The sequence below is a fragment of the Rhinopithecus bieti genome, unplaced genomic scaffold, assembly GCF_001698545.2.
Source record: "Rhinopithecus bieti isolate Rb0 unplaced genomic scaffold, ASM169854v2 scaffold_83527, whole genome shotgun sequence".
Lineage (NCBI taxonomy): Eukaryota > Metazoa > Chordata > Mammalia > Primates > Cercopithecidae > Rhinopithecus > Rhinopithecus bieti.
The window spans coordinates 701,097-773,185 of NW_016837625.1; positions in this window are offsets into that span (position 1 = coordinate 701,097).

Consider the following 72,089-nt stretch of genomic DNA (forward strand, 5'->3'; position numbering starts at 1 on the left):
AATAAACCATGACATTGGGAGAAGTGTAGTTTTTCAGTCTGCCAGTGTGTCGGTGATTTCCGTTTAGTAATAGTTTCTCCTGCCCATATGGTTTGACTACAGCATTTATATAGATTAGTAACTGTCTACTAGGCTCAGATAGAAACTGCCGTCATCAAAAGTTCTCATCTGGAGCCTTTGTTTAGGTTGCGCCTTTCAACCACAGCCATCTCTGCTCTACATTTATCAGAGTGATGGAAGAGGAATGGGCTCTCTCCGTTGGCCGAAAGGTCAGGGTACTACAGAGGGAGACAGGTGGAGGAGAGATTGAGAAAATATTTTAGGGCAATGGAGTGATTTGTTGGTTGGCCACTACCCAAGAGTCTGTGTGACCTTCTCCAGCCATGTATTGAGGGCTATAGTCTTTTAAGTAAATAGTACCAGTTCACATTTACTTGGCACAAAATTTGCAGTTGTGGATCTTTTCAAGGGTAAGGAGAAAAAAAAAATGCTTTGGGAGGACATAACTATACCTACCACCCAAACAGACTTTGTGCTACCTGGAGTTCCAGTGTAAGAGGGATCAGGAAGGATGAGTGTCACTGAGGACAAATCTAGGAGCAGTGGGTTGGCAGGGATTCCTTGCAACATTAATTTGAAAAGTGCGTAATTCAAATAAAACTGATGTCTGAATTAAAAGGGATGCTTTTGCATGTGCGTGAGTAAATGTTATGAGTTATAGAAGACTAAAGAGACATGACAACTAAAGGCAATACTTAATTCTAGGCTGGATCCTGTTGTGTGGGAGAAAAAAGACATTATTAGGTCAAGCAACCGATTGGAATGTGGACAATAGATTAGATTAAATTATTGCATCAATGTTAAAATTGCTGAAGCTTACAACTGCAGCGTGGTTATGCAGAAGAACACCCTAATTTTAGAAAATACACATGATGTACACCACTTACTCTTAAGTGATTCAAAAATTATGTAAGTGATATTTATCTTTATCAGAGAGAGAGAAAGACAACAAATGATAGCAAAAAGTGAACTGTTAATAATAGGTGAATGTGGGTAAAGGGCATATGGGTGCTCTTTTTTCTATTCTTGCAATTTTCAGTATGTTTAAAGTTATTTCAAAATAAAAGCTAAAAGAGAGGGTGAATGCCTTTCACAGTCTGACCCAAAGCTTGTCTGACTCAAAACTCTTTTGCCCTGGGGTAAGTAAAATTCTGACTTTGCTTTTCGATGTCAGCGAACAAGTATTCTTGTGCTGCTTCCTTCCTGTTTTCCTCTGTCTGCAGAGAGTTTACTGGGAGAAGATATCAAATATCAGTTGTTGATGAAACAGATGTTGAATTACTTTGGATGCACTGCAAGAGCAGAAGTATTTTGCTAAAATCAAGATTCTGATTGGGTGAAATGGAATATTGTAGAAGCCCTCTTGGCTATTGTCTCTTTCTTTCTTTTCTCCCCTAGACTCCTTTCTAGCAGTTAGAATTGTCTTCATCCAACACTGGTTTTCTTGTTCAGTCACTTAGAATTCCTCCTTTTTATGCTTTGTCCAGCCTTATCCCCAAATTCCTGTTGTTTCTTTTGCTTTATCCTCATATAGAACTTGCCTTCATTTCTGCTAATCAGTCCAACTCAAACTTTATACACTTTAACCAACCAAAGCTCTCTGATTACTTTTATTTTCTCCTTTTATAGGATGTGGCTATTTCCTGATAGCATATGAAAATAATACATGTTTATCATGCATGGCTCACTGCAGCCTCAACCTCCCAGGCTCAAGTGATCCTCCCACCTCAGCCTCCCAAGTAGCTGGAATTACAGTCATGTGCCACTGTGCCTGGCTAATTTTTTTGATTTTTTTTGTAGAGACAGGGTCTCACTTTGTTGCTCAAGCTGGTCTTGAACTCCTGGACTCAAGCAATCCTCCAATCTCAGCCTCCCAAAGTGTTGGGATTACAGACTTAAGCCACCGCCCCCAGCCTAAAAAATGATTTTTAACAGTTACCTGATTTTCAGTTACTTGGAGGGATTCTTGGCTGATATCCAGCTACATGGTGGCTATCTGTAGGGTTGTTTACACCTTCAGGCTAATTGATTGGTACATCTGTTATGATTCGTTGGTCTATCCGTTTTGATTGGTTGGTATATCCATTCTGACCGATTGGTGTGTTGGTTATAATTATAAATTGGTTGGTGTTTATGTCATATCAGTTGTTAAATACTTTGAATATTACCTGTAATTATACCATCACAGAGTTAACCTTCAATCTACTACAATTCTAAACAAAACAAAAAAAGAAAAAAACAAAACCAACATTAAAAACAAAGAAGCTGATAGTTCCTCTGGTTGAATTTCTGAAGCTCCAATAGCGAGTTAAAGATACCATAATTTTAAAGGCTTTGATGCATATTGCCCTGCAGAAAGATTGGACTCATTTATAGTACACTCCTGCCAGAAGGGTACATGGGTTACACTAAAACCTACAAGCCTGAGTATTATCATTTTAAAAAGATCTTTGCCACTCTGATAGTTGAAAAATGGTTTCTTGCTTTAAGTTGTACTTATACAAATAAAATGCTTATATTTTAATGTGAGCATTTGAATATTTTTTAGAATGTATTTTGCCATTTTTCTCTGCTCACTTTTCTGCTCTACATTTTATCAATGTTTCCAGACTCTGTCTTGACTCTTTTTGTACATGTGACAGCTGTTCCATCACCGATTGCCAGGATTTGTTTGGCTACTTTCCTTGGCAAGGCTGGTGCCACTTTCTTCCTTTACAAACTCAGTTGCGAGCCTCCTAAAGCAGTTCCTTAGTTGAAAAATATTGTTTTTGTATTTGTGGAGTTATGATGTAGAGTATTTGTGTTTTCTGTGGGTATGTTGCTGACTTGGCTATAATCTAAGTTTTCCAAGGGCAAGGCCTTCGCCTTTCAATTAAAACAAAACAATTGTTTGGAGTTGACTTGATTATCTATTAATAATAAGCTGTTGCTGTAAATCTCTAAGTACCATCCCCAAACTTAGAGATTTACAACAACTTATTCTTATCTCTCATGTTTTTTTTCTGTGTCAGCTGGGCTGTTCTTGAGGTTTCTCATGAAGTTGTAGTCACATGGTGGGAGAGACTAGAGTCATCTGAAGGCTTGACTGTGCTGGATATCCAAGATGATTTCCGGTCTCATATGTCTGAGTCCTCATGTAAGATAGCTGGCACAGCTCAAGCCTGTCTGGATCTCTCTTTCTCTCTCACATGTTCTCTTTGTATGGCTACCTGGGGCTTCCTCACAGCATACAGTCTCAGGATATTTGAACTTACTTGGTAGCTGGCTTTTCTCAGAGCAAGGACTCCAAAGAAAGCATGGTGGAAGCTGTATTCTTCTTATGATCTAGTCTTAGAAATCATGCAGCATCATGTCAGCCACATTCTATTAGTTAAAAGGAAGTCTCAGGGTCTCAAAAGTGAGAGCCCAGATTAAAGAGAGAGGATCCCAGATTTACATAGAGGTGTAAGTGCCAGGAGCATGATTGGAGGGATATCTTTGGAGACAAACTACCACAGGTACCTGACATTGGTTATGTTAGGTCCATATGTAACATTCAATAAATTCTTATTTAATGAACAGCCCAGAAACAGAAGATAAATTGTTTTCTAAAAAAGCCATTTGACCTTTAATTTCCTTTGCTGGTGGCAGGGGATGGGAGTGCGCCATGAAAATGAGACTTTGGCATAGCTGCAGTCTAATCTTGGAAGAGCAAGCAACCTTGAAGAAATTCACTTATGGGTGTAAATATATCCTACTGACAACTGGATATTTTATTCCAAGATTCTATTATTTTTAGTTATCTAACCAATATTTTTCTGTTTATGTTCATTCTCTGCCTCTGAATAGGGAGAGAGCTGCACTGATGCCAAATCTCCAATCACACATGCTATTGTTAAATGTTAGAAAGTAATTTCAATGCCATTGCATACCCTGGTCTAGCTCACAACATTTCGAAGTTTGGTGTTGGTTACCATGACAGCCCATCTTCTCAGGAGAGACCTAGATCTCAGAGTTTCTTTCTGAATATGAGTTGGGGGCAGGGGCCACCATTGTGTCTCTGGCTGACTCAGTCAGGGATGTTTTTGTCAAGTCTTCTTTGGGCTAATGTGTAAAATTGATCCATTCATTTCCCACACAATAACAACTTCTGATAGCATCCAAATAGAAAACACATGTTGCTGTAAGAGTCCATTAATTCAGCTAAAAATTATTGCTCATTTCTTGTATTTAAAATTATACCACATGCTTTCCAGAAGTTTCTATGAGAGAGGAGAGATAAGACGTGCATAGATACCAGACAGCCTATACTGCATATAAATTGTATAGATGTGAAATTCTACAGCAATTCAGAGGAGGAAGAAATTACTCAGACTAGGGTGGCATTTGTTGGCTTCTGAATAGGGTTTTGATAGATAAATTTGTCCAATTTCAGAGCTAAAAACACTCTTAACATAGAGTTCAACACAAGTGGGAAAGGAATGGGGCTTTGATTCTTTGGTAGCATTTTCTAAGCATGCTTAGGCACATGGGGAGACCAAAGAGAGTTAACCTGCTCCATGCCCTCTAAACAGAAACCAGACAACCAAGGGAGGAACCTCCCTGCAGCCTATGGAAAGCCGCCTGGAGTTGGGCCAATGTTTGAAACAGTGGTAGGTGTGGTGGTTTCTCTGCTATAGGTTTGCAGATCCCCTGATGGGTGGCAAGGCCTGGCAGAGGAGCAATCCCAGCACATTTTGGGGAACAAAGGTTCAAATATTCATTGTGGGGGGTGGTCTTGAACAGCACGTGTCAATTTCAGCTCTGGAGCCTGCAAAGGTTCTCAGCAGGGAAGTGGTTAATGTATCACAGCACACTTTTCAAGTCAGAAGAATCTCACTGCCCAGTGCCCCCATCTAGGGCTGGCTTTTAACCGGGTTTAGGGGATTTGGAAGGGATTTGAGGTAGGTGTGGTTCTGCTGTCTCAGTTTCTAGGAAATAAAACAATCCTTTTTTTGAACTTTAATGTGATTCAGATCAGCGTCTCCTTGGCAGTTTGCTGTGAGGTTATGAGTATAGCAACTCGAGACCTCAGTTTTATGCTTTTTCTCTCTTCCACCAGCCGCCTGAATTCTGAGTGGGAAGCTGGGGTATTCGGAGCTCAGCCTTTGACTCTTGTATTGCTCAGGAAGTTCAAATCCCAGCTCAAATCCTGACTCTTCAGATAATTGCTTCTCCTCCCTTATCTGTAAATGATGGAGGGGAATAGGCCTCCTTTGACACTTGGTGAATGACAAAAGTGCAGGGGCTTAAGGAAGGACTTATAACTGGTGATTGGATGGTCAGGAGCCACACTTCGGAGCTGTCACCTGATCCCAAATGGTGCACATTGTGCTCTCCGGAGGGAAGTTAAAAAGCAAGAATCCAACAAATTAGGAAACAAAGGAATGTACAATAAACTCCCTCACAAACCAGGGATTTTAGGAATCCCAGCGGAGTCTTGAATCTGGCTGTGGCAAGTTCTATTTTTCATGTACTCTGTAGTGCCTGGTGCCCCTCTGTTGAAATCCTATCATGTATTGAGTGCTCTTTTTTCCTGTGCTCTGGTGTTATAACACATTTGTGCAATTTGTAGCTAAGAAAGAACACATTTTAACACAGCATGCAAAATAAAAATCTAGACTAGGTTACCAGGTAGCTTTTCAAATCTGTAAAGACTCAATGTAAGAATGATAAAATTTTTCGCTGTTAGGGAAACAGATTTTGCTTAATCAGTGGATTTAAACAGGGTTAACCACAGCATCGACAGAATGTGAGGTGGACGATCCACCCTAAGTGATAAAGACTGTTCAAATGGAACAATTAATGTTCAGAGAAACAGTGTAAATAACATAAAGGGCTGCAGTGGTTCTCAGATTTCAATGGACATAAGAGCCTCCATGGGGACTTGCAAAAGAGGTCAACTCCCAGAGATTCTGATTCAGCAAATCCATTTTGAGAGCAAGAAATCAGAATTTTAAATAAGCACCCCAGGTAATTCTGATGCTCTGGCGTCCACACATTGATTGAAAAGAGTGGACTAGTGCAAAGTAGAGATTCAGAACACAGGCATTCAGAACCATGGTCAGATTCAATCCCTAAAATACTCCTGACTCCTCCCCGAGTTAAACAATCTATTATTTGGGGCGTGTATTTGGCTATGAATTACCGAAATTTGAAAAATAGTAGCTTAAACTCATAAGAAGCTTTATTTATTTATTTAATTTTGGAGATGGATGAATGGGGATTCTTGTACTGGGCGATCCAGGTGTCATGGGTTGAAAAGTGTCATCTTCCCCCTTGACAAAAAGATATGTCCATGCCCAAATCCCTGAACACAGTGAATGTTACTTTATTTGGAAAAGGTTCTTTGCAGATGTAACTAAGTATCTTGAGATCTTCCTGCATTACCTGGGTGGACCCTAAATTCAATGACAAGTATCCTTAGAAGAGTGAAGGAGAGGAAGAGTAGATAGAATAGGAGGCGGCAATATGACTACATGGACAGAGATTGGAGTGATTTGGCCACAAGCCCAGGGGCAGCCACCAGATGCTGAAAGAGGCGAACAACAGATTCTTTCTTAGAGCACCCAGAGGGATCTCAATCCTGCCGGATTTCAGATGTCTGGCCTCCAGGACTATGAGTGAATACATTTCTGTTGTTTCAAGCCACCAAGTTTATAATAATTTGTTGCAGCAGCCTCAGGGAACTAACACCAGAGTTGGTATAGAGACTCCACCAGGGACTGCATTTCCTTCTGTGTTTCTGCTCAGCCATCCTTAGCATGGGCTCATTGCCTTATGGTCATGAGATGGCTTTTTTAACTCTTGAATGGTATCTGCATTTCAGGCAGGAAGAAAAGGAAAGAGCAAAGGGAAAGGCATGGGCTAGTTTTTTTTTGTCTCTTTTTTTTGCTTTCCTGGAAGCCCAAATCCATAATTTTTTATTAATTATCTGGCCAGAAGTGGGTCAAACAGCTGCCCTACCTGCAAGAGAGGCTTGGCAAAGTATTTTTTAAAAAATGTTGAATAAATTGCCACATCCAACAAAATTGGAGTTTTATTAGTAAAGGGAAGAATAGATGGATGAATATCCTGTTGGCAACTAGAAAACTCTGCCAAGGCAAGTGTGCCCAATATACCCCAGAATCCTGGTACCATGACACCTCTTTGGAACCTGGACAGTGAGAGACTGAGACTGGCTGGTCAGAGCTACCTGAAAACACTAAGTGAGGAGCTGAGATTCTTTTTTGACCAATCCTTGGTGATTAATCCTTTCATATTGAAGGCAATGTGACTCATTGACTTCATTTTGTACCTAAAACAATTTTTGTTTTGACTCAAAACTGACAAGTTTCTTGCCTGTGACCCACAAGTTTTGCAAACTTGGATCCCTGTAATGATTAATAAAAACAACTCCTTTTAAGAATTCATTTTACAACACCATGATTTAAAGAATTTATTTTCTTTAAATTAGAAGATAACGGGCTGATGATGTGGTTGGAAGCAACACTGTAGTCTTTGTTCCCTAGCTGTGGGAGTTTGGAAAGGACTGAATATGGCTGAGGAACTTGTATTTTGTTTTTATTTTTTTATTTCCAACTTTTAAGTTCAGGAGTACATGGGCAGGATGTGCAGGTTTGTTAACATAAATGTGTGCCATGGTGATTTGCTGCACAGATCATCCCATTATGTTGGTATTAAGCCCAGCATCCAATAGCTATTCTTCCTGATGCTCTCATTAAGGAGCTTGTATTTTTTAAAATTAAAGTTTGACTTATCTTGACCAGCCTTTGGTTAACAAACACTCCACTTTCCAAAGGGGCCACTGCAGTGGTGGTAGGACCTCTGGCCCCATCATTGCTGGACTGTAAGCAAAAATGTCCACCCAGTGCCTATAGGCAATGGTGCTGATGGGCTTCACTGCCTCCATTTCCTATTTGCACAGCTATATTACTTTGCTGTAGAACATACTTATGTGAAACAGGACTCCTTGAGCCAAGCTCTTGCATTTAGTAGTTCTCAATGGGGAGGCATTTGGCAAAATCTGGAGACATTTTTGGTTGTCACAACTTGGGAGGCAGGTGTGAGTGGGAGGAGGTGCTACTGATGTCTAGCAGTTAGAGACCAGAAACATTCTACAATGTACAGAACAGCCCCCTACAACAAGGAATTACATCACTTTAGAGATCGATATATTTGAACTTGAGACACTTTGGCACAAATGAACAATAACATTTAAGGGTAAACTTTTAAAAAAAATCCTTCAGTTAAAAAATAAAACCTCTTTTCCTAATATCCTTCCAATTCTTCCATGAAGGCAAAAGAGGCAAGAAAGAACCAAGTTGGCTGCTTGCTATGAATGAAATTATTATTATTTTGTTTGATTCTACTTTTAGATAAGACAGTAATAGGTAAAGTTTTTCAAAAATAAATAGTTAATATTTTCACTGTGTTGTCTTGCTTGACTTTCGTACAGGTTTTAAGTGGAAAACATTTGTTATTGCCATGAATCTCTGTGTTAGACATTCTGACAGCACTTCCAGGTAGGCAGACAGCTGAGACCAGCCTGTCAGGATCTCTGACAAGTCCCACACCATCTCCTGACCATTAAGAGTAGGCGATTTGCTTCCTATGCAGTGAAAATGTTATAAAGTATTTTAAGCCAGGCATTTACTAGTGATTATAAATACATCAGAACATACTGGTCAAAGGAATAAGGCTGTGGTACAACATGGCCAGATATTTTTGAGAAAACTTGTGTAACATGAACTACTGGTGTTAGTCTATGTTGTGAAGTTATTTTCCTTTCCATTTACTGGACTGTATAGTTCATGTCCAAGTGAGGATCTGTTAAGTAGATCAACTTAAACCCAAGAGAGATAACATTACTAATTTGAAGCATTCCAAACAAGCATGGATGACTTCATCTGTTAATCTTCAGTTAATTTATTTAAAAAGTTGTTTTCCAATGAGTTGACTGTATATGAATCAAGTGCATCAAATTATGTTCCTTGAGAGGTTTTAAGTTGCTTCATCATCTTTCCACTCTAGCTTTTGTCCATAGTCCTCTGGGGTTAGCAGGCAGACTACTCATTCAGATGCTTGTTAATAGTTACACCTATTTGGATGCTCCAAGAGAAAAAGCTGGTGAAAACATCTGTGGAGAATCCAGTCCTTCACTGCCTGGAGGGATTAGCCACATGAGAAAACTCTTAGGAATCATGTTTATTTCTCTTCCAGGCACTATTTGTATCCAAGCTTTGCATGAGCCCAAATTAAATAGATAAATTTCTTTTCCTGAGTATTGTTATTTATATAACTCTCTAGACTTTGGAGTTTAAGCCCATAAAAGCCAATATGTAAATGTCTTTAAGCTTTTCAAAAATTGTAGATGATCTTTGGCTACACTAGAGCATTTGCCTTTTGAGAAGAGAAGTCTATTAAGCGTCTGCTTTTACCTGTAAAATATAACTGAGACTGGCTAGCAGCTTGATTATTAAGACCGAATTCTCTCTAGGCAGACAATCTGCTCGAGTCTCGGACCCATGGTCAAGAAATGCAAATACGTATATGTGAGCTTGTATGGAAAATCATTCCTGTGCCCATGGAGAAGTATGTGGAATTAATTTTGTTTGTTCTTGGCCTGAAAGTGGATGCATGTTTTCTATTTCTTCTCCTCCCTTTCTCCTTCCTACCTTGTTGCCCACCATTTCTGCTAATCTATTGACCTGGTGTTGAGAGCATTCCTAGCTTTGAAAAACAGACTACATTGCTGCTTCTAGTTGCAGAGGGACTGATTCAGCCACGTTTTGATACTGGTTAAAAAACAGCTATGCTTTGGAGGGCTTTGATTTGATAGGAAAGTTTTCTTAAAGTTCATAGTAGTTTGTATCTTTTGGTTGTCTCAGAAATTCTCACCTGGAAATTTTACAGCTTCAATTATTTGAAAGAAATGAGACAGTTTGTGCTGATTGAAGACACCTGTTCTCTAATTAACCAGAAAAGGCCTGCGTCTTAATCCCTAATACTTCAATCAGGAAAGATTTTCACAATTTGCACAGCTAGAGCCATGTAATTTGGGCAAATCATTTAGCATCTATGGGTCTGTTTCCTTATCTATAATATGAGGGAAATTGCACTGTGACCTCTAATGTTTCTTCAAGGTCTAAAATTATATGCTTCTATGATTTCTTATTCCATATGCAGACTGTCCTTTGTTGAAGTAAAGTTGAAGGTCTGTGGTACATACCACAAAGAAATAAAATCCAAATTACAGGTCTGGAATAATATCCCAGCTCCTCACCACTTACTTGCTATGTGAACTTGTTATATACCTCTCTGAGCTGGGTTCTTTTGTCCATAAAATGGGGATAGTATCACCTATCTCATAAGATTCTCATGAGAATTATAAGAGATAATTTTACAAGGTGCCTGTAATAGTGCCTGCACTTAGTAGATGCTCAATAAATGTTAATTTTCTTCTCTTTTGGAGCTTTATAATAAAACCCTCTTAAATGCCCTGATTTCTTCCAAGTTTGTGAATCATTCCTCATCAAATAAGCACTGGCATGGCTGCCCCTCCTTATTAAGAGGGGGCCAAGTGGGGCAAGGTGAAATCCAACCCTAGAGGTCTGCCTTTTGCTACAGACACAACTTCCTCATTTTTATTGTTAAGAGCTCTCAGCAACAGAAGCAATTGGGATTTAACAGGAAAATGATATTAGTCGGATTGACTCCTGTCCAAAGCTCTGTTTCAATAAATGTTTAGAGGCCGGGCGCGGTGGCTCAAGCCTGTAATCCCAGCACTTTGGGAGGCCGAGACGGGCGGATCACGAGGTCAGGAGATCGAGACCATCCTGGCCAACACGGTGAAACCCCGTCTCTACTAAATATACAAAAAATTAGGCCGGGCGATGTGGCGGGCGTCTGTAGTCCCAGCTACTCGGGAGGCTGAGGAAGAGAATGGCATAAACCCGGGAGGCCGGGGCTTGCGAGAGCGCGAGTATCGCCCACTTGCATTCCAGCCTGGCGACAGAGCAAGACACTCCGTCTCAAAAAAAACAAAATACAAAATAAAAAAAAAAAAAATAAACGTTTAGAAGAAAGGAAGCTTGGTAAGTGTGGCCCCAATCCAAGAAACATGTGACAATGACAGCTTTGAGTCTGGCATGGAGATCCTTCCAGGTTATTTTTCCATTCTGCATCAGTTTCCTTCCACTACAGAAGTACTTGAGATTGAATAACTATACAGTTTATAGGTAGTAACACTGTCTCGTTTGAACCAAGGAAAATAGTAACAAAGAAAGAGATGTGCTTCTAAAATAGGACAGATTTCCTTCTGTACTTAAGGCCAAAAATCCCTTGACTTCTTGCTGAAGATGGACCTGCCATTCTTCATGGGGATTAAACACAGCAGTGATTTATTTTGACCAAAGAAGACTTTATTTGTTCAGGCTTTTGTTATGCTGATGGAATCTTAGGATTCTGGAACTGAAAGAAAACATAGAAATGATTGTCTGAATCTTCCTTCCCCAACTTTCAAGTGAATGGTGTGGACACAACTGGGATGTTAGTCTAGCAGACCAAGACCCAAGCTAGAGAGTGGTTATTTGAGGGTAAGCCAATTTCATCATCCTTTTTGGAGAGTCAAGAGACAAAACAGCGAAGTCAATCACCAATGTAGGCAGCAGGGGGTCTGGAGATGGCTCTAAGAGAAAGGAATCAAGTAGGAGCTAGAAGAAATGAAGGAGAGCCCTGGACCATTGCACCCAAGAGTGGGGATGTATGTGCTTACAGTGTGGGAGGGACAGGCTGCTTGAAAATCCAAGCAGACAAGAAAGGCCAACCCCTTCATTTCTAAGAACAAACTGCTGCACAGAGCAGTTAAGGGACAATGCTGACATGGACACAGATAGTTGGTGGCAGGAAGGGCTAGCTCTGGAGTCTCCAGTGTCTTGTCTCTCTCTTCCCATAACTCAGTTTTTCTTTGGTATTGAGTTGATGGGCCCCCCTTTATAGATGTTATATTCTGTTTATCAGAGTGATTCTCTGTTTCGTTTACAATTTTTGTTTAAGGTGAGTGGAGGATGTTATTCTGTTCAGGGTGGCCTATCTCTTTTTTACAAGGCAAAGTTGTATTCAAACTATATATGTTCAGTAACCTACTTGTTCGGAAATGCATTCTTCACATAGCACTGCATTCACAAAGATGGAGTGAGAGTAAATTCAGGACTAAATTGCAGAATAAGATGATCTTTTTATCAATTTTTCACCAGCCTTTCCTATTTATTTATTTATTTATTAAGATGAAGTCTCGCTCCGTCACCCAGGCTGGAGTGCAGTGGCATGATTGTGGCTCACTGTAACCTCCACCTCCCGGATTCAACCGTTTCTCCCACCTCAGCCTCCTGAGTAGCTGGGACTATAGGCACATGCCACCATGCCTGGCTAATTTTTGTATTTTTTGGTAGAGATGGGGTTTCACCATGTTGGCCAGGCTGGTCTTGAACTCCTGATATGGTATAGATGGGGTTTCACCATGTTGGCCAGGCTGGTCTCGAACTCCTGACCTCAAGTAATCCACTTGCCTCAGCCTCCCAAAGTGGTGGGATTATAGGCACGCGCCACTGTGCCCAGCCTCCCTATGAATTTAAACGAGGATTTTATTTTTTTTTCTGTGTAATACTTTTCTGGTATCAAAATTACTTAAAATGTTTTTTGACATGGGGTCTTGCACTGTCACCCAGGTTGGAGTGCAGTGGTGCATTTATGGCTCACTGCAGCTTCGTTCGATCTCCCAGGCTCAAGGGATCTTCCCAGCTCAGCCTCCTGAGTAGCTGGGGCTACAGGCCTACACCATTATGCCTGGCTAATTTTTTGCATTTATTTATTTATTTATTTTGGAAGAGATGGGGTTTCACCATGTTGCCCAGGCTGGTCTCAAACTCCTGGGCTCAAGCAGTCTGCCCACCTCAGTCTCCCAAAGTGCTAAGATTATAGGGGTAAGCCACTGCACCCGGCCTAGAAAATTATAAAAAATTTTATTAGAATATTTTCCTTAAATCATTTGTGTTGATGTTATGTATTTTATTTATGTTGACTTAAAACTTTACATGATAATTTTACACTTATTAACACATCACTTGACAATTAGTTCAGAGAAATTGGATAAAACATGGGTGAAATGTATACATGTATTTATATTTTATTCCTTTGGAAATGTCACTAAAATGAGAGGGATATTAAGAATTAAAAAAGAGCTAAACCCAAAGAACAAAGATTATGGGTGAGGCAACTTCACAGGTGAGAGATGTCCATAACATTTGGATGACAGAAGCAGATGGATGAGTGGGAACTGATTTAACAGAGTATAAAACAAAGACTCTGATGTGGGTGGCAGGAGAAGCCACCAAGAAGCACCCCAAAGTATGCTGCAGAGTCCTAGAAAGCCCACAGAATTGGAATCGCCAGTTATCTCTGAAGGCAAAGGTAGGGGGTGGCACTGAAAACAGAAAACAGATTGGCTGGATCTCCACCAGCTCCAACCTTGCTACCTCTTTGTTAAGAAGAACTGCTACATTTCCTTTTTTTCCTTTTTAAAATGTTTACAAAGATTCATTTTACATTTTCCAATTGGACCATGTCTCCACACACAAATTGAATTATGGAAAAATTGGATTTAAAGATGCTTAGTTTGGAATTAGTTTAATTGACAGACATCTGAGTGTCTACTGTGCTGAGCTGATACAAAGATGACTAAGACAAAACCGCCTTCCCTCTGGGTCTCAGAATCTAACTGGGGAGACAGACAGCCCAGCTTACCATAAACATGACAGAATGTGCTCAAGGGCTGTGAGAGAGGCACGGACAAGGGGAGGAGCCGTGGCCAGGCCTGTGGGAGGTACAGAAGGCTTCAGAGAGAAGGTGGTGGTTAACTGGATCATGAAGTGAATTGTGACTGGGGATCAAGAGGCTTCCAGGGAACAAAGGCCCTAGGGACTCAAAGAACATTCCTGGGCATAGTGAACTGTCAGGTTGTGTCTGATGATCAATGTGTGGCCGTTGTTAGAAAAAAAAGTACACATGTGGCTTATATTATGAAATAGATATAAAAGTTTATCGCACTGGATTTGGAAACGAGAAAATGATTTGGGTTTTAGCTTCTCCCTCAGTCCGTCGCTCTAACACTGAATGGAAAGCTCAGATAAACGTAAGGAATTACATTTTTATTGCAAGTGGGTTGTTGTTGCTATCATCATTTAGTCAGAGGGTTTAAAGGGATATTCTAGGAGAAGCAGGATGATAGTCACAGCCCTGTGAGGGGCCCTTGCCTGGATATCCAGACCTTCACTGGAGGGTGACTCCACTGATGGAACCATCAGACATCACAAAAGCCTTGAGGGAGAGATCTTGGGGTGCATGGGGATAAGGGAGTTCAGTGAGTAGAGCCCACTTGGACATCAGATTGGTCATAACCTCAAAGGCTCCTTTACCTGTTGTGGTGGAGAAAAGCAATAGAAAGACAATGACTGAGGACACTCTACCTATTATGGTGGCTCCTGGAAAGTGAGGGCCATGGTGTATTCTGCTTGCCATCCCCAGAGCCCATGGTAAACTGCCACCTAGGAATGAATGGTACTGAGTCTCCCCTTCTCACTGGTAGAAGTTAGTGCTGTTCTATCAACTTAGCTACTCTATAGCAATTAAGTAATTAATTCAAATAACTACCGAATAGCTTCCATGTACAGTTGAGTTCCTTACCTCTTGCAAACCACACCTGTCTCCATGGGTTCCATGGATTTGCAGGGATGAGCTCTTTCCTAATTTATCCCACCAAAAGGGCCCTGAGTCCTGAATAACATAGACTCAGGTCACCATATTACGTTTGCCAGATTTTATGACCTAAAAACTTATTATTTGACTGTTAAGTTCTGAATTTTATTGGCTATTTATAATGATTTATGTTCTACTTATTTACCTAACCATTTGGAGTTATAAGAGTTGTTTTATAAGCATCATAACTTACTGTCCTGGATTAAATATCCATTTTTAAAAGTTCCTAGTATTTGCTGCAAATCCAAAACTTAACAAGCGCAAGGTTTATTTTGAAATCACAGCAGTGAAATTGTATGGTTTTTAATGTCCACGAGGGAACAGCTTTCCCCCCACATTCTGAACCACAATTTATTATTGTTTAAATGAATGCATGACTCTTTGCATACCAGCCTGTACTGTGGGTCATACGAACTTAACCTCAGAACAAAATCACTTTGTTCAATAAAAAACAGGGCCCCTCTAGTCCCCTGGACCCCTTTCCATGTATACCATATGAAAAAAGGTTTATTTGACTGTGTGATAACCTCAAGCATAATTCCTCATAGAAATAAACCTGACAAAAGTCTTACCCACCCTGCCACAGAGGGGAACTTAATGTCATCTTCAGCATTAACTCCTGCAAGGCAGGTAGACAGCACTTTTAAAGACCGTAGTCTGGGAGAGTAGACCCAAATGCTTAACAAAATGCAATATAGAAATTCTCATATTTGTGAAAAGTTCTTTTACATGTATTCTCTATTTCATCCTCCCAATAGTGCCTCCTCTCTTGCAACTATTACGCTACCAAAAACATTCCCTAGAATTATGGACGTGACTTCAGTTTTAATTTCCGTAAAAACAAGGTGGTTAGAAGGTGAGCAGTGTTTTTAAAGTTTCTGACATGTCTGTGGTTTAGCTCCCCTTTTAAGAAAGACATTGGTCCAATAGCCCCAGTATTTTGGTGTCCTCTTAGAGACGGAAGTGCTGCTCCGTAAGGGGTCACTGCATGAATCTGAGTCTACCGTGGTATAATATTTTTAAATCTTGCTTGGTTGAGAATACCTAAGACACTTAGGAAAAGTGATTTTACTTAAATTTTTGAACTTTGTGACTTGGCAAGTCCAGGACTCTGTATGTCTACTGTTGTCAGATCTAGTAACCTTTGGGGCCGGGAAGCCAAGGATAGGAATAGTGCTACGTAGAATTGCAATAAAGTCACAGCTTGCTCTCTCTGCGTCCTCACCTCTGACATGGGTTATCAGTCCCCCAAGACCTTCCCTGGCCTGGTCTCTGTGGTCAGTGTCTGTTCTGTTGCTGTCCCCATTATTCAAGGTCTCTGTACAGTGGGCACTCAGCATTTGGGTTGTTCAGTATAGCCTCTTGTCTGAGACTAGCACCCCAACCCACACTACCCCACTACATTTTTTGAGAGCTTCTCCTACCTTTACTCTTACAATGCGGTTCCAGTGAAAGCTGCCATGATCTTTTATGTACATGGACAGTGACCTCCATGGCCACAGCTGATTAGCCTAGAGTTGGCATTAAGTCTGGGGCAATCAGAGTCCTGCCTTGAAAATTTTGCAAACTAGAGTAAAGAAGAGAGTCAGTCCCTTTCTGGAAGTGCCAGTGGTTGTAAAGCTCAGGGGGGCTCTTGCAGTCTTCATTTCCTGCCATGGGGAGGAAACTTATCTGCAGTGGTGCTGCTATGTTGAGAGAAGCAGGAATGAGAGATGAAACCATGATGTGTGCTTCTGGTTTCAAGTGCCCTTAAGGAAAGCTGGATGCTTGCCTTTCTCTCACTTTGATCCTTCAACCCTTCCTAGGTTTCTGTGAACTAATAAATTTCTCCTTCAATTCTGCTAGTTCAAATTGCATTTCTGTCACTCGCAACCCAATGAGCTGTGTCCAACATCCTCCCACCTCTCCCTCTAGCATTTGAATAATACCTATCTTGCACCTCATCTTTTCTATGCCCCAAATATCAACTATCTAAGAACTTGACTAAATAACTAGTTACTTGTGGTTTAGAGAAAACACAGATCAGTTGCCACTGGGCTCTGGAAAAACATTCCTGGTTTGTTATTTTATTGATGATTGACCCTTAAGGTGGGGATTTTCAGGCTTGGCAGAGGGTTTCAGGCTTAGTGAGTCTGGCAACACTGGCTCATGCCTGTAAACCCAGCACTTTGGGTGACCAAAGCAGGAGGATCACTTGAAGCCAGGAGTTTGAGACCAGCCTGGGTAACATAATGAGACCCTGTTTCTACAAAAATAATAATAAGTATTATTATATGGCACATGCCTGTAGTCCTAGCCACTAGAGAGGCTGAGGCAGGAGGATCACCTGAGCCCAGGAGTTCAAGGCTGCAGTGACCTACAGTCACACCACTGCACTTCAGCCTGGGTGACAGAGAAGACTGGCGATATGTCTCAGTTGCATGGAGGCAGCTTAATGGAGCCCTGCCATGCATTAACACCTTCTGCTCTTAGAACAAGAGAGTCCTCAAAACTTTGCTGACTAAAGTGTTAAAGAAATATGAACCTGAAAGAGTGACTCTGATATTAATTGTGCTAAACTATGTAGTTTATATCAGCACAATTTTGTGACACGATATGGGTCAGACATTAAGGAATTTTATCTGATGGCTTTCTCAGTCTTGCTTTCCTAGTGGAGGGGTATTTTCTCTATCAGAATGTTGTAACCTTTTAGGCTGACATAATTTTCTGGGAGTAAAAACATTAATGCCTCAAATGAAAGTAGGTCTTAGGAGAAGAGAATAAGTAGAGATGAGGGAAAAATGTATAAACTGAAAGAGGCAAAAGAATAGAGGAGTGTGATAAAGGAAATGGAAAAATGAGGGAAGGAGTGATAAATATAATGAAGCAGGAAATGGGGTAGAAAGACCAATGAAATTAAAAAGAAATTTAAATGGGAAGCTTGAATCCTTTTCATCTGTTTTGGAAAAATGGAGAGCTTCTTATGCTTCCAGAGGAGAAAATGTCAAAAGTGAAAGCAAAGTTCTAGCGCACGATTTCCTGTCCAGCTGGAATGAGTTGTTAGGTGAGGATTAACGCCAGCAGTGTTAGCCGAGCAGCATTTCCCGCTTGCTTGCGGTCCAGGTTGGTTCCAGTTTCGCTCTGGACATGATGTTCTGAGCCAAAGTAAGTTCTGTCCAATCTGGGACTGGATCTGGTTTTACCAGGATCCTTTGGTTTGGGAAGATGCTGCCAGCAACAGTCTGGCATCCTAGGTGTCATTCCCTGGCCTCTCCTGGTGGGAATGACTTGAAGACAGGGATTCATGTAGCACCCTGGCAAACCTTCTCCTTGACTTAGAACTCTGGGAATGCATGTGCCCATGTCTCTGCAAACACAGCTCCTAATTTAGATTCTTGAATGAGTAAGCTGAGTACTATCTCCTGAAGGTGATATATCTGTCATGTAGTCTCATTTTTTCCTTTGTTTTTCTTTATTTGCCATAAAGTGTTGGTTAGCTTTTCTTGCATTTTCATTAATGCCTCTGATAACTTGTAAAACAGAAAGAATCAGCTGATTCATCTGGAAAACAGCTTCATGCTCCCTACACACTGTGGATTCAGCATAAATGCGATTTAATCCTATTACCTCCCAGACAAAGTCAGTCTTTCAGTTCTTTCTAGAAGAGAGGACAAGAACAATGTGAGTGTGTTTCAGTAGTTTCAGAATAGTTAGGAACAAGAGTGTTACAAGTCATGGAATATACAAAACATTTGCCAGCCAATATGTTTGATAGATGATAAATGTGTTTGTAAAATAAATCCACACTTGGGCAGGGACCCATTATAAACAGCTGCAAAGCTTAAAGAGGATATCCTTCAAGGATATCATCCATAAACACAACAACACATAAATAGATACCAGGGTGCTTTCTGATGGACTCTGTCATGACTAAACATTCACTTTTTAGAGGAAAAAAGGTCACCTTGAGAGTTTCATTGCTTCAAGAATGACCTTAGCTATGTTATTTATGGACTAGAATGGATGATATGGCCTTTCTTTCAATAGGCAACTTTACTGAGCTGGAAATCAAAAGGAGCAAAGACGGTGGGAAGGAATTGTTTGTTTTGTGTTATGATAGAACAGCATGCTGATCCCAACTGCAAAAACAGCTGCATCATAAATAACCCATGCAGAACAGATACAATGTGGGTGTGTGTGTGGTCAGGGGAAGAGTTTCAGTGGGGGCTGCAAAATGACTTTGTGAATGAAATGGTTAGTCACACAAGACTTATAAATACTGAAGGATAACTAAGATTGCTGGCATGTGTTTTCATTAAAATTCTGAGTTGGAAATTTAGACTCAAGACTTAATGGTGATGGAATGGCCAGTTTTTATGAATTTGGTATTTAAATAAGCCTGCATTCCATTTTATACAGTCCTCTAATTCAGAAACCTGAGCAAGAAATCTTCTCTTTCTCTTGCATCCTGCCCCTCTCCTCCAGTTCAGTCAGCCATCAGGCCCATCAGTTCTACTTCCTAGATATTTCTTAAGTTTAGCCTCACCTCTTAATCCCCATGGCCAGTTCCCATGGTTCAGGTTATGTAATACATTTTTGACTGAGATTCCACTCCATTCCCATAGCCCTTGTGTCTCCAATCCAACACATCTTCCATGCTGCTCAAGAGATCAAATGCTTGCTCACTGTATCTATCTCAGTGTTCCTCATCTCTCCATGCAGGATAAAATTCTACATCCCTGGCCGGGCGCGGTGGCTCAAGCCTGTAATCCCAGCACTTTGGGGAGCCGGAGTCACGGCGCCCCGCGTCATCACGACGGCTCAGGAGCATCTGGAGACCATGCCAGGCTACACACGGCTGCCAAACCCCGGTCTCTTTTTACTAAAAAAATACAAAAGAAGACTAGTCCGGCGGAGGTGGCGGTGCGCCCTTTAGTCCCAGCTTCCCTACTCGGCCGAGGAGGCCTGAGGCAGGAGAATGCGCGCTGAACCCGCGGGAAGGCCCGCGAGCTTGCAGTGAGCTGAGTCTGTCCCCACTGCACTCCAGTTTTCCGGCGCGACAGCAGCAAGACTTGCCGCCCTCTCCAAAAAAAAACAAAACAAAAAAAAAAAAAAAAAAAAAAAAAAAAAAAAAAAAAAATATTCTACATCCCTGTGTATAGCATATAAAGTCTAACACAATAAGCCTACTTGTATGTCCTCAATTATTGCAACTTCCCACAGGCACATCTACAGACAGGTTACTTGCATTTCCTTGAAAAAAAAAATCATGACTTTTTTTCCGTCCACTGCATTTTTGCATGGTGTTCTCTCAGCTTTGAATGGCCTGTTTACTGTCACTGCAGGCTTCTTTGGCCTGTCAAACTCCTACTCATCCTTCCCAATTTCATTCTAAAATCTCTTCTCCTCTCTGAAGCATTTCTTGATCATCCCTGCAGAGTTGGGGAAGTGTAATGAATGTTTACTAACTTTGCCATTCAGCACTTGCACAACCTTCTTGGGGACACAGTTTTACTTCAATGGTGCCCTTTTCCTATTCTCAGTCCATGTGCTTCCTGTGAGGCTGATTTCATCCCTGGGCCTGAGGGAGTGGAGCATGTAACTAGGTTAGGTTGAGCCAATCTGTGCAGTCCACTCTCTTGGCCACAGCCATTGTTCAGCCATGGACATGTGAATGACAGTGGGCCAATGAGAGCTAAAAAAAATTCAATTTTGGCATTGTTGTTTGAGGTATTGGGAAGCAGATTTTGTTGTTGTTGTTGTTGTTGGACTGAGGTTTCCGAAGATATGAGCCTGAATTTTTTAGAAATACTTTTATGAAGTCATGAATTGGAGCTTATCTAGAGGAAGAACTGCTAGAAGGAGGAGCCCGGAGACATTGTGACCGATCCAAGCTCCTTCAATAGGCAAGATCGAACATGGACTTTTCAGTTTTGTTTGTTTGTTTGTTTTTCAGATGGAGTATCACTCTGTTGCCCAGGCTGGAGTGCAGTGGCACGATCTCTGCTCACTGCAACCTCTGCCGCCCAGGTTCAAGCGATTCTCCTGCCTCAGCTTCCCGAGTAGCGGGGATTACAGGCGCCTGCCACTGTGCCTGGCTAATTTTTGTATTTTTAGTAGAGACAGGGTTTCACATCTTGACCAGGCTTATCTTGAACTCCTGACCTCGTGATCCACCTGCCTTGGCCTCCCAAAGTGCTGAGGTTACAGGTGTGAGCCACCACACTCAGCCTAGACTTTTCAGTTTTATGAGCCCATAAAATACCTTTTTTCCCCCTGGTTTGCTTATATCAGGTGGGATTGGGTTGTTTTTGTTACTTGAAACCCAAAGAATTCCGGCTTTAACCATTTTTTTCCCTCTACTCCAGAGCACCTTTTATATCCTTATATTTTGTTCTTGCCCTACTGTTGACGAGTACCTGGTGTTTGGGTAAGGTGGAGAATGTAGCGCTTTCTTGTCTAAGGGAGGCATGGACATCAACTACCAGAGTCATCCCTCAGTGCTAATGATTGAGCATATTATGTATCTGGCATGGAATTTGTATGCCTGGGGGAGAAAGAGGAAAAATGGAGAAGACAAAAGTGGAAGGAAATAGGGCAAGGAGAGAGGTGGTTTCCATACTAAATGGAGAAGGATGGAATTATCTCTGGGTCTTTACCTCTATTCAGATACAAAGAAAAGAAAGGACTGAGTTGGGAAGGGAGGGAGACTGGAGGTTCTTACTCAAACCCCTCAGTGAGGATCAGGGAAGATATTAGCTTCCTGTTTATATTTGTAAGGAATATGGAGGCAGGAGTCGGACAAACCTAGACTTGACCTGCCTTAGTCATGATTTCCATAGATATTTGTCATGGGCATAGACATTTTCAGAGCTTCCCCAAGGAGAGTCCTTGATTAGAATTTGAGAGTGAAACCAAGGCAATATAGTTTCCTAAGGTGGCAACCTGGATACTAGGGATTGATATAATAGGTCAGCTTGCAAGCAGCTCAGTGATCATGCTAAACAAAGCCCTAATGGCCCTCTTTCAAAGATGGATTTACTCCAGACACCTCTGGGAGCTCTGTTTGATAAAGTCTTCATATTTCTTGAACTAAGCTCAGGATTTTCTTATTTGGAAAATATCAGTTTGAATGTATCCTCAACAGATCTTGTGGTGGATGCTGGAATAGCACATTCAGAGGAAGTATGTTATTTCAAAATTCCCTTGGATTGAAGAAGAGGCCAAAGACTATTTGATTTCTGTGCTAAAATATCAATGAATGCTCCTTATTCTGGAAGGGAGAGGTACAATAGTCAATAATAAAGACTCCATAATAGCTAGTCAAGCACACACATATAATCTAGAAACACTTTTAATCCACTATTTCAAATGCCTAATCCCAGTGCTATATTCTATCTCCTTCCAAGTCTTCACGGTTATGGAAATTGGAAAATCCAATTTGTCTCTGACCTCTGCCCATGCCTCTGTGGTTTTAGTGTTAAATATTATACTTGGGAAACATCATGTGATCAATCTCAAGGAAAATGAAGACTTTTGGACTCTCACCCCTTTGCCTTACAGATCTTCAGCGCTCTGCTCTTCTACTTTATTCTTCCTTTTCTCTCACCCCCTTCCTGTCTAATTTTGTATCTAGCCTTAGGGGAGGGTTGTCTGTCATCCTATGTTTTGCTAGGGGTGGGAGTTGGAGTAAGGTAGGAGCTTTGGGTCCTAAATGCGGAGAAGGGATAGAAAACATTTTCTTTGAAGATAATCTTAGAGTAGAAGATTTAAGTAATTGGATTGCAAATATTGGTTTTCTGCTAGCACTCTCCATTGTTGTTATATTAAAAGAGTTTCTATCTCCTTAATTTACTTTACAGAATACCTTATCCTTGGTAGGTATCAGGCTCTAAGAACAAGTGTAGGAAAGTCATGTTGCATGAGAATAGGAGCTACACAGAGAAGAGGATGCCTGTGCCCGGACACCCAGGGCAGGCGACACTCAGATATTCTTTCAGGCTTTTACTTGGTCACATGGCAATTGCCCTGTGCCATGGCTTTTTTGATTGGAATTCCTAAACTGAGAAATCAGACACTGAGTGGATTATATATTCTTGGCTCCCACTAGGAAAAGGAGTCATGGTCTCAGCAGGGATAGCGACATCGTCTTAATTTTCTACCATCTCAAAACAGATGGAACCCTGGCTTAACTCTACTTTTGGCTCTGCTAAACAGCTAGTATATGGAAATTGAATATTTAAATACATTATATTTATCCCATTGTGTTTTAATTACCCATTTACTTGCTTATCTTTTCCCATTAGACTGTTGCTCCCCGAGTCTGCTTTTTCACCTTTATCTCCATCGCCTAGCACATAGCCTGGCACATCATTGGTGCTCATATCTGCCAAATATGAGGGTGAAATAGCCCCATGGCAGAGAAAATCCAAAATGTTTATTTGACATGTTTAGAAGGTGGGTAGGAACATTTTCTTGCTTTTGCATGTATGGGACATTTTACTGACAAACTTTGTTTTAAGGAAGCAATGATAAAAACAAATATAAAGAGGTTGAATAAGCTGAAAAATAGTCACTGTTGACAATGTTTCTCAAAATGTGACATGAAGACCACTAGCTTCCTCCTGACAGCATGCTTATGGTCCACATTGCAATTTTTTCATTCTATGTCCTCTGTCCCCCAATCTTTTACAATTTATTAAGTTTAAGTTATTCTTACTTCAAATCAAGGAAACCATGTGGGGTTTTTAGTCTCCATTTTTTAGAGGAAGAAATTGAGGCCAAAGAAATGCAGTGACTTGCCCTATCATGCCCGAGGAATCCCTGGACTCAGATGTGACTCTGTTTTTCAACCCCTGTTTTAAACATCCTGTTTGTGATTGGGCTGGGTGTCCCCTCCTGACCTGTTTTGAAGCAGATGGAAGAAAGGTCAGTAAGGATGAAGTGGAGATATATGGGTTTGTTTTCTGAAAAATAAATGTAACTCAAGGATTTTGTGTGTGTGTGTATTTTACTAACATGATCTTCAAAAATACCCACCAGGATCAATGAACATTTATATTGCAAACACAAAATGGCTCATCCTCAGAAATACCAGCAGTTCGTAAATTGTACCCAGAAAATAAAAGTATAAGATGTATATTTCTTTATAGAAACATATAGTTTGTTTCTCTTTTCATCTTTTTAGTCTCTTGTAGATGGGCTATAGAATTATCTTGCTTGGCAAATTATGGAATAATTCTTGGCAAGCTTACAAAAAGAGAAGTTAAAGTACAAAAGGATTAGTTTCTAGGCATAAGAATTTTGCTCTAAATCACAGGGTAGTTGAGCCTGATATTTTAAGAATTAGCCATGACGAAAATGTGGTGTTGTTCCATCTGCTAATTGGTTGCTAAACATGTGATAATATCTGGGGAAAGTTTTCCTTTATCTCTCCTCTCTCCCCTCCCTCCCCTTTCTCTCCTGTCTTCTCCTCTTCTCTTTTTAAAATTTATTTTCAAGAATGCTCCATATATTAAGAAAAAAACACCTATCAGGGTATTTGGTTGGAGTAACATCTTGTCCTTTTTTTTTTTTTTGAGATGGAGTCTTACTCTCTTGCCCAGGCTGGAGTGCAGTGGCACAATCTTGGCTTACTGCAACTTCTGCCTCCCAGATTCAAGCAATTCTCTTGCCCAAGCCTCCCGAGTAGCTGAGATTATAGGCATGCACCACCACGCCTGGCTAATTTTTGTATTTTTAGTAGAGACAGGGTTTCACCATGTTGACCAGGTTGGTCTCGAACTCCTGACCTTGGGTGATCCGCCTGCCTCGGCCTCCCAAAGTGCTGGGATTACAGGTGTGAACCACCATGCCTGACCAAACATCTTGTCCTTGATCCCACTTGGAGAACCCATTTGTGTGTGGCCCTGGGCAGTTAGGCTGCTTGATGCCTTTCAGGTTGCACTAAGCCACTCATGCTTTACATCCAGAGTTCCAAATTTTATTTTATTTTTTCCTTCAAACTTTTGTTTTAGGTTCAGGGGTACATGTGCAGTTTTGTTACATGGGTAAATTGCGTGTCACTAGGGTTTGGTGTACAACTTGTTTTGTCGCCCAGGTAGTAAGCATACTGCCTGATAGGTAGTTTTTTTATCCTCGTCCTCCTCCTACCCTTCACCCTCAAACAGGCCCCAATGTCTATTGTTGCCATCTTTGTGTCCATGTGTAATCAGTGTTTAGCTCCCACTTATAAGTGAGAACATGTAATATTTGGTTTTCTGTTTCTGCATTAGTTCACTTAGGATAATAGCCTTCAGCTGTATCCATGTTGTTGCAAAGGACATGATTTCATTCTTTTTTATGCCTGCATAGTAGTCCATGGTATATATGTACCACAATTTCTTTATCAAATACACCTTTGGTGGGCATCTAGGTTGATTCCATGTCTTTGCTATTGTAAATAGTGCTGTCACAAACATACATGTGCATTTGTCTTTATGAGAGAATGATTTATATTTCTTTGGGTATATATCCAGTAATGGGATTGTTGGGTCAAATGGTAGTTCTGTTTTAAGTTCGTTGAGAAATCTCCAAACTGCTTTCCACAGTGACTGAACTAATTTACATTCCCACCAGCAGTGTCTAAGTGTTCCTTTCTTCTGACTTTCAGAGTTCCATATTTTATAAATTCAGTGTCTTGGTAGGAGTGAGGGGTGTGAAGTGTGCTTTCGCTGGAGATGGGATGGCGATGAAGGAGATAACAAATATTTCACCAATAGTAATGTCAAAATGGAGGTGACATTTTAAATTTTCAATCAGCATTTTTTTAAGTTGCTTGCTTAGATTTACTTTCTTTAAGAGAACTTTTAAAATTGATGCCTAATATTTTACATATTTATGGGGCACATGTGAGTGTTTGTTACATGCATGGAATGTATAATGATTGAGCCAGGGTATTTGGGGTATCCATCAACTTGAGTATTTACCATTTTTATGTGTTGGTATTGTTTCAAGTCCTCTCTTTTAGTTTCTTTGAAATATACAAAAAGTTCTTACTAAGTATGGTTACTCATTAACCAACCTCTCTTCATTCCTCGGCTTCCACTCACCCTCTCTTTCCAGTCTCTGGTTATGTGTCATCCTATTCTCTATCTCCGTGAGATCAACTGTTTTAGTTACCACATACAAGTGAGAACATGTAATATTTGTCTTTCTGTGCCTGGCTTATTTCACTTAACATAATGGAACCTCCAGTTCCATCCATGTTGCTGTTAATAACAGTATTTCATCCTTTTTATGACCAAATAGTATTCTATTGTGTACATATATCACATTTTCTTTATCCATTGTCTGTTGATTCAACGAGCATTTAACAAAAAAGTTTTAGTAACTCAAGAAAGTAGGACCGCCGGGCGCGGTGGCTCAAGCCTGTAATCCCAGCACTTTGGGAGGCCGAGACGGGCGGATCATGAGGTCAGGAGATCGAGACCATCCTGGCTAACACGGTGAAACCCCGTCTCTACTAAAAAATACAAAAAACTAGCCAGGCGACGAGGCGGGCGCCTGTAGTCCCAGCTACTTGGGAGGCTGAGACAGGAGAATGGCGTGAACCCGGGAGGCGGAGCTTGCAGTGAGCTGAGAGCCGGCCACTGCACTCCAGCCTGGGCAGCAGAGCAAGACTCCGTCTCAAAAAAAAAAAAAAAAAAATAGGACCTAAACTCCAGGATCTCACAGTTTCATTCTTTTCTGTTGGTTTTATGTTTTCCTGGACCAGAGTTGCAATAAAATGAATATACAGTTGACCTTCCTCCATGGGTATCTGGAGGAAAACAAAGGAATCATAAAAGAGTTTTTCTATTCTTGCATGAAAAGTACTATAATACTACAAAGTGCTGCTCTATTTTATAGAGGGAACCATGAAGTAGTAGTCTTTACGATGAGGTTTCTTGGAATTTTTTTAATGCAAGAGGATCTGAGGGTGCAGATTGGATGTAAGTTATTAAACATCAAGACCATGGCAATAAAGATGCCACTGTTCTTTTGATAATGCACAGACCTTTGTACTTTTGTGTGTGGGCTTTCCTTTCAGAAGATAAATATGTTTTTAAAACTTTGACAAATGAAGGGTGTTTTGACTGTTTGTGAGTTAAGGCAAAAAAGAATGATGGCAATCAGTAATATGCCCAGTGATTGATTCCACACTCATATAGAGAATAAACCCGGCTTAAGACGTTCCTTTTAAAAAAGTTTTCCATATAATATATTCAAAGTCTTATATGTCAGTATTTTTTATTTTATTTCTAATAAATTTTCTCTTGTAAGACATTTTTCGTTAGCTGCTGTTTCTTGGATAATGTTTAAAAGGGATTTGCTACATACGTATGAGATTTAAATATTTTGAAATTTTCCCATCTTTTTTTCTTCTTGAAAGTTAAAACACCTCTGAAGATCAAAGAAATCTCTTTTTCCGATTGTCCAGGAGTAGAATTTGGGATTTTATCTCAGGAGAAGTGCACTTAGAAAATGTAAAATAAAACAACAAAAGTCCCAGCTGGAGTGAGAAAATCAATCCCTCACAGACGTTTTTGTCTGTGGCCAATTGGTGACTTTCCAACAGGGTCTGTCTTTTGAAATCTGGTTTCCTCTCTCCCAAATTAAACCCTGGTTTTATCTTAAAAAGAAAAGTCTCCACCATTCTGTCTACCATGACTCTCTATAAACTTTCCTTCATGAAGGAAAGGGAGAGCATTTTGAGAGTCTTGGCATAGTCAACATGGTGATTTCACAGTTGAGTTTACGTTCTCTGCATTCTCCCTCATAATATTTCTTTTACCTAAAACAAATTCTATATTGAAACCTCAATAGCATCAGAAATCTTTCTTAAAAACAAGAAGTCTTGGTGACTGTTGATTGTAACACAATATAACATTCATATAGTATACACAAGTGGCTTTAAAAATTTACTTTTCATTTTTTTATGATTAAAAAATTGTTTTCAGTACTTTGGGAGGCCGAGACGGGTGGATCACGAGGTCAGGAGATCGAGACCATCCTGGCTAACACAGTGAAACCCCGTCTCTACTTAAAAAATACAAAAAACTAGCTGGGCGAGGTGGCGGCGCCTGTAGTCCCAGCTACTCGGGAGGAGGCTGAGGCAGGAGAATGGCGTAAACCTGGGAGGCGGAGCTTGCAGTGAGCTGAGATCTGGCCACTGCGCTCTAGCCTGGGTGACAGAGTGAGACTCCTTCTCAAAAAAAAAAAAAAAAAATTGTTTTCAGAGACAGGGTCCCACCATGTTGCCTAGGCTGGTCTTGAACTCCTGAGCTCAAGCAATCCTTCTGGCTTAGCCTTCCAAAGTGCTGGGATTACAGGCGTGAGCCACCATGCCTGGCACAAGTGGCTTTTAAGTTTCGTAATATCAACCACACAGGTGCTCTGTTTGGTTCATCACACTTTGATCTAGTGAAATAGTTGAGGATATTCAGTTATGAGGAGAAGACAAACCAATACAGATGAAGAAAACAGTAAGCAATCTATTGGTATGCATCATGTACATTTTTGGTACCTGGCAATTAGAAGGCACTATGGCGAATAAAGTAGATGACATAGCCCCTGTGTACAGAGAACTTGGAGTCTGGAACAAGATTCAGAGGCAAATTGGTATTCCATTGTTCAGAGGCAGAGGTCTCAGCTTTAGTCACAAAAACTAACAGAAAGAAAAATGAAGGTAGAAGACATATGTAACTGTGAACAATTAGAGAGTCCTTTTTAGCATAACACTCTTTCAATTTTATTCTTCAAAAGTAATAGTCACCTCATTTTGCTTTTAAAACAATTGTGGCTTCCTTTTGGCATTGCCATGAGGTGATCCCCTTGCATTCCATATCTATCTCCCAAGGACCCAGGAGCTTAGATCATGAGTGTTTGCAAGTATCACCGTAATTATTACCTTGCTCACTGGATAGGTTTGCCTTCTGTAGGGCAGGTGAGGGATTAGTGGAGACCACTGTTATCAGAAGTGCTTAGCTTCTTAGCCAGAGGGGAAGGCTTAGAGGCCTGACTATGTGGTTTACCTATCCAGGTAGCATCAGGGGTGTGATTCTTTAGGGGTGGGGAGATTCAGCCTCTTTATCTCAGACCCAACAAGTTTGCTATCTGTGTCTTTTGGCTAAGGATTTTTCTCCTCTCAAAAATCTTTGAAAAGTCGCCAGGGTTAACCTGGCTAAGAATACCTGACTGGAGGGATAAGCGTTTGCCTCCTTCATTAGGGTACTCAGCAATGTTGTCCTATAATTCCTCTGGAAGCCTCTGGTTTCCTAGTTCGACTGCTCCAACAGAGATGCTCAGGGAGACCAGATGGCCACACAGTCATTCCTGTGAGAACAGCAGAACAAGGATAACAATGAGCAGCCCCGGAACAGCTGGAAGAGGAGAATGCCACATGTATTAAATCTCTGAGGATAGAAAAAATAGAGAGGAGGATCACATAGGAACCCCAAAGTGAAAGACATCAGGGCAGACACACTAAAATACACTAGTTCACTTAGGACAAAGCTATTTCTCACATGAATATTTCTAGGTAGGATGCTCCAGGGTGGGTAGCCCCAGATGCATACAGATTTAATGAACACTATTCATTTTTTAAACTGATGATGTCCAGTAGAAATACAATGTTTGCCTCATATGTAGGTTTTTTTTGACATGGAATCTCATTCTGTTGCCCAGGCTGGAGTGCAATGGCGCAATCTCAGCTCACTGCAACCTCTGCCTCTTGGGTTCAAGCGATTCTCCCACCTCAGCCTCTTGAGTAGCTGGGACTACAGATTTGCACCACTGTGCCCAGCTAATTTTTGTATTTTTAGTAGAGATGGGGTTTCGCCATGTTGGCTAGGCTGGTCTCAAACTCCTGACCTCAGGTGATACACTGCTTTGGCCTCTCAAAGTGCTGGGATTACAGGCGTGAACCACTGTGCTGGGCCTACGTAATTTAAAATTGTCTAGTAGCCACACTAGGAAAGTAAAAAGAAACCAGTAAAATTAATTTTAATAATAAGTCAAGAGATTCAAAATACTATCATTTCAGCATGCAATCAACTTAAAAAATTATAAATGAGGTAGTTTACATTATTTTTTCTTCTGTACTAGGTCTTCAATGCTCAATGTGAATTTTACACTTACAGCACATCTCAATTTGGTCTGGTCACATTTTAAATGCTTGACAGCCATTGGTGGCAAGTGGCTTCCATAATGCACATTGCTGCTCTGGAGAATGGCCGAGTGGGCTAACTGGTCTCTGTGTGAATAAAATCGTGTGTGTGTGTTTAACTGCACTGCTGAACAGCAATAGCAACGAAAACTACTCTATTGCCCCTGCTGAAGAAACAACCAACCAACCAAATAAAAAGCTAGTAAGGATAGCTAGCTGGATTCTCACCAAACTTGAGAATTACTGGGGCACAGAGGTGGGCCTTGGTGAGACTGGCAATTCTTCACAGAAGGTTTAGTAAGGATTTTGTGACTAAACATACTTACCAGCTGACCTCTGTGTGGTGTACTCCAAGGTAACATGAGCAATGCATTAATTTATTGCTGGTTAGAAGTTCTGGTCAGTGAGGTGGGAAAGGCCAGCTAGTGTTTTGATATGCCAACGGCCACGTAGATCACTCACACTGGGACAGACCAGTGGGAGAAGAACTAAATTCATTCTCTTTTCCAGCCTGCACTGAGATTCCACCCAGATGCCTCAGTTTGTTGACCACAGTCTGTGTGCCCCAGTGCCTTGGTGGGGAGAAGGCACATTGCTGGAATCACTTGAGGGATGGAAATGGCGAGGAGCTTTGGAATAAAGGATATTTGCAGCAGAATGAAAATGATTGTTGACTTGCTTTGCTAGTTTTTCTCAGTACTTAAATAAGAGTATGGGTGTTTTTAACTGATTTTAGAAGATTGGAGGAAGAGGAGCCTCACTAGGCATGCTGTTTACAGCATTAATTTCCTGGGTACCATTGTTCTTCCTCAGAAAACCTAGATGATACAAACAAAATGACAATTTTTTTTTCACTGTTGCTGAGAAAGAATTTGATTTGTAACAAGAAGTATACCCCACTTATAGGTGACATTTTATTTTGTTTTCCTATTATACAAGTAATTTTATAAAACTTGAAAATTTTGAAAAGTATAAGAAAAAAATACAAAATACTCCTCTCACCATTCAATGATGTACCAATATAATGGAAACTCATTATTTTCTTGAGTCTTTTTTCCTCTACAAATGTAAATATATTTAAGAGTTGAAATTATAAATATTTGTGTTCTTTTTCACTTGACATAGCATAAACATTTTACTATGGTTTATACTACATTTACAAAATATAATCTGCTATAATATACCCATTCTTTCCCTTGTTGTTGGACTTTGAAATTTTATCTATTTCCTAAGTGACATGCAGAAAAATTTTAATTTTACTTGATTAAAATCTTACATAATATCTTGGTTTAAAAAATCACTATTTGGCCAGGTGCGGTGGCTCACGTCTGTAATCCCAGCACTTTGGGAGGCCAAGGTGGGCGGATCACCTGAGGTCAGGAGTTCGAGACTAGCCTGGCCAACATAGTGAAATCCTGTCTTCACTAAAAATACAAAAATTAGCTGGGCATGGTGGCGCATGCCTGTAATCCCAACTACTCAGGAGACTGAGGCAGGAGAATCACTTGAATCTGGGAGGTGGAGGTTGCAGTGAGCCGAGATGGTGATATTGCACCCCAGACTGGGGGACAAGAATGAAATTTCATCTCAAAAAAAAAAAAAATCACTATTTGACATGTAAAATAGCTATAAGGAGGAGCTGAAATTTAACAAAAGTTATTTCATGACCCTTTGTCTTGTATTCAGAAGCTCTTCACTGAAGTAGAGTTGTATTATGTGTCTTGAATAAAGCAACACACAATTGTATGCAAATAACATTTTTTTTTCTTGTCACGGGCTGTTTGAGTTATTAGACACAACAATGGTGGACAATGGATGTCAACAGAAAAGCCCGCTCTTGCACTCCAAATCATGATACATTCTCCCTCAAATTCAGGAATAGCCATTTGGTGGCATTTATTCTTATAGTGACATTTGGTTCCTTAATGAATGAGATTTTTCCATAAACATATTTCAGTAAGAAATGTTACCTAGAATGCTGATGACACTGATGAAATTAGAAAAGACTTGTATTTATTTATTTTTAGATTTCTTTTGTGAAAAATTCAATTGATACAAAGTAAGCGGAATAGTATAATGACACTTACGTACTCTTCATCCAAATTCAACCATTATCAATATCCTGCCATTCTCACTTCATCCATACTTTTACCCACTCCCCACACCTTCTACTTGATACACCTATGTAACTCATATCCCAATCGTGATATAAAACATTTCCATCTCTCCAGAAAATTCGTTCATGTCCCTTCCCATGTAATTCTTCTGCCCACCCCCATCCCAAGAGGCAGCCACCATTCCCATATATCTTACCTGAGATTTGTCTTGCCTGTGTCTTAATGTCATGTAAATGGAGTGATATAGTATATAACATTTTGTGTCCAGCTTTTTCCACTAACATATGTCTGTGAGATTCACCTGTGTGGTTGTGTGTATTGGTAGATTGTTCATTATTATTGCCAAGTAGTAGTCTACTATAAAAATAGATCATATTATGTTTACTCACTCAACTACTAACTGGTATTTGGATTATTCCCAGTTTGGGGCCATGAGCATTCTTGTGTAAGCCTCTGTATGAAGACATGTTTTCAAATTCTCCTCCTAAATATGTAGGAGTAGAGTTTCTGGGTCAAAGGGTAGATATATTTTAAGTGTATAAGAAACTGCCAATGTTTTTTTCCACTTCTGCCAACCATACGTGAGAGTTCCAGTTGTTCTTCATCCTAGCTAACATTTGCTGTTGTCAGTCTTTTTAATTTCAGCTATTCTACGGGGTGTGTAGTAGGTATCTTGTTGTCATCTTGTTTTGCACTTCTGTGATGACTAACAATGTCAAGCATTTTTTAATGTGGTTATTGTCTACTTAACTTTTTTTGTGAGATGTCTGCTCAAGAGACACTTATTTTTCAGGATTTGCTGAAGTAACCTTATGTCTGAGGCACTGTTTCTTTGCTTATGCTGGTGCACAGGGTAAGAAGTGCATTTCTCAGTGTAGGGTGCATAGGAAAGTTCTGCAGGGTCACTGATTGACTCTGTGCTTTGTTATAGATTTCTCCTGTATTTGTGGCCCCTCTTACAACTCTCTGGTATGGTTCATTTCCTACTACTTGCTTTCTGGACTTTTCTCTTGACTGGGGTTGTGATTCCCTTTGCCTTTGCTCTGTCTGCTTAGGGCAAGTATTATTGGGAAGAAGCCATTACCAAGCTCCTTTTGCTTTGTGGTTTTAACTCATAATGTGTCAGCATCTCCAAAGCTCCACTGAGAACTTAGGATCCCTTTCTAACCCGGAGTCATGAGAACTAAAAATATCTCAAATAACTCTATTTGAAACATTGGAATTGAGTCAAGAAGTAATATATTTTGGGACTGCCAAGTGACACCAACATTATTCATAGGAACTTAAGAGCATTTGGAGAAAGACTGTGATTTATGTCTAAGTTACTGTGCTTATGTGATAAGCTAAATAAGGCTCCTCAAATTCTATGGTAAAAGACAAGAATGTTTTAAAATTTCCAATAAATTATGAACCAATAGTTTTAGAAATAAAAGCATTGCAGCAATCTTGACTTGCTAGAAAGGTTACTAGGCATACACTTTCAATTTCTCCACAGAGACAGCGAATAGTTTGTAGACTGGCACCAGCCTGTGGGTCACTCTTTGAGCAAACTTGATTCAGAGCACTGAATCTGGAGCCAGACTGCTTGTGTTTGAATCCTGGCTCCATCACTGTTGGCTGGGTGGTCCCTGTTTTTTTCTTTTTTCCTCATCATTCAACTTGAAAGCTGGGTGGTCTTAAGAGAGCTTTTTGCTTCAGTATCCTCATTTGTAAAATGGAGATAATGATGATAATAACAATGCCTGCTGTACAGAATTGTAGTGAAGATTAAATGAGTTCATATATGAAAAGTGCTTACAAGAGTGCCTGGCATATAGTAAGTGCATGCTAAGCTTAGCTGCTATTATCATTGCCATATCCTAAATCCCAGGACACTTGCAGTTATAGCTATCAAAAACCCACTTCAAGTTACTTAAACAAAAGGAATTTGTTGGGTAGTTGTAACCAGGTGCTCATATAATGCTATCTAAGTCTGAAACTCCTTTTTCTTCTATGTTGGCTCTGTTCTTACATGGGCTTTCCCCGTAGGTGTTGAGGTGGCTTGCAATGCTCCAGCTTACATCTTACCAGTTCACAACCTGGTGGAATTAGAGTCCCATCTCTTACCTTCTCAAAGTTGTGGTTGTGTGGCTTGGCTTGGTTCTTGTCATGAGCCTACCAAAACCATAACAACTAAAAATTTAGAAGAGATACTCCTCTGAAGAAAAGTGCAGTGCTGTTACCAGAATAAGAGAGAATGATTGTTTCTTTCAAATGCCTGGGGAAACAGGTTAGAATCTACTGGCTTTTTGGAATAAATAATGATTTTGATCAATGATGGAGCTCTTGGGAAAAGATATCCCAGAAGAAGAGAATACCATTTCTTTCCTGGGAGAAACTTCTGGCCTATGTGGTAGAAGGATGTGGGGGACAACCTAATGAGAATCATGATTTGGGCCTTCTAAAACGTGGTCTTCTATCAGCAGAATATGGTGCTTTGGAAACTGTCTTAGTCTGTCTTGGGTATCGCAGAATACCCAAGACTGGGTAACTTAGAAAGAACAAAAATTTATATTCTTACTATTCTGGAAGCTGGAACATCCAAGATCAAGGTGCCAGCATCTGGTGAGGGCTTTCTTGCTGTGTCCTCTGGAGAGGAGAAATGCTATATCCTTGCATAGCAGAAGGAGAAGAGAGAGAGAGAGCGAGTTCTCAGCACAGAATGTCCCAACAAATGATACGATGGAAGGAGTACCCACTCACCTTCTCATTTGATTTGAGCAAAACATCCACGCCTTTTTTTTCCTCACATTGCTGGTGTCCCATCTACGGCCACTGGACTCAGATTTTCCACATTTAATCTAGTTAAGTTTCTTACTGGTAAGAGGTTAGGCTCTTCTTTCCCTTCATCAAGCCCTTTATAACAGCATTAATCTAAACGTGTCCCATTGGGCTTCACCTCCCAACACTGTTGCCTTATAGATTAAGTTTCCAGTTTCTGACATGTGAATTTCTGAGGGACACATTCAAGCCTAACAGGTATATTTTAAAAAATGACTTAATAAAATTAGCCAACATGAGCCGGAAGAGCCTAACCTCTTACCAGTAAGAAACTTAAGTAGATTAAATGTGGAAAATCTGAGTCCAGTGGCTGTAGATGGGACACCTGCAATGTGAGGGAAAAAAAGACGTGGATGTTTTGCTCAAATCAAATGAGAAGGTGAGTGGGTGCTCCTTCCATTGCATCATTTGTTGGGACATTCTGTGCTGAGAGCTCTATAGGTTCTTTCAATGATGTGATGGAGGAAATGATCGGGGTTGTGAATGTTCTTCTCATTTATGCCCTTAATGCTTGCCAGGTTGTGAGAGGTTGGGAAGAAATTAGTTGATGTAGGATATGGAAACTTAGTTTATTTCTCTGCAGGCAGATGGCCAGGTCATGGAAACTTGTTGGAAAGATGGGACCTTTTGAGCTGCTTTCTTAGGTCAAAGGCTTTTTGAGTTTAAGGGACTCTCAGAGACCCAATTTATTGGATCCCAGAGACTCACGGGACTGTATTTCCTTACTGAGGAGTGAAGACATCTGAACACTTTCATTTTGAAACTGCAGAGAAAAAAACCCCAAGCCTAAGTGATATGGTTAAAGGAGTATAGGTATTCACATTCACACCACAGGTAACTGGATACTTCACTCATTTTTAGTGGCTGAGCTGCTCTGAGATCCCCGGAATCACAAGATTTAAAGAATTGTTTGGGTATTTAATAGAGGCAAAGCCCCTTTTGCAGACCAATTTTGCAAATTTTGAATCCTACTTTAATTTTTTGTAGTTGTCTATTGGAGCTCTATTATAACCTCAGAATTATCAAGTATCCATTTTCAAGATACCTGACTTTAAAGATGAAGTGCTTAATTGAATTCCAGTTCTGTTCACTAAGATGTAAAGGATCTTCAGAGTTTTGGAGATGAGTATGTGAATTTCAAATAATCTGGAAATGGGGCCGAACTTTAGGAAATGTTTGCATCAATCTGGCTCTGTGGTGCAAACTGGCAGTTATGAATTTGAATATTCACTGCTACAATAGCATTAGAAACATGATATTGAGCCAGGCATGGTGGCTCATGCCTGTAATCCCAGCACTTTGGTAGGCTGAGGTGGGCGGATTGTGTGAGCCCAGGAGTTTAAGACCAGCCTGGGCAACATGGTAAACCCCTATCTCTACAAAAAATATAGTCACAAAAAAATTAGCTGGGGATGGTGGCATGCACCTGTAGTCCCAGCTACTTGGGAGGCTGAGGTGGGAGGATCATCTGAGCCTGGGAGTTCGAGGCTGTGATGAGCTGTGATAGCGCCAGTGCACTCCAGCCCGGGTGAAAGAGTGAGACCCCGTCTCAAGCAAAACGAAACAAAAAACTGAAAACAAAAACAAAAACAACCCTGGTATTGAAATTGAACTAGGCCCACACTGAAAATATTCAGTGATTTTTAAGCATGATTTAAGACCCTGTGCAAATCAAAGTGTGATCCAGAGAATCAGCATCATAGGCATAATTCAGCTTGTCAGAAATGTAGAATCTCAGGCTACCCTCTCTTCCCCCAGACCTACAGATTCAGAATTTGCATTTCAACAAGAGTTCCAAGTAATTCCAGTGCACATTAAAGTTTGAGAAACATTAGTGTATGCTTTTTTTCCCTTTCACCATCAGACACCAGAGATGATGATGAAAAGTAGATTTTTCTGTCCTACCCGAGACTTTCATTCTGAGTTCTTCATAATCTCCAGGGGATTCCGCTAATGGTCTGACTTTACTATTCAAACTAGAATCTCTAGTTAGTCTCTTAAATGGGGATTCTTATTCTTTGATTAAAATCATTAATGATTAGTCCAATATCCCTGTGTGCTTTTATCTAGGTAATATTGATAGAGCTGCTTTTATCTTACCGCCAAGATTACATGGTTTCAAATAGTTAACAAGTAATATTTTACTAGTGTTAGCAACAGAAACTCACGTGACTCCCCTCTTTCCTACACACACACACACACACACACACACACACACTCATAGATTTCTGACACAATAGTCACCAACAGAAAAAATCTGGGCTGTTTTGGCCACCATGAAACTTCTTTGATCATAGCTATTTAGATACATGTATTATCTTTGCTCCTAGATTCTATGGGAGATAAACACATTTTATTAAGTTACCAATTACTATAGATAACTTGATAAACAAATTATTAAAGATCTTGTAGAGCACAAGTTCTGGAGACTCAAAGCTGGAAGGGAAGAAATTGCATCGCATAACTTTGCTGAGATTTGAGATTTGTGTAGAAAAACAGGTAACCGAGCTGGCTGCCGGGAAGGACATTTCCGACAGAGGAACCGTGAGTAGAAACTTGGAAGAGGATAAGCATGGTGCCTGTTCCTGGAATAAGAAGCACTCTAGTTTGGCATCTGCACTTATTTACTTAGTTTATATAAACTAAGTACCTGTGAGGTTTAGGGCTTAGAAAGTAAGTTAGGCTATAGTTTGGAGAGTATTAATAAGATGAGGAGAGGAGTCTGGAGTTCATTACTTGGGCAATTAGAAACTGGAAGTTTTGGGGAGCAACATGACCATATCTCTGTCTTTGAAAGATTTATCTGGCAAAAGGACTTTGAAGGGATGGGAGGTGGGAATAAATGGAGGAAGCAAGACATGGAGAGATTATAGAGGCAGTGGCAATGGACTGGAAAAGAGGGAACAGGTGGGAGGTCCACCAAGGATTTGAACCATTATGGTGGTAGTTGGAATAAAAATAAGAGGGAGAAAGTGAAAAGTGTAAGGGAGATTCAATCTATAGAACTTGATGATCTCTTGGGTCTTTAGGGCTAAGGATTTTGAGATGATACCTCTCACATTCCCATTCATCCAAATTACCTCTGGATGAATGAGAAAATAGTGATACCATTAAAGAAACTGTAAAATTTTGGCTGGGTACAGTGACTCACACCTGTAAGCTCAGCACTTTGGGAGACAGAGGTGGGAGGATCACTTGAGTCCAGGTGTTTGAGACCAGCCTGGGCAACATAGCAAAACCCTGTCTCTACTACAACTTAAAAAAATAATTAGCCAGGTGGGGTGGTGCATGCCTGTGGTCCCAGCTACTCAGGAGGTTGGGGTGGGAGGATCGCTTGAGCCTGGGAGTTCAAGGCTGCAGTGGACTATGATTGTACTACTGTACTCCAGCCTGGGTGACAGAGTGAGACTGCCTCTTATAAAAAAGAAAACATCAAATCAGGAAAAGACTTTTTTAGTTTGAGGTAATATCATTACTTAGAAAATGATGGGTGGAAATGTTTAGTTGCCAGACAAAAATGTGAGTCTGGAGCCAAGAAGTTATGTACCCAGAATACAATAACTGAAGCCACAGCAGGGGAGGAAATCATCTAAGGAGGAAGTATTAAGAAATAGAAATGGAACAATGTTGAAAGTTAGGGGCCATCTACATTTAGGGGTGAATGAAGGAGAAAGAATCTTCAGGGTAATCAGAGAGAGACCATAAAGGTGGGAAGAGAATTAGGCACTGCTATTTTCCGTCTTTTTTTTTTTTTTTTTTTTTGAGACAGAGTCTCGCTGTTTCACCCAGGCTGGAGTGAAGTGGTGCAATCTTGGCTCACTGCAACCTCTCCCACCTCGGGTTCAAGCGATTATCCTGCCTCAGGCTCCTGAGTAGCTGGGACTACAGGTGTGCGCCACCAAACCCAACTAATTTTGTATTTTTAGTAGAGACGGGGTTTCGTTATGTTGGCCAGGCTGGTCTCGAACTCCTGACCTCAGGTGGTCCACCCACCTCGACCTTTCAAAGTGCTGGGATTACAGGTGTGAGACACCGCACCCGGCCAGCACTACTATTTTCAAAAGTCAGACAGAACCTTTCCAGATGAAGCAGGTAAGCAACGGTGTTAAACAGTCCAGCAAAACTGAGAAGAATCGAGCATGAGGAAAGGTTGTCAGACAGAAAAGGCAGGTAAGTGGCTCCCAGTAACCATGAAGGGAAACAGTTTCAGGAGAGCAGTAGGAACTGATGCCAGAACACAAAGCTTCATGGAGTAAATGAGTACAGTTATGTGCCGCTTAAGGATGTTTTGGTCAATGACTACATATATGACAGCGGTCCCTTAAATTATGATGGAGCTGAAAAATTCCTATCCTCTAATAATGAAGCCAACATAATGTCACAGCACTATGCATTTCTCATGTGTATGTAGTAATGCTATGGAAACAAACCTACTAGCTGCCAGTCATGTAAAATTATAGCACATATAGTTGTGTATACTACATAATACTTGATAATGAATGACTGTGTTTCTGGCATATGTATTTACTGTAGCACACTTTTTGTCATTATTTGAGAGTGTACTCCTTCTACTTATGTGTAAAAAAGGGTTTTTGCAGGACAGCCTCAGGCAGGTTCTTTAGGTGGTATTCCAGAAGAAAGCATTGTTATCATAGGAGATGACAGCTCTGTGCATGTTATTGCCCCTGAAGACCTTCCAGTGGAACAAGATGTGGAGGTGGAAGACAGTGATATTGATGATCCTGCCCTGTGTAGGCCCAGGCTAATGTGTACGTGTTTGTCTTAATTTTAACAAAAAAGTTTAAAAGTAAAAAAAGAAAAGAAAAAAATTTAAAAATAGAAAATAGCTTATAGAATAAGGACATAAAGAAAAAAATTTGTTTGTACAGCTGTACAGTGTGTTTGTGTTTTAAGTTAAGCATTATTACAAAACAGAAAGTTAAAAAAATTAAAAAGTGTATAAAGTAAAAATGTTATAGTAAGCAAAAGTTAACTTATTATTGAAGAAGGAAAGTGTTTGTTTATAAATTGAGTGTAGCCTAAGTGTGCAATGTTTATAAAGTCTACAGTGGTGTATAGTCATGTTCTAGGCCTTCATGTTCACTCACCACTCACACACTCACTGACTCACCCAGGGCAACTTCCCCTCCTGCAGTTCCGTTCCTGGTATGTGCTCTAGACAGATGTACCATTAAAAAAATACTTTTCTATTGTATTTTAAATGTACCTTTTCTATATTTAGATACATAATTACTTACCATTGTGTTACAGTTGCCTACAGTATTCAGTACAGTAACATGCTGTACTGGTTTGTAGCCTGGGATCAATAGACTCTACCATATGGACTTGGTGTGCAGTAAGCCATACTATCTTTTTTTGTTTTGTTTTGTTTTGTTTTGTTTTTTGAGACGGAGTCTCGCTCTGTCGCCCAGGCTGGAGTGCAGTGGCCAGATCTCTGCTCACTGCAAGCTCCGCCTCCCAGGTTTACGCCATTCTCCTGCCTCAGCCTCCCGAGTTCCTGGGACTACAGGGCCCGCCACCTCGGCCATACTATCTTAAGTTTGTGTGGGTACATGCTATGATTTTTGCATAATGACAAAATCGCCTAGCAATGCATTTCTCAGAATGTATCCTCATCATTCAGCCATGCAAGACTGCACTTCAGTTGTGAAAGCTAGAAGCAAAGACTCCTCTTTCAAGAAACCAGCAGTGAAAGAAAGTAGAAAGAGCAGACGGAAGAAGGAAACTGAAGGAAAGAAGAAATAAGGACCACCAAACTGATCTAAGTTATTATTATTAATTTTTAATTGGATGACTATAGTTTATTTTAAGACTGAGACAATGGACCCAAAGGTGGGAGTAAAACTGATGTAATCATTTTTTGGGGTAATTTATGGGACATACATCCCTGGAGGCCAGGAGGAATGGGAGAGCATGTAATCAAACACAAGGCTGAGCTGCTTCTCCTTCAGAGATGGACTAGTTTCAGCAACTGCCACTCCCTTCCCTCCAGATTTCCAAGCTAGTAAAAGAGGTAAGAAGTGCATCAGATAAAAGTGATGCAGAGGGTTCCACTACATACCACAGTCCCTCTATGCCATGTTCCTGAGATTCTTTTTCTCCATTTATATCCAAAGCCATAAGTAGCATAAAAAAGTGTCTTTCTCTTCTGAGTTGCATATGCTTTAACAACAACAACAACAAAAAAAAAAAAAAAAAAAAAAAAAGGAAAAAAGAAAAGCTTCATCCAAGGTAGAAGTTCTGCTTAGACTCTAGTGGGCTTCTCCATTTCTCTCCAGTGTTTTGTCAGCTTGTATTATAATAGAAACCTGAGCTTGCAGTGGGAAGAATGGGTTGAATCTGATTTTTGCAAATTGGTAATTATCTTTGGAAAAGTTAACCAAGTTACCTGAGCCTTAGTTCTGTTCATCTGTAAAATTGAGGGTAGTAGCGACCTTGAAAGTGGTCATGAGCATTTAATGAGAAGATACACAGAGTATGTGGGACATGCACTTATGCTAGTGGGTCCTCAATAAATGCTTTTTGAGAGGAGATTCAGTAAATTTCAAGATGGCAGAGTCTATGTCTTATCCCCTGGGTCTGTATCCTGGGGTGGGGGGCTGACATCTTCCTTAATATGTCTGTCTTGAAGACTCACCCCTATTGCATTAGTCTCTTACTAGATTGCTTTCACCTAAAACAACTGTTGCCTTCTGTTTCCCTTCCCTGAATAGGTGTTATTCTCTCTCTGCTTTCATTGTTCACAGGCTACACATTCTGCAACTGTCACCAACATGCTGAGATGTCTGTGGTGAACCTGTTGACGTTTCAAGGGTACTTTAATTTTAGGAGAGAATGGTGGGAAGAAGGCAGCGCTCAGCACTGTGGGTCAACAGTCTGGTTCCAAACACAGGCCAAACCTGCAAATGTGATCCACAGATGTGCAACCGTGGCAGCTTGCAAGAAATGCAGATTCCCAGGTCCTACCCAGAACTGTTTGAATTGGAATCTGTATGCTAGCAAGATCCCTCGGTGATTTATATGCACATTAAGGTTTGAAAAGCACTGTTTTAGAGAAATAACTATTTCATAAGGTGGTTTTGAGGATTTAATGGGAATACATGTACAGAACACCTAATGCATGTAGATGTGTAATACAGTGCTTAATAAATACTCTTGGCAAATCCCAAGAGAGAAGAAAGAGCCCTCTGTCTCCGGGGCCAATGATGTATAAAGCAGATAAAGAGAAAGGACAAACAACGCAGCACTCTTTAGAGTACTAAAAAAGGAGGTGTGTGTATGTGTTTTGTTTTGTTTTGCCAGAGGAAAGGAAAATAATAAAGGCAGAGGAAGGAATGAAAAAACTGGCAAGTAAGAGCGAGAAAATATGGAATGGAAAAACTAAGTGCTTAGGAATGAAATACCTTGAGGTGGTGAAAGAATAAATAAACAAGGGGTAAAGAGCTCTTAAAATGTACAGTGCTGAAAATTTGGATGAGGGGAAAACTAGATTTCTCCAGATTGGAAGGGAGGTGTGAGTGTGTGATGTGTAAAGAGAGACAGCCAAATCCAAGTGATTTAGCATAAGGCTGGCTTAAAAAGTTTAATAGTCCTCGTGTAACATGGTAAGCTTGTATTTTGAATTTTCACTCAAGGACATCTTTGTTCAGAAGAGCATAGTGGTTTGGTTTTGTGCCTGGGTGACTGGAAGGAGTGGGAGGCAGGTGGCCAAAATGAGGACTGTAAGGTTGTATTGAGGTGTCAGTAAACAGGCAGGAGAAGTGCTGGCCCTCAACAACAGATTCTTTTTAGGGGTCCAGATGACTGGGTGAGTTTACTGTTAATCACATCCACACAAATGGGTGGGAACAAAATCACAGCCCCCATTCTACATCATGTGGATGGGATGTTTGCCAGAATGTGGGCTGTGTTAGGGACATGGTGGCTTTTTCTAGGAAGTGAGGGAAGGTCTCAACATTAGAGGAGGGTGGAAGGAGGCATTCTAGCTGCCTTCTATCCCACCTCAGCCAATGGCAATGAAGCATTTCAAAGCAGGATGAGGGAAGAGGGGGAGTCTGGCAATACAGGGATGAGAGAGAGAGAGCGCGCGCGAGAGAGAGTTCAGTAAGCTTACTTAACTTTTGTGAATCTCTACCTTTCATCTGCAAAATAGGCCCTGCCTCTCTAAGATGTCATGAGGTAAATTAGTGTCAGTTCTTAAGACAACGTTCTAAGACAAATCTTAGCCTTTGACAAAGATGGGAACTTAGAAATCTTGTAGAACCGAATCCCTTCCTTTCACAGGCAAGGAACTAAGACTAGGGAAGCCAAGAGTCTTGCAGATCTTGCTTAGGGACACAGAGTTCTTAATAACAGATCTCAAAGTGGAACCCAGGTTTCCCAATTCCCAACCTAGGGCTTAAAACATTGGCAAGCTCATTTTACCATTTTCTATGTTAAATTCAGGAGATGAAGGTACTTGCACTTTAATTTCTGCATCGTTGACTTTGTTGACCTTCACTGCTAGGACAAAGATCTATGCTTAATGATAAGTGTTTTAACAGTCGGTGATTCTGACTTTATTTTGCTGAAAGGAATAGCCTTTGCATTTTACCCAAATTTTAACTTTTGGCATGGCTCATTTTTATTACCTTTGTAATTCCAGTGAATTCAGCATGCTTCACTGTTGTGGAATTTGTTGGTGTCTTGGAAAGATCACAGATAGGCTTTGACATCACACAAACCTGACTCAAATCCTGCCTCTGCCACTTATTTGCAGTTTAACAACTCTGGACAAGTTCCTTAATTGTTCAGAGCCAGTTTTCTTTATAATAGGTTCTACCTATTATGTTATGGAGTTATATTAATTATGAAGTTGTTTGATAGTGTTAGAAATAATGTTTAAAAGTGCTTAGAATTAGAAAAGGGTCTGGAATATAATCAGAGTTCAATAGATGATAGCTATCCACATCAACAAATACTCACTGAGCACCCAACTGAACGAAGTATGATGGTTGATTGGGAAATCAGTCTCACACAAATAAAATATTTGCCATGTGTCTTCACTGATCTGCCATAGTGTCTACACTGGAGGTAGCAAAAGTAGTAATTTAATAGTGTATTATCCGATCCCATCCCCAAACTGAAGTTGAACCCCTGACTGCAGATAATTGCTGAAATACTCAAATAATATTTCCTGCAATGCCTTAGCCACCCTTCTTTCCCACATTGTTTTTTTTAAAGCCTTTGTGAGGTTTATTTAAATGTCTGAGATGAGAACAAAGCACATATTTCTGTGTTTATTCAGTACATTTCTCACATATACGGTAGGTGCTGAATTCACACAAGTGATCCTAGAATCTTTTTTGGGTTCATCAATTTGTGTAATATCAAAAGTGGCAATTCAACGGAATTTTAACCTATCAATGGACCAAACACATATATGACCCTTTCAGTCGAGTAACGAACCATTGTCTCTCAGTTCATCACTTCTCCTATATTTTGCTTTGTGATGCTGGGTATGAGGCTCTGAAATTTACATTTTTCCTTTACCAGCTAGTTCTGCATTAGACTCTATGATACAAGTAGATAAAGAGAAAGGAAGGAAGACTAGAGGAAGACTGTAAGGCATGAGGAAAAAGTAGGGGCTTGTTCCTATTGCATTTCCTATTTTTGCCAGTGTTGCCATAATAATGGTCCTTTAATCCACGCACCTACACATGGTACCAGTAGCATTTAGTTACCATTTCCAGATTTTTCCCACAATCTGAGATATTTTAGAACATATGCCAGGTACCTGTACTCAGAGGTCTGATCTAAGCCCCTCAGGGTCCCTCTTCCAAACTCCCAGGGTATCAGCATAAACTGGGCAACATTACCTTCTCAGTGGCACCTTTCCCCAGAAATATATGTACTACTACTACATAGGTTTAGTTTTATATAGCATGTACTATGGCATAGTATGTACTATGTACTATCACCCATATAAATTGTAGAATACACTAACATAAGCATTAACGTTATTCATGGTAAAATATACATATTATATATTATGCTTAATTATGTCCAATATTGTCTCTGTGAATATTCTTTACCAATAGCTGTGCTTCCATTTATATAGGACATTAAATCTTTAATTGTAAACAGTGCATTCTATTAATTAAATCCCTCCCAACATTCATATCAGCTATGCAAAAGTCTGGGTTCCAGTTCTCTAGGGGTCCTCCTCCAAATATCTAGATTCTAATAGTTCAAACTCTTCCCCTTTGTTCCTTCAGTAACTAATAGGCAATACCATTCAGGACATAGGCATGGGCAAAGACTTCATGATTAAAACGCCAAAAGTAATGGCAACAAAAGCCAAAATTGACAAATGGGATCTACTTAAAGAGCTTCTGCACAGCAAAAGAAACTACCATCAGAGTGAACAGGCAACCTACAGAATGGGAGAAAATTTTTGCAATCTATCCATCTGACAAAGGGCTAATATTCAGAATCTACAAGGAACTTAAACAAACTTACAAGAAAAAAACCATCAAAAAGTGGGAAAAGGATATGAACAGACACTTCTCTCAAAAGAAAGACATTTAGTGCAGGCCAAACAAACATGAAAAAAAGCCTCATCACCACTCGTCATATAAGAGAAATGCAAATCAAAACCACAAATGAGATACTATCTCAGGCCAGTGAGAATGGCGATCTTAAGAAAAGTCAGGGAACCAATAGATGCTGGAGAGGACGTGGAGAAATAGGAATGCTTTATCACTGTTGGTGGGGTGAAATTAGTTCAACCATGTGTTGAAAAGACAGTGTGGCAATTCCTTCAAGGATTAGAACCAGAAATACCATTTGACCCAGCAATCCTATACTGGGTATATACCCAAAGGATTATAAATCATTCTACTATAAAGACACATGACATGTAATTGTTTATTGCAGCCTATTCACAATACAAACAAAGACTTGGAACCAACCCAAATGTCCCCATCAATGATAGACTGGGATTAAGAAAAATGTGCACATATACAACTATGGAATACTATGCAGCGCCATAAAAAGGTGCGTTCACGTCCTTTGCAGGTGACATGGATGAAGTGGAAACCCATCATTCTCAACAAACTAACACAGGAACAGAAAACCAAACACTGCATGTTCTCACTCATAAGTGAGGGTTGGACAGTGAGAACACATGGACACAGGGAGGGGAACATCACATAGTGGGGCCTGTCTTGAGGTGGGGGTGGTAAGGGAGGGATAGCATTAGGAGAAATACCTAACGTAGATGATGGGTTGATGGGTGCAGCAAACCACCATGGCACATGTATACCTATGTAACAAACCTGCACGTTCTGCACATGTATCTCAGAACTTAAAGTATAATAATAATAATAATAATAATAATAATAATTCTTTAAAAAGACATTGGCAGACTAAAAAGGCACAAGAAGAACACTGGAACACCACAGGTGTGAAAGTCTGAATGTTTCTCCCCACCACTCCCCCTCCCTGCCAAAATTCATGTTGAAATCCTAACCCCTGAGGTGAGAGTATTTGGAGATGAAGACTTTGCAAGATGATTAGGTATTGAGGGCAAAGCCCTTATGAATGATGTTAGTGCCCTTATAAAAGAGACCTCAGAGAGATCCCTTGAGCCTTCTGCCATGTGAGGACACAGTGAGAAGACAGGCATCTATGCAGAAGTGGTCCGTCACCAGACACTGAATCTGCCAGTGCCTTGTCAGCCTTCATAACTGTGAGAAATAAATATCTGTTGTTTATAAGCCATCCACTCTATGCTATTTTGTTATAGTAGCCCAAATAAATCCCACATTCTTTCAGATAGTCTTGGTTGCTTCGTTGCTTGCTTGCTTGCCTTGTGGCCGGCTCTCACGCCAGCCTGGGGACTGCTCTCCCATCAGGAAGTTTTCTTTCCATGGAGGTCTTGTTTGTCCTGATGTAGGTAGGCTGGCAGTAAATTCTAGGAGATAGGGCAAATCTACAGAAGCAGCTGCTTTTACATAGAAAAAGGGCAAAGGTGGTCTGCTTGCCTGCTTTTTATTTTTTAAAGAAAGGACAATTCACTTTTACTATTTTGCACAAAGTGGATAGTTTGGGCTTCATTCACATTGTAAGGAGCTATTCATGTGGGACAACTGGGAAATGACTTTTTGCGACCACGTTAGGAAGAGACATGCTAATGTGATATTGAGCAGGGTCTGGATTTCCGTTTTGGCCTGTGGTTGGCCTCTCTGTCCAGGAAGACACACAAATGCAGCTCTAGAATACTGCTGAATAGTAGCATTAATATTCAGTGGCAAACCTTGATCTGTTGATCTTAGAATACTGGTGTGAAGAGCGATATAGAATAAATAATTAGAATGTAATCTAATATTAGCAGCTCTGACCTGGCTTCCTGTGAGCTGGGTTTAGGGATGCTTCAATTCTTAATACCATCAACAAGCAATTGAGATATACACATACATCAGAAGCCGGGTCACAGCTGGTATGCCATTGGGGTATTTTGAGGAGAGGAAATAAAGGATTTAGACAGGACAGAAATAAATAAGCCACATTTCCCCTCGTCTGTGTTGTGCCAGACTGGGAGACTGTATATTTGTGAAAGAATCCACTTCACTGTATATTTCTTAGTGTCTTAACATGCACAGAGGAAATACTGTCCATCCTTTTGACAAGTTTTATATCATTGCCTTCACAACTTAGGATGAAATGCCTTTTGACCCTCTAAGGCTGAATAAATGCCCCACTAACACCAGGAGGTTAATGTATCAAGATAGATTCTCATCTGCTAATCTCAAGGCCAACAGACCCAATTCGGAGTTATTTTACCCATCCTCAAAAGCTTGATTTTAACCGACTGTTGAGAAATAGGTGTTTAAATTTCAGCAGTAATTCCATTTATACCCTACATGATATTTAGGGCCTAAGGAAATAGAAGGAATTGCTTACGGGAGACATCAAGCAAAAAAAAAAAAACAAACAAGCAAACCAAAAGAGATCCTGATTTTCTCCACACTCAGAACGGTGTGAGGGGAGTGAATCTCAGGGTTTTGTTTGTTTTGCACAACAACATCAGGCAGTCAGCACATGTGTGAAATAAGAGAATGCAGGTTGGGTTGTGACTAGCACCCAGGGTGACTGATTTATGTTTAAATGGAGCAGTAAAAACTGTGGTAATCATAAGGCAAGTCAGCAAGGATCCCCCAAAAAAGTAAGTTTTCAGACATCCTGTCTCAGAAGAAAAAAGTCTGTCCTGCAGTGGTTTTCTGTTCAGACGACTGTATTGATTGCACTGGTCTGCTGTATTTCAGTAAAATTGTTGATCCATTACTCAAGCAGGTTGCTGCTAGCCTGGATTCATTTGTTCTTTTCCAGCCACATTCCACTGTCGCTTGCTTAGGGAGCTTTTGGAGAGCACACTCGGTGGGTGGTGAATCCTCAAAACTGCAAGCCATCAATCTCTTACTTTCAGAAGGTTGGAGATACCCTCAAATTATTTTCTCTTCAACCATCAGATTTTTGGGAAGATAAGCCTGAGGACAGCTCTTCCCTGCATCGTCCTGAGCTGATTTTAGCACCCTTGAGGCGTGGCGTGCGGGGGAAGTATGACAAAACAAACCTGAGTGGAGCCCACTGGGGTCTTGTTTCCCAGGTGCTGCTTTGGGATATGCCATCCAAACACAGGACTCCATTTATGGGTCTGTAGCCTAGTGATCTCTCATGTCCAAAGGACAAAGGGCTGAAGTGGTTCTTTTCCTGGCAAGGGATAATGATTTATTCATTGACAGAACAAATAAAAAATGGCCCTTGGTGTAACGTCTGTTGTCTCTCTGTCAAGACAACCCAAACGCCTCCCTGCCCTTTTCTCCTTTGAGTAGGGCTATCGGTTTTGGCCAAGCAAAGATGAGATTCCTGTATTGCAGGTGAGCTGGGTGTCCCATGGGGAGAAAAGAGGTTTTGCCAGGTAAGGCAAGAGTATAAGGAACCATGGATTTGGGGAAAGAATGCTAAGATGGAGAGGATAGAGCTGGTGGGCAGGCCTGCCCTCCTCATCCCATCCCCAAAGCGAGTGAAGGGGATGGCCACACAGCAAAGCCTGGCTTGTCCAAAGGCACCCAAGGCTGTGTTAAGACTCTCAACCTGGCTCAGCTGTGCCATTGCCTCACCTTCATGACTGGGAAATTGCAGCCTCAATGAGGCCTCACCAATGGGCTTAGGCAAGGCCCAGGCATTGCTAAGATAGCTCACCCGGAAGTGCCAAATCTGGCCAGTTCCTGAGGGTGCTTTTCTTTTCTAGTAAAGCTCCACGTTTGGGAATCACCATCTTGCTGGAAATCTCTCTCTCTTCTTTTTGCAGTTATGTCATATGATAGTCATCTTGCACAGTTAGGGACCATCTAGCATTCCCCTCATCGCCTGGAAGAGGGGCAATGGGTAATAGCCAGAGGTGCAGACTCCTGTGGGGTTTATAACAACATATCTATCCAATATATGACTTGACCTTGGGGGCCACTGTGCCTGTGAATGGAGCCCTTAGAAGAGAATCAGAAGGTTTGAGAAGAACTTCTCATGTCTCAGGGCTGGCTGGGAGAGAACACAGTCTGATTTGCTCCATTTGGCTCTAAGTGAAGCTTCCTCCAAGAAGTGGCTTGAAATATGTTTTACGCATGATAAATGACAAGGGCTTATATAGTTCCCACAGAGGTTATTGTGTCATCTGAGTTTGCAGATGAAATTCCAGGAGGTGATTGTCACTGCAGTATCATGGCTTTTGTCCAAGAACTCCACAGCTCCAGCAGCTTTCTATGTTCATAGCATCTTGATGAGAAGGTAGTGCATAGAAATGGCCTTATTCTGCAGACAAAAAGAAGATGGAGACAGGAGTTCTTAGGACTAGGTAGCCTGGATTCGTGCTTATTTCTTGTTAATTGCAGACTTTTGGAAAGCTCACTTTCTTGACGAGGCCTTTTTGCTCCAAAATAGTATTACTCCTGGTCACATGGATTGCTAATAATGCTCATGTTGTTCACATGAGGATTGAGAAATCTGAGGTTTCTGAACAGAAAGTGGGCTCCTAAATGGCAGAGACTAATTATATTAGTATTTCCCCCCTCATGATAGAGGGGGAATTTCTATAGAGTACAAGAATCTCCATTTGGGGCACTAAATGGTACAAGAAATAGAGTCAGTTCAGTTGGTCATTGCTCACACAGCAGACAACAGACTAAACAGTCTTAAATCAGGCAACTGTTTTAGTAATGATAATTTTTGTTTTCCTTGAGTAATTTGAAAATGCTTCATAAAATGGAACTATTTCTTTCTAACCAATTCCCTCCATTCAACTGGAAGGGTGTTTGTGAGTTTACTAGTCTCTGGGATGGGGATGAGCAGTGGGGAGGCCATGGGGAGCAGTGCTGGGTGACCTGCAGGCGAGCAAGTCTTCTTCAGAGGAGGAATGTCTCACCCACTGCCTGACTCCTTTCTGGGTTAGCTCACTCCACTCTTCTGTTAGGCTTTGCCAGCCAGGCCAACCACAAGGATACATCCCTAGATCTTGGGTGGCCACAGTGGTTCAGAACATAGATACAGAAGCTAATTTTATTTGCTACAACAAGCAAGAAGGCTGAGGTTTATTGAGCAATAGTTGGGTTTTGTTAAACTTGCTTAAGGATTGCCTAAGACCAGCAAAATAAACACGATAAGGATGAAGAATGACCAGTTTTCCACTCGGCTGTGTTTGGAGGCTGACGAAACTGTCATTGACAAAATTGCCCTGATGGGACGGTTTTTTTTTTAATCTGTGTGAAATATTTTCCTGAATAGTAACTTGATTTTATTGTGAGTAATGAGTTCTGAGCATACCAGGGAAAGAAACAGTGAGAAAGCCACCTACAGAGGTTTTTAACCCTCTCTCCTTCTGCTGCTACAAAGATGTCATTGTTAGATTTATACCCAACAAAAAGACTCAGAGAATATTTGTGGAGTAATTGCTTATTTGTTTTATATATTATTATCATTTGTCTATGTATGACCCTTTAAAAGTTAATTAAGTGATATCGTAAGTCCCTGTGAAATCATCACCCATGCCAGAACTGGAACCAAATCAACTTACATCAAGATCCAAGCACTCCTCTTTATTCTGTCTTCTTCTGTTACCCTCAGAGGCATTCATTATTCATTTCTTTTTGATTTATGACAATGTATCATTCAGTTTTATTTATGTTCAAACTTTATATAAAGAGTATAATGCTATATGAAGTTTCTTGGAATTTGCCTTTTTCACTTAACATGATACTAAAATTTTCTGTGTTGTCGAACACAGCTGTAGTTCATTTATTTTCTCTGCTGCATAATCCTTCATTTCATTGACATATGCCATTTATTTATTTATCCTACCACTGATAGGTATTTTGTCATTTCCAGTCTTTTAGTATTATGCCGTTCAATGCTATGAACTTTCTTCTCTTCCTCTCCAGGTATATATATGTGTAAGTATTACTCTTGAGTATATATCTAGGAATGGAATGCTGAACTGAAGGGTATAAACACAGTCAACTTCTTTTTTTTTCTTTTTTTTTTTGAGATGGAGTCTTGCTCTGTGGGCCAGGCTGGAGTGCAGTGGCATGATCTCAGCTCACTGTGAGCTCCGCCTCCAGGGTTCACGCCATTCTCCTGCCTCAGTCTCCCGAGTAACTGGGACTGCAGACCCACCACCATGCCCGGCTAATTTTGTTTTTGTACTTTTAGTAGAGACAGGCTTTCACCGTGTTAGCCAGGATGGTCTCAATCTTCTGACCTCTTGATCCACCCACCTCGGCCTCCCAAAGTGCTGGGATCACAGGCGTGAGCCACCGCTCCCGGCCTCAACTTCTTTTTTAGCTTATGAATTGTTTATTTCCGGAATTTTCCATTTAATATTTTTGAACCACAGCAACTGAGGGTAAGTAAAACCATGGAAAGTGAAAGCATGGATAAGGTGGAACTACTGTGTGTGTGTATGTATATGTGTGTGTGTGTGTGTGTATATGTATATACTATATAAATGTATGTATCTGTATACTCATACGTGTTTATAGATATACATTCTGTGTAAACTAGATGATACATTCTTTGACACTAGGAAATGAAGCACGGTCAACTTTAAAATATAATGCCAACTGGCTTCCGGGAGTTGTATTTTTGATTTAAGAACAAGTCTTGTTTAATTCTTTAACAGCATGCAACAGATCTGTCATTTCTGGAATCTTGTGTGAATTGTGTATCACTTTGAGGGTGAGTGTTCGATGGGTTGTTGTGGTGGGCACATGAGGCTATGTGGAGAACTTAGCAATGTTTTCAAAGAGGCCTTGCCACACACATGCTTTTGGAGTTTCAATGACTCAGAAAGTTGTTTACTTTTGGCCCAAAGCCAGTGACTTCTGGAGCTAGTGAGTGCTGCTTTGGATGGATTGGGATCAGCAGAGCATGTACCACAGAAATTCTGACAAAATGAGGGTTGGACCTGTGATAAGGGCAGCGTCAGCAGCAAGGGCTTCTGGAAGCTTGGTCACAACTACTACTCTTTCATGTAGCTGAACTTCCTGCTTTCAGTTCACAGGGCCACTCACAGACTTGCCATCTGCTCTCACCAGGACTTCAGAGGATCTCAATGCTGCTGTTCTCACAGTCTGTCAGAGATAAAATAACAGGAAACTTGCAAATTTGTCTTCATTGTTGCTTATGGTATGGTTAGAAAATGTATGAGTTAATATGGGAAATATAAAGATCCATCATAACCTCCTTTTTTGTAGATGGGGCTACTTTTCCTTCCTTAATAGTTACCCTTCTGCTGAGGCCCCCTATGGGAAATCTTTAGGGGACTTAATCCCTTTTTTTCAAACTTCCCTGGGCCAGTGCCCAAATGGTCTATATATTTTCTGTCAAATCAAAGAAACCAGCTTTCTGTTTTTTCTTTATGGTTTCTTCCCATACAACTGACATCTTACAGTGCAACATGGAAATTTGAAATAAAGGCACACCATTGCACATCTAAGTTGAGATCTAGAGATGGTGGTTTGGAGTGAAGGTCTAATTAATAGGAGAAATGGGATTGCTAACTTTGGCTTTTCCCAGGGATCCTTAAGGTCTGGGACAGATCCCCCATTGGTCTAGAGGGGTTAGGGTTAATTGTAGTCCTGCTTGGAGACAAAGGTACTAAAATGTGACTACTGGCTTTTTCAGTTATAAAATTTAGGAGTCTCTGCATGGTCTGTTCCAGGCATCTCCTTGTGCCAGTCCAAGGAACTGCCTTTAGGTCTCTTCCTCCCTTCCCCATGCCTTCTCTCTCTCATGCCTGCTTTTCTTCCCTGCCCTTCTTCCTGGCCTCTCTCTCACTTTCATTTCTTCTGGCAACTGATGCAGAAGCCAGAAGAAAGCAATAAGATGGTCATCAATTTGGGCAGTATTCTGTTCACACTCATTTGAGACTTGTTCTGTAGTATATGTAAGCATACTCGGGACATAAAGAAAATAGAATAGTGAGCCAGAAAATTGTGATAAATAAAGGTGCTTCTACCCATATTTTGTTTACATTCTGGGTGGTGCATGAGATTAAAAGCTGTGTGACTTTACAAATAGAATGAGGTAGATGACTAGTTTTTGCTGTATGTAAGGTCAACAATATCACCCCACAAATAGCCAGCTCCTTGCCACACTCCCTTCCTTCATTCCAGTCACCTATCTTATAAGCACAATCTAATTAGATCCTCATAAAAGTCTTACAAGGCACCTATTACTGATGGTAGTGGAGGCCTGTCTGGAGCAGCTGCTGCCATGATGCTGGCTGCAGGGTGTGAGGCATGGCCAGTGCTGCGCACTCCAAAGAACCAGCAGGAGCTGGGATAAGGTGGAAGCCCTGGCAAGGAAAGAACCTGGTGCTCCCCAGGAGCAGCTGCAGTCATCCAGCTGTGGCTGTGGACCTGGGCATCCCTGTGCTCTTGGGGGCTGGGATTGGGCAGGAGCCCTGCCCTTCTGAGTGTAGCTGCAGCTGCCCAAGCCATGGCTACGGACCTGGGCATCCCCTCTTGGGGGCCTGGGAAAAGTCCCTGGCCACCTGCAGGCTTGGAAGTGCCTGCTTCCACTACCTGGCCTCTCCCTACTCCCTGCACCCACTCTGATCTTGAAGCAAAGTTGCGGCCGAGCCCAGGGGCTGTTGCAACCTGGCTGGGTGTGTGCACAATTGGTGCAGCAGTGACACTCCAGCCCCCTGCTGCCTTGGCTGCCTCTGGACTTTGGGCACCAATAAGCATGGGAGGGAGCCTGAGTGGGGGCTGAGGGCGGCTCTGCATGGGCCTGCAGGCCCCCCTCAGCACGAACAGCCTGGGTAACAGCAGGAGGCAGACAGGGTCCTAGGTGGAAAGGGGTGGGTCCCTGATGAAGCCCTGCCTTCGAGCTGGGGAAGGCCTGAAGCCTGAGGGCCAGGCTGCCAGCCCCACAGACCAGAGTGGGAACTTACAGTACTTTTTCCAGGCCCACCCACGGCTGCCCACGGACCAATCAGCAGGTACTTCTTCCCTTCTGAAGCTCATAAAGACCCCAGACTCAGACAGATTCAAGGAGACGACAGGACAACCTGCCTACAGAGAGGAGCTACCCACTCCAGGTTCTCCTCTCTGCTGAGAGCTGAACACTCATCGGCAGGATGCCCTCCCTGTGGAGAGGAGCTACCCAATGCAGGTCTCCTCTGAGCTGTTCTGTCACTCAGTAAAGCTCCTCTTTGCCTTGCTAACTGTCCACTTTTCCATGTACCTAATTCTTCCTGGATGCAGGACAAGAACTCAGGACGCACTGAATGGTGGGGCTGAAAGAGCTGTAACACAAACAGGGCTGAAACACGCCCCTTGCTCACCACACTGTGGGTGATAAGGAGAGAAGAGACAAGGAGAGAAGAGTTGCGGCCCTTCAGGGAGTCCACATCTAGGATCTCCCCCAGCCAGGGCTGTGACACCCTCTTTGGGGCTCTGCGGTTCCTGGTGTCTTCAAGCTTCTGAGCACCACTGGATTCCCCAGTAGCTATGGAAGCTGCTGATGGTACACCTGGGCTGGCACTTGGAGCTCTCTGCCCCACCTGTCACCAGCATGCCTGGCTGTGCGCAGTGACGGGACCCCATGCTCGCTTACTTACATACCCCTTACTACTCCACTAGCTCTTGGCAGGTATGGGATCCAGGCCAGTAGAGCAAGCTGAGTGCAGCCTGCCAGGCTAGGTGGGCAGGACAAGCCCAGCAGGCCTGAGGAAAACTTGGGCAAAGGTACCATTGGCCCCGTGACTTTCAGCTGGAAAAGCAACACCTCAAGAATCCTGTGACATTACTATAGTGGCCATTTTACAGATGAGGAAACCATGGCTTAGAAAAGTTAAGTACCTTGCCCAAAGTTACATATTTGGATAGAGAAGGAGATATATTAACTTTAACTGAAAGCCTGGCTTGGCTAAGCTCCCTCTGAGTGGCTTGCTGTCATTAGAATTAGCAGGAACAGGGGCCTAGTACTAGCTGATGGAGAAGAGGCTCATACTAAACTGAGGATCCTTTGAGCTACAAAAAGCTGGGCACGTGAGCTACAGTCATTGCCATTGGCAGCTGGAGTCCATCCCGATCCCAAGACTGGGACTCAAGCCACAAATGACCCGCTTCAGAGTGTTTCTTAATTCAAATTAGGAATACTTTGGTTCAGTCCATAAAACAAATCCATTAAGTTATGAATGTGGCTGTTCCATCTAAACAATCAGAAGTAATGCCTCTTTCACACTAAAGCACCTACTGCATTTTGAGGAATGAAAAATTAGCCTCTTAGCTAAATATATGACAGAATGTGATGTTTTAATGAAAACCTCGGTACAATCATTGTGAATCCAGTCCTTATCCTGAGCTCATAGTATGACCCAAACTCTTTTGGGTTCTATTCATACTTTGAGCTAAGTGTCAGAATTCAGGGCATGCCCATGGCAAAGGCTGGGCTCAGTCATAGCAACAATAGAAAACGCAGTTCCAAGCAAAAGGCAGGAGCAGGCGTGTTGCTGGCAGAGAGTAGACTTGGCAGGCAGTGGCAGGGTACCTTCGGGAACTTTGCTCAACAGTCCAAGTGACCCCGAGAATCCTATGAGAGAGGCTCGGAAAATCAGAAGAAGGGGGTCACATTTGATCAGTCCACTGTATCTTCTGAGGAAAGACCATCACGTGTTTTATGGGGAGGCTGGCACCCATGTTACCAGTTCCTGTGTTTCTATTAAATGTTACTGTTTAACAGAATAACCTTCCTGGTGGTGACTTGACTAACAAAAATAAATTTAACGAGATACTAAACTGCTGAGAGTCAAGTGTAGAGGAGGAAGTGGAAATTCTTACAAGCAATTGCGACTATGTATCTGAAAGCAAAGGGGCCAGAAGCTTTGTATTTTAATTGCAAATTTAAAAATTCCCAATCTTGTGATTTTCTTCCAAAGCAGTTGTTACTCAGTTCTTGTATTCTACACGTCTTTAATTACTCTTTTCACTTTTGCCTCAGGGAAGCAATATCCAATTTACGAACATGTTTTTTTTCTAAAAGATTATTTGTAAACTGGTTATTTGGAACTAAAATACATTTTCCATAGAAGTTATACTGTTGTAAATAGCAGTTAAAATCTCAACAGACTCTTCATACAGTAAAACTCATTAATAATAATATACAGCTATTGCTATAAGGAAGTGAGTTCCTCATTCTAATTCTAAATTAAGTGTCTACCTAATCAATTAACTCCTGTGGGCTCGTCATTGTTCCAATAAAAAATAAGAGAACAGGCCAGGCATGGCGGCTGATGCCTGTAATCTGAGTGCTTTGGGAGGCTGAGGTGAGAGGATTGCTTGAAGCCAGAAGTTCGAGACCAGCCTGAACAATACTGTGAAACCCTGTCTGTCCAAACAATAAAAATTATCTGGGTGTAGTGGCACATGTTTGTAGTACTAGATACTTGAGAGACTGAAGAAGGAGGACCCCTTGAGCCGAGGAGTTTAAGGCTGCAGTGAGCTATGATCGTGTCACTGCACTCCAAACAGAGGAAGGTCCTGTCTCTAATAACAATAATAAAAATAGAACTATTCAAATCAAGAAATATCAAGTGTTTGTGTGGAATGCAACTTAAACTCAATATTATAATGTCACACAGAGGAGCATGAAGGCAGTTAGGCCAGGGTCCACAGAAGAGGGTAACTTCAGCTAGGTTTTGAAGAATTATTCAGATTTGAATTGGTGGAGGAAAAAGGGAAAATCATTTCAGGTAAAATGAGTAAAAACATGGAAATAGGAAGAATCCTGGGTGGAAAATGAGACGTGGTAATGGGGAAACGCTGGAGAAACTCAAGTTTTGTATGGAGAGTAGAACAGCCTTGGGACGGCTGAGCATTTGGACTGCCTCAAATGAGGAATTTGGAATTTAAGGAAAGAAGGTGTTTAATAAATATTTGTTGAATGAATGAAAGGATGTTTTATTTCTATTATATTTTGGTTCCTAGCCTTCTTTCCCTCTGATTTATTTTATCTCACTGTCTTCTCCTGTTTCTTTCTTCTCAGGCCTCTTGAACCTTCTAGCTGTTTTTTTCCCAGCGTATATAAAACTTTCCCCATCTTCCTACACAAGTGAGCAGGAGCATTTCCATGATTCTTAATTAAATTCAGTAGTTTTCGGAAATCCTGCTAATGAGGCATTACATCTCCATTTGCTGGCTCTTCATTCCTATTACAGGCCTGCTCCTCTCCCCGCTGTGCGCCTGGGAGGGAGTGCACATGGGCGTCTTCAAGGTTTCTGAGCAGGCTGCTCAGCAGTGGGCTCCTCTGGCAGATTCCCAGCAACCCAGAGCCCTGAAGTTTTGCCCACATGCGTGACAGATTTTATTAGATTTATTTGTTTGTATATTTTTTTGAGACAGAGTCTCACTCTGTGGCCCAGGCTGGAGTGCAGTGGCATGATCTGGGCTCACTGGAACCTCTGTCTCCTGGGTTCAAGCGATTCTTCCATCTCAGCACCCCCGAGTAGCTGGGACTACAGGCACGTTCCATTATGTCTGGCTAATTTTTGTATTTTTTGTAGAGACGGGGTTTTGCCATGTTACCTAGGCTGGTCTCAAACTCCTGGGCTCAAGTAATCCACTCACTTTGGCCTCCCAAAGTGCTAGGATTACAGGTGTGAGCCACCACACCTGGCCTTATATCTATATTTTAATCAAAACAATCTCCATGAACTTTGTAGCTGGATCTGAATTCCCACTCTTAGAGAGTCATTTGTTTCTTTTAGGCCAGAGTCCAGTTGAAAGTAGAAACTTATGTGGGTAAAGCCTTACTGTCCATTCAACGCTAAATGTGAATGAGTCTGAGGTCCTTTGAGTCATTAGAGCTTTGAGAAACATTCTCTAAGGAGTTGTTCTCAATCTGGGGAGCTGTAAAAAACATACAGATTATTGGGCCCCACTCTTGGGGATTCTGATTTGCTAGGTCTGGGGTATGTCCTGGGGATTTGCCATCCATGGCAGATAGAAACTCCCCGCATGATTCTGATACTAGTTAAAGCTGTAGAGCCGCTGATTATAGCACAGTGCCTTTCCCTTAGCAGAGAATTATTGTGTGGAGTGCTAGAAGGGGAGGCCTAAGCCCGAATGAGCAGGCAGGCCTGGGTACGATTCAGCTGCGGGGGGCTTGTTTTGAAATGGGGCTCTGTGTTAAAATGGGAACAGTCTGTATGGAGAGTTTTTGGCCACTTTGGGCTACTCACTTGGGAGATGATGTCTGCTGTTGTTGGGAAAAGGGGGAGATTTTTTCCCACTTTAGAGGCTTCTGTTGGGTATGCCAAATTGAGTTTGTTTAGGCTCTGTGCTGTGCAGAGCAGCTGGGGAGAGGAGGAGCTAGCAGCTAGCAGCTGGCTCTGACGTTAGCATTCTGTGTGTAAACACCTAGGTACCTACAAGCCAGCAGCTTCAATGTCTTTTGTGATACCTCCTCTCTGGGAAGTTTCTACCTGTTGGCTGTTGTGCCCACTGTTTCTATAGTGGTCCTGTCATCAGGGCCTTTTCTGAGGCTTGTGGCCCTCAAATTTTTCCAGTGTAGAAATAGATTTCCCCAGTATAGAAATATTTGGTGGGGGAAGGAAATTTTGAATAAAATTACTCTGTAATCTCCCTGGTGATGGCCTTTGACATGGCCTTTCTCTGTTTAATTCACCCACAATATTCGTATAGCAAAGATAAAAACAATAATGGTCCTCTTTCTGGATCATTATAATTTGGAAGGTTTGCCCAGGTTGGGTGTAGACGAAGGAAAGGAATGATAATTTAGAGCAGATGTGCTATTCTTATGTAACGTGAGCTTGAGGTAGTACAGGAAAACTTTGGAATTATTCAGGCCCTGAAACTGCATCTCTGAAAGTTCGTTTTCCTGACAGCCACCTTCCTTCCTCTTCCTACTCCGTTCCCAGCCCATGTTCAGGAGAAAAGTCAATCACTGTAAACCAAGAGAAAATTCACCCAGGGATGGTCATTAAAGCTGGGTGTAGTTTCTGCCTTTTGCTCCAGCTGCAGGGTTGGGGGCATTGGTATGGCCGACAAGGTGGCCCCCAAGAGATGTCATACCTTTGCCATTCTCCTTTTTCTAACCAAAGAACTAGGTCCTTCCATTTGTGCTCTTTTAAAACACATTCCTCTAGGGGTTAGGGGAGACATTCCAAACTACCCTGGACTCTGGCATTTTTGTCACCGTATCCCAGCATATGTCCAGGGTCTTGGCACATAATGAGTGCTTTGAAATATTTGTTGAGTAGTTGGTGATGACCATTCTACATTCTGGTTTTGGTCAGATTAAGGCTGCTTATTTTTCCATTTTATAGATACTGAGGTTTTTTTCCTTATCTCAGTCATAACCTTCATGCCCTGCCCATATCCCTCAAAGGCCATCTTTGGGCCCTTGGAGGTGGAATAACACTTTATATTTTATTCCATCACATCCCTTATTCTCTCAAGATTATCTTTTTTACTCCCTTTTACTTTTGGTCATCCATGTAGATGTGTGTAGCTATAGCTCATTGATTTTCTCTGCTGCCAGTCTTCCATGTATGGAATCATTGGGTCATAAGTATATGTATCTTCACCTTTACAAAATTATGCCAGCCGGGCGCAGTGGCTCAAGCCTGTAATCCCAGCACTTTGGGAGGCCGAGACGGGTGGATCACGAGGTCAGGAGATCAAGACCATCCTGGCTAACACGGTGAAACCCCGTCTCTACTAAAAAATACAAAAAACTAGCCGGGCGAGGTGGCGGGCGCCTGTAGTCCCAGCTACTAGGGAGGCTGAGGCAGGAGAATGGCGTGAACCTGGGAGGCGGAGTTTGCAGTGAGCTGAGATCTGGCCACTGCACTCCAGCCTGGGTGACAGAGCGAGACTCCGTCTCAAAAAAAAAAAAAAAATATTATGCCAAATGGTTTTCCAAAGTGATTGTATCCATGTCATTCTGTTCCAATTATTTAATGTGCAAATGACCCCAAGTTGAGTGGATTAAAACACCAATTTTATTTTGCTCATAAGGTTGTGGGTCACGAGTGTGGGAGGAGCTTGGCTGCGCATCTTGTCTCTAATCCATGTAATGTAAGCTGAGGCTGCTGGCACTAAGGATCCACACCTAACATGGCTTCATCACTCATATCCACATCTTGGTGCTCTTTGGTTTCTCCACATATCATCTCATCCTCCAGGGCCTGCCCACATGGCTTGGGGTTAAGAATGGTGGCCTCAGGGTAGTCTGACTTGCTACATATGGTGGCTCAGTGTCCCAAGAACAAATGTTCCAAGTGTTTGGAAATGAATGCTGTCAGTCTCTTAAGGCCTGGACCTAGAAGTTTGCATAACATCATTTCTGCCACATTCTATTGGTAAAGGGGTCACAGGTCCTGCTGAGAATCATGGGGAGGAGGTATAGACCTCCTACATCTTATTGGGGTAAATATGATAGAGAACACTAATTTGTGGTTGTCATCTTTTATCTGCCATACATTCTCTGCAGTAAAATATCGAAGTTCTTGTTGCTACCCACCCTGTTAACAACTATTATCAAACTTAAACATTTTTGCCTATCTAGTGACATGAAAAAATAGGAAGAATATTTTAAAACACCATTTATTGAATATTTACTATGTGCATTTACAGGCATTGGGCTAAATGCTTTTCATTCCCTGCCCTAGTTTTAATCTTAACAATAATCATGTGAAGTAGATACTATTACCCTCAGAGGGGTTAACTAACTTGCCAAAGGTCATCTAGCTCATAGGTGTAGATTTGAACAGAGATTACCTGACTTCCAAGCCCATGCTTTTAATGTTTCCTTTTATCCCAAGAAGTGAACTGACATGATGATTTGAGACAGGGGCAGGACTATAAAGGAAATGTAAAACTATTGAGCCATGATGATTCAATAAAATATAAAGTAATAGGAAAGAAAATATAATTTTAAAATATTTATTCATTTCACTCGGGGGTGTGATGTCTCCCTTTCTCTATACCAAGCAATAAAAAATATTTGACTCCAAAAGTAAAAACAAAACAAAGCAAAACAATGCAACAGTCTGCCATCCCCAACCCAAAACTTTTTAGTGCTTTATAGGAATTGGTACTAGTTTTCAAAAAGGGGCTGGAGCTGACCTCAACATACGTAGAGCATGACTGAAGATGCAGATACGCTTCTTTTATCCAAGTCAAGGCAACATTGCAGCTTTAGTGGTTTGACTAGCCCAGAAGGAAAGGATGAGAATATTCCCTGCACAGTAGGTTTTGGATAACACTTTCCTTACAGCCTAAATTGGCATCTCATTGATCAATTTTTTATTCTTTGCTGTCCCTTTTCTCAAAGAATAACAACAAAGCTGCATGCATAAGCATGTCATCCACCAGCCAGATATTTACAGCGAACAAATCTACTTTTCCATAGCGTGAGGATTTCCAGGGCAAGTGCCCAAACCTCACAATATCACATGCAACCTTCTTGTGGTGATAGAACTTCATGACCTAACATATTTTTGTGTCCTGTTTTATTCCTGATATGGATTCCCTCATCCTTGAGGAAAATATGTCTTCTTGGTACATTTCAGAAATAACTCAGGAGTTCAAATCATAATTGATTTCCATGGCCACATTAGTTGCTTAAGGCCTGGGGTCTCAGATTCCAAATGACTTGGAATAATTTTTTAGATTATTTCTTCCCTAAACTTCAATCCCTCTCACGGACTGAATTAACCTTCTTCATCCTTTCCTCAACCTGTTCTTTTCCAGGTAAACTTCTTGGTTCACTTTTCCTGCTCTGAGCACCCTTTGAGGAGTCTCAGTGTGTTTTCCTTACATTTATTGAATTTTATCTTTTTTTTGGTATAGATAGAAAGATTTATTATAAGGAATTGGCTCATGCAGTTATGGAGGATTGTATATTGCGTTTCATTTTAACCAGTTTCTGTTTCATTATAAATTAGTATTTCTAGGCTTTTACATTTTTCTATTGTTTTCAGTGTTGCTCAAAGCGATTAGAGTTTTATCTATAATATTTAGCCAGGTTTGAATATCTCCCCAAAGGGATGAGATGTGGGTTATATATGGGATCATTCATCTTTGTTTCCTTGTCTTTTCTATCCTCAAGAAGTTTGGTTTAGTGGTTCAGTAGTTTGGCTTCATTTTCTGCTGCCCTGTTATTAGTTGAAAGCTGGACTCAAGAAATTATGATCACAAGGAAAATCTCTAGCTGCTAGTACATACACACAAATTATTGACTTAATATAGCAAAATTAGAAAACTTTTAAATATTTCATGCAGAATGTTATTTAGGATCTATTAATACATTTGCGGTTTAAAAAATAACAGAACTAAAAGGAAGAAAATTTGAACTTGGAGATAATATGCTACCCACTTGATTGTAGGGGACACGAATTCCACATGGTGGAGTTCTCGGGTCCAACAGCTCTCCTCTCCTGGATGATTAAACAACCTTCTTAGTTCTTAGGAATAGATTTTCAATTGTGGTGACCATATGACACGGAGTCAGGGAGGAGTATGCAGATGTCTCTTGTGGAAGTGATGATGTCAGTGAAGTGTGAAAATGTGTCTGCTTCTTTCTTTTCTTTTCTTTTCTTTTTTTTTTTTTTTGAGATGGAGTCTCGCTCGGTTGCCCGGGCTGGAGTGCAGTGGCCGGATCTCAGCTCATGGCAAGCTCCGCCTCCCGGGTTTACGCCATTCTCCTGCCTCAGCCTCCCGAGTAGCTGGGATTACAGGCTCCGCCACCTCGCCCGGCTAGTTTTTTGTATTTTTTAGTAGAGACGGGGTTTCACCGTGTTAGCCAGGATGGTCTCGATCTCCTGACCTCGTGATCCTCCCGTCTCGGCCTCTCAAAGTGCTGGGATTACAGGCTTGAGCCACCGCGCCCGGCTGCTTCTTTCTTAAATCAAAGCCAACAGTCACTTAAAAAGATGCATCAATGATCAAGACCTCTAAACTTAACTTTATGTTAACATTAATAGGAATAGAACTTTTGGTTCTACTTAGCCTGGGTAAAATGCCTGATAAGCTTTTCTAGGAAAATATCTCTTATTGGGAACACAAGTAAAAAATGTGCAAAGGGATATCGTCCTATTTTTCTATATTGAACCAGAAGTGTGTCCTAGACAATCCGTAGGAATTCCCCTTGCTCCAAAATTCTATGATCTTGGGTAGAAATGAAATCTTTAGCCTGAAACATAGAGTTAGAATCTGAAGAGCCCATTTTTTCCTCCTTTTGGCTTTTCCAGTTTACAATGATTGTCAGGTGCCTTCTTTTTAGATTTTCAGGGATGTTCAAAACAAAACATGACACAACAAATTGTTCTTTCTCCACAGGCATCATTGGTCTCCACAGACTATTGTAGGTGAGAGATGATTTAATTAAGACTCGGGCACCTATAACATTGGGGAAACAAGATCTTTGTGTAAAATGTGTTGCCAAGGGGAGTTCCGGGAGGGATGCTGGAACCAGGACAGCTTGGGATCCCAGACACCACACTCATCTGCCATGAGTGCTCCAGCAAATGGGCTGTTGCTTTTCAGTCTCCTCCTCCATTCTATTCAGGCTGCCTCTGTCTTTTTTTTTTTTTTTCTTTCCTTTGAAAGGCTATGAATGATTTATTTGTCTTTGCTTTAAAAGTGATGCCCCATTATGTTTATAATACAATATACCACATATACCTAAATAAAAGACAATTAAGAGCAAAAAATATGTTTGGCCAATTTGAAAATTCTTTATATATCTATATATTTTAGAAATATAGATGACATAGTCAAATGTCAACAGATATTGAATTTATTAATACAGGTACTCAATTATATTGAAAAGAACATCTTAATATTAACATATTATTTTTCCACTCTGTTTCCTGAAATGATTTTATTCAAACACTACATGTGTTTTTTTCTTGACTTCTATTTGAGTCACGTAACATGACTTTCTAGGCTCATTCGACTCACTTCCAAGTTGTTTGGGAAACAGCATTTTTGAATCCTTGTTCAATGTGGTAACAGGAACTGCTGTGCCAGGCCAGAAGGACTTATTTGGTCAACATTAGGTGGTTGGCTTTTCATTGTCATGTAGGCATATATTTGTGATCATCAAAATGTAACCACGTATTATGTTGCTTTTAAAAGTTATTTTAAAATGCTTGTTGCTCTATTTTTAACTACATTTGATAGTTGCAAATATAAATCTTAACCTTTATGAATAGACGACTGAATCCAGGTTAAATTTCTCATTTCCTTTTTTACCTATATTGACATCTATAAGGACCCCAAGCAAGCATGGATTGAGGTTGTTTTAGGCTTGTATGCTTTTCCCATGAGATACTTTAGTTCAAAATAAATTATTTCAAAAAAAAAAACTTATTTGTGAGATTTTGTCAGGCAACTCATTTTATAAGGACAGAAAATGTTTGCCTTACATTAGGGCATTAGAAAGATAAGGAAGTGAGTTCCCTAACAAGAGATAGAAGGTGTATTAGTCCATTTTCACACTTCTATAAAGAAATACCCAGCCGGGCATGGTGGTTCACTCCTGTAATCCCAGCACTTTGGGAGGCCGAGGTGGGTACATCACCTGAGGTCAGGAGTTTGAGACCAGCCTGGCCAACATGGTGAAACCCCGTCTCTACTAAAAAAAAATGCAAAAATTAGCCAGCTGTGGTGGCAGGCACCTGTGATCCCAGCTACTCGAGAGGCTGAGGCAAGAGAATCACTTGAACCCAAGAGGCAGAAGTTGCAGTGAGCTGAGATCGCGCCGTCACACTCCAGCCTGGGGGACATGAGTGAGACTTCATCTCCAAAAAAAAAGAAAAAGAAAAAGTAATACCTGAGACTGGGTAATTTATAAAGGAAAGAGGTTTAATGGACTCACAGTTCTGCATGGCTGGGGAGGCCTCAGGAAACTTACAATCATGGTGGAAGGCAAAGGAGAAGCAAGGACCTTCATAGGGCAGCAGGAAAGAGAGAGAGAGAGCATGAAGGAGGAACTGCCAGCATATAAAACCATCAGATCTCATGAGAACTTACTATCATGAGAACAGCATGGGGGAAACCACCCAATGATCCAATCATCTCCCTTCAGGCCCCTCCCTCAACACCTGAGGATCATGGGGAGTACAATTCAAGATGAGATTTGAGTAGGGACATAGAGTTAAAACACATCAAAAGGACTGTAAGAATTCTATGTTTCTATTTAATATGCCCATTTTATTTGTATAATATGTGGAAGTGCTTGTTAATCCATTTTCTTTTCCTACTTTCTACTTAAAGATAAGGCTGATAAAGCAGAGGTTGAAGCTTGGAGAAGGCCCCTCTCCTTTCTTGTTGTTTGTCTCATGGGTACATCCAGAAATCCCCTTAGAAAACAGACAGGAAGGATTATGTTTGCTGATCAAACCCTTTGAATGAACTTCACACTTTGGACAGAGAAAGAAATCAGATTATATTAAAACACTTTTAAGCATTGAAAAGATCATGAATGATGAAAGCCCAGTGGTATACCTGTCAGGGTGCATGAGATGTCAGTGGTGTACCTGCATGCTGCTTTCGAGTGACCTTGGACATTTCTTAATACAGTCCTTGCCATCATTGTCATCACTGTCATTATTGTCACCATTACTATCTTTCCCTGATTACTTGCTGTGCCAAGGACTGCACATGTTGATTTTCACAAATCGTTTCTCTTGGTTCACACAGTTAATGATCCAGCCTGGCTGTGGTTGGAAAGTTTGGAGAGGAAAATAGTTTTATATAATAACTGTCTTGCACACCTTGGTAGCTTGTTTTCAGCCCCACTTCAATCTTTGAAAAATTAAAATCCATAAGGTTGTGAAGGAAACTAACCTTAAGCAAAATGACAAAGTGAGACAAAGAGATTTTCAGTCTTTTCATTCTTTTCATCTTCCCCTTGGCAGCACTCCCAGCTCCAGGACCATACTTTCTTTGACCTTCCCCCTTCCTCTTTTACTCTTGCTTTCTTTTGGGATTCTGCCCCCTGTTAAGGCTAATTTGAGGCAATTAAATTAGTCTAAGATTGAAATTTTGAAGGCTTTGGCTTGAAGCTTGGATTTCCCACTTAAGAACTGTGTTATCTTGAGCCAATCATTTAAGCTTTCTAAGCCTCAGTTTTCTTATCTATGTTGAAAGTGGCTGTGTGTGAATTAAAAGAGATAATGTATGTTGCTGAAGCTAAAGTGTGATTACGGCCCCACATATTATTTGCATTTTAATGTGGCCTTTAATTGAGAAGTGTCTGAATTGGAGAATTTGAGCTATAGAAGTCTGATGAGGGAAATAGGTTGTGTGTTTGAGGAATAGGTTTGGATGCAGGGCTACCTGCACCCCTAGAATAATTTATGGTTGAGAGGTCATGTTTGTTGCCTATTGGCATCTGCCCCCATCTTCTTAATTCTCAGATTAGAACAACAGACACGGTAAGCCCAGAAGAAGTTGTTTAGGCCCATATGATGTAATGGAAAGGTGAATGGTCTTGCCCAATATTGCACAGCTCGCTAGCGTCAGAGCTGGGGTGAGAGCCATTTGTCATCACTCCCAGTAGTGGAATTGGCAATGTTTAGTCTGAAGGAAGCTTGTTAAATTCCATTTCCTCTTAAGAGTTCCTAACGGAAGCTTTTAGATACCTAATGCTTACTTTTTTGTGCATCCTCTCGGTGGAATGATTTCACAAGAGCCTTAAAAAGGGATTCATCTGGACCTGACAGTCCCAAAGCTGGTTAGGACTGCACCAGGTGGAGATTAGCATCTCTTGGACTCCAGAGACACTGCCTGAGGTCCCAGATATTCAAGGAATTGGGGAGAGCTCTGTGAATGAATTCAGTGGATTTCTGAAGTTGTAAACTGACTTTCACCTGAAGACTCTTGTCTGAGGCTCTTAACATTTTTATGTTGAAACACTCCAAGCATGTAGTAAAGAATTAAATAAAAGTAGTGAACACTGAACTCACCACAGCTTCTTAAATCTTTCTCTCTTTTTTTGCCATTTAACTTCTTTTTTTTTTTTTTTTTGAGATGGACTCTCGCTCTGTCACCCAGGCTGGAGTGCAGTGGTGCAATCTTGGCTCACTGACGGACTCTTGCTCTGTCACCCAGGCTGGAGTGCCGTGGTTCACTGCAACCTCTGCCTCTTGAGTTCAAGCAATTCTACTGCCTCAGCCTCATGAGGAGTTGGAATTACAGGCACCTGCCACCATGCCTGGCTAATTTTTGTATTTTTAGTAGAGATGGGGTTTCACCATGTTGGCCAGGCTGGTCTCGAACTCCTGACCTCAAGTGATCCACCCACCTCGGCCTCCCAAAGTGCTGGATTACAGGCATGAGCCACTGCACCAAGCCTCATATCACTTTTTAAAGAAATAAAATGAAACAGGTACTGAAGTTTTTTGGTTTTTTAAAATCTATGATCCTTGAGTATGCTTTCCCCACAGAAGCCATTGCTCTAAATTTGGTGTTTATAATTATTTTTGCATATTTTATACTTGACTTACGAATCTGCAGACATAAGTACTTATCCATGAGTAGTATAAGTCAAGTTTTGCATGTTTTTAAAATTTATATAAATAGCATCAGACCATATGATTTCCATACCTTGCTTATCTTGTTTAACATTATGTTTTGGAGATTTATCCATGTTGAGACATGTAGCCCATAATATTTTAGTGGCAGTAATTTACCTGGTAGGGATATTCAACTGCTTATTTGCCACTTTTTGGTTGCTCACCTGTCTCACTATCTTCATACTACATTTTAATCTCCTCTCAATCATTTCATTTTGTGACTTCTTCAGAGTTGTGCAGTGAACCACGGTTCACTATTATGACATAAAAATGCAGGTCGCCGCACAGAATCTAAAGGTGTGCATGTAGAGTTTTGAATGGTACTAATGTGGCATTCCATTCTGGATGCTGCAAGGGCCACCTCTAAGCTTTGAGTAAGAAATCTGTTTTTGCAATGCTAGATTTCATTTCTTCTTGAGGCATATTGAAAGCAGATCTCAGAGTGACTTTAGGGTTGTATTTTGAAGGAACATTTATTTTTTAAACAAACTATCATTCCCCACTCCTGCCTGCCATTCTTGTGTTTCCTTCATCCAGCTTGGGATGAGGCACAGTTAAATCCTGATTGTTGCCCAGGAGTTTTGTGCTGATTTATCCTTTATTTGCCCCATATTCTTGAAAATGCATTAAAAAAGAGGAATGAAAAGGGATTGTAAAAGGTTAGTGTGGTTATTTCAGGGAGGAATGTTAGAAAAGACTATCTCCCCTCCCTATGACCCCTCAGAACCTCCCTCTTCTCCTCATCCTGCCTGGCTCCCTGGTACACCCCTCCCTGAGCAGCATGGCTCTGTCTCCACAGGTCCCCTTCTATCCCTTCTTGTTCTCTTTTCCTGGATCCTTGAGCTCCACTGAAGCCATTCCATCTGGTCATGGGACATCTGTGATTTCAGTCTAACGACATTTTGTGAGGCTGGGATCCTGTGTCCCAGCACTCTTTGGGGAGAGCTATTTCCAGGAAGGCAAGGGCCTGTGGGCAGTGAGGCAGACAGCGCAGCTGCAGGGGACAGAATGGACAAAACTAAACCCTCCCACAGCGAGTGCATGTTATCAATGTAAATGTTGATCTCCTTTTTTAAATCCTCAAGGGACCCCAAGGAGAGGGCTGTGTCTCTGGAAACTTAACTAGGCAAAAATTGGTATTATGGTTGGAAATGAAGCTGGCCAACGCAAGGAGCTTCGAGCTGAGAGAGTCACAGAGAGGTCAAGGGGAAGGGAGAAGGGGCTCAGATGAAATATTTCAGGGATTGTAAGCTTTTAAATAAATATTCCCGCCCCTACCCTTGGCTTATCAAGCCATCCTAAGCTTTTGAAGTTCACTAATCTTGCCCCCCTTAAACTCCCTGTGTTCTAGTCGGTAGCGACTGGATCAGCTTTTGACTGTCACAGTGTCCCAGAAACAAGGCAAATGAATGCTGGGAGGCTTGTTATCATGAGGGCAGTATCTCTGAGGGCCTGGGGCCTGCTGAGAAAGTCAAAGTAGAGGCGAGTGCCCTTCTGACCTCTGGAGCGGATCACCTCTCTTGTCTTCTGTCCTAGTGCTTAATTAAGGACTGGGGTGCCCTGGGGGCCCTGACTGGGGTCTCCTAGGTTTCTCTTTCTGGTACAAGCTAATTATTTATGAAATTTCATTTAAGATGTTCATTGCTTAATTGCAAAATTATCAAAACCAAAACAGTAATAACCAGGCATGATGAGCTGGAGGTAAAGTGGTCATAGGATTGAAAATGTTTGAGAATAATAGTTTTCAAGTGTTTCCTGCTGGCCACATGGATGCCATAGCCTATCTCAGGACATGGCGAATGTTATCAAAGAAGAGTTAAAACTTTCTGAACACTCATCATATGTCTCATACTTTGCTAAACTTCTATATACATTCTCATTTCATTTTTCCTTATCTCTGTTTTATAGATAAGACTGAGGCTTAGAGAGATCCAGTAATTTCATAGCTGATATATGGAAGAATCAAGATGTAGACCCAGGTCTGAAAGGATCTGAAGTGTATTATTTTTTGTTTATTTGTTTGTTTGTTTGTTTCTGTTACACCACCACAGTGTGGGCCACACATCTGTGTGTGGCATACAGCATACGATATTTTTCAATTTGGTGACTTGAGGATGCCAACCAATTTAGAAATTGCTTTTCTTATATTAGTGTTCTATACAAAGTCCACAGGGCTTATGATATAAAATTAGGAGGAATCTTTGGGTGTTCTTTTTTTTCCTAGTCAAACTGACCACTTAAATCACTTGTTCATTCAATATTTATTAGGTGTCTAGTCTGTGCCAGATACAGTGCTAAATGCTGGGGAAACGATGGTAAGCATCAGCAACTATGGACCTGGGCCCGTGGAGCCAGAGTCAAATGTAATCAAATAATTACAACAATGTGGAGTTTCTCTTGGGATAAGTGCTGTGAAAAGAGAGGTACAGGGCGTAAGTGTTCATGGTACGTGGATGTGACTGGTCTGAAAGGTCAGGAAGGCTTCCTGGGAAGCAGTGCAGGAGCAATGTGCACATGCAGAGACTCCGTGACTATTGGAGGTAGATGAAGCCTTCTGGCACTGCCTTTGGCTGCTCAGCAGAGGAGCACCCATCGGGCAGGTAGCGTCCTTGGATTTGGCCTGTCACTTGGGATCACCTCTTTGGCCTCGAGAAAAGATGCTGCAGGTTATGAGAAGTCCAGGCCCTTTTGGGGAATCAACCAAGCATTTCATAATTCAAGTACAACTTAGCATAGAATGCCCAGGAAGCAGGAGGCTCCTACTCGTCCAGCCTAAAAATGGACCTGAATATCTCCTGTTTGTTGGACGGTGGTTATAATAGGGACTAGCACGGTTTATCTTATAGAAAGTCGGTCCCTAGAATAATCTGTATTTAGGCTTCATGAAGATACATACAGTGACGTTTCTTCTACACAGAACAGCACTCATAAAGTCCTTGAATCTTAATGATGGAAGGATATTAATGAATGTTAATGGAGAAGGATCATATTTGGGTCCAGCACCTTGTTTGGCAATGAGGAAAATAAAGCTCAGTGGCCAGATTTATGTGGCTAGGCTCACTGATGTATTCACTCTCCTGGGTGCTGTGGCCACTAGAGGTGATTAAACTAGACAAGATGCCTGCCCTCATGGAGGTACACTCTAGGGGGTCTCCAGTTTCCTAGTTCCAGTCCAGTTCTCTTTTATGACATATTCACTTTCCAGCCCTTACTCCTCATTGGAAATGAGTTCTCTTTGGGGCAAACAGGCATTCTTTTGATTAATGGCCCTCCTAAAATTTGGAGCCCAGAGTTAAAATAACCAAGCAAATGTCTGTGAGAACTTTCTGTGGCTGAACGATGCCAACATTTTCCTAAAGTAACAAACAGTTGCTTTTTCAGAAAAGGGAGCATTATAGCCCCAATGACAAAGCCGTGCTCTTTGTTGACTCCTAGTATTGGTTACTATGGGCTTTAGATGGGGAATGGTTAAGAAAATATTGCCACGTGTGGTGGCTCATGCCTGTAATGGCAGCACTTTGGGAGGTTGAGGTGGAAGGATTGCTTGAGCCCAAGAGTTTGAGGATGCAGTGAGCCATGATCATGCCACTGCACTATAGCCTAGGCAACAGATTGGGACCCTGCCTCAAAAATAATAATTTTTTAATTTATTGCTTTTTTATTGCATCAACATATTAATTTTTAATTACTGTTTTGTTTATTATTCTTAGGATAAGTCTCCAAGCTGAAGGCTGAAAATCATCTGTTTCTTCTTATCATCATTGAGGCCTAGAATCTTCTTTTCAGATAACTTTTTCATTTCATTATTTCTGTGTTAAATGGGGAGTTAGATATTTTTCTCTATAAATAGTTATCCTTGAAAAGTAGTATGTACCTGCTGAGTGATCATCACCAGTTTTAAATTAATTTGCTGTTTTCAATGGAT